This window comes from Cucumis sativus, chromosome 2, assembly GCF_000004075.3.
Source record: "Cucumis sativus cultivar 9930 chromosome 2, Cucumber_9930_V3, whole genome shotgun sequence".
Classification (NCBI taxonomy): domain Eukaryota; kingdom Viridiplantae; phylum Streptophyta; class Magnoliopsida; order Cucurbitales; family Cucurbitaceae; genus Cucumis; species Cucumis sativus.
The window spans coordinates 9678134-9749351 of record NC_026656.2 but is presented as its reverse complement, the minus strand read 5'-3'; the positions used below and the strand labels follow the sequence as shown (position 1 = coordinate 9749351).

At 33.4% G+C, this 71218-nt stretch overlaps 6 protein-coding genes and 1 long non-coding RNA gene across 14 annotated transcripts; 2 read left to right on the top strand and 5 right to left on the bottom strand.

The window, feature by feature from the left end:
• Positions 1–4421: 4421 nt before the first annotated feature.
• LOC105434586 lies at positions 4422–9720 on the bottom strand. Of its 3 annotated transcripts, none has more exons than XM_031881045.1 (4): positions 8487–9720; positions 8192–8320; positions 7848–8100; positions 4422–7557 (listed from the first exon to the last, which is right to left on the bottom strand). In XM_031881045.1, exons 1-4 carry the CDS (start codon positions 9097–9099, stop codon positions 7542–7544), a joined length of 1011 nt encoding a protein of 336 aa, XP_031736905.1. In that variant the 5' UTR covers positions 9100–9720; the 3' UTR covers positions 4422–7541. The 3 variants fall into 3 exon arrangements, with proteins under 3 accessions (XP_031736905.1, XP_031736906.1, XP_031736904.1); XM_031881046.1 differs by having other exon boundaries at positions 4422–8100; positions 8487–9056; positions 9498–9719; XM_031881044.1 differs by having other exon boundaries at positions 4422–8100.
• A 13133-nt stretch (positions 9721–22853) lies between these two features.
• Positions 22854–26652, top strand: LOC101216744 (beta-amylase 1, chloroplastic). The gene is made up of 4 exons (XM_004147148.3): positions 22854–23520; positions 24576–24786; positions 25400–25510; positions 25608–26652. Exons 1-4 carry the CDS (start codon positions 22976–22978, stop codon positions 26376–26378), a joined length of 1638 nt encoding a protein of 545 aa, XP_004147196.1. The 5' UTR covers positions 22854–22975; the 3' UTR covers positions 26379–26652.
• A 10448-nt stretch (positions 26653–37100) lies between these two features.
• Positions 37101–40229, bottom strand: LOC101211193 (equilibrative nucleotide transporter 1). Its single transcript, XM_004147127.3, has 2 exons — positions 39381–40229; positions 37101–38057 (listed from the first exon to the last, which is right to left on the bottom strand). Exons 1-2 carry the CDS (start codon positions 39904–39906, stop codon positions 37327–37329), a joined length of 1257 nt encoding a protein of 418 aa, XP_004147175.1. The 5' UTR covers positions 39907–40229; the 3' UTR covers positions 37101–37326.
• A 7109-nt stretch (positions 40230–47338) lies between these two features.
• On the bottom strand, positions 47339–47985 carry LOC101211445 (small acidic protein 1). Its single transcript, XM_004147128.3, has one exon. The coding sequence runs from the start codon at positions 47895–47897 to the stop codon at positions 47709–47711; it is 189 nt and encodes a 62-aa protein (XP_004147176.1). The 5' UTR covers positions 47898–47985; the 3' UTR covers positions 47339–47708.
• A 150-nt stretch (positions 47986–48135) lies between these two features.
• Positions 48136–54306, top strand: LOC101211925 (hypothetical protein). Of its 2 annotated transcripts, none has more exons than XM_031880494.1 (4): positions 48136–48301; positions 48715–48795; positions 52834–53253; positions 53626–54306. In XM_031880494.1, exons 3-4 carry the CDS (start codon positions 52930–52932, stop codon positions 54181–54183), a joined length of 882 nt encoding a protein of 293 aa, XP_031736354.1. In that variant the 5' UTR covers positions 48136–48301; positions 48715–48795; positions 52834–52929; the 3' UTR covers positions 54184–54306. The 2 variants fall into 2 exon arrangements, with proteins under 2 accessions (XP_031736354.1, XP_004147177.1); XM_004147129.3 differs by having other exon boundaries at positions 48136–48410.
• Positions 54307–54462: 156 nt separating this feature from the next.
• On the bottom strand, positions 54463–60474 carry LOC101216979 (carboxyl-terminal-processing peptidase 2, chloroplastic). 5 transcript variants are annotated; one of them, XM_031880491.1, is made up of 13 exons: positions 60295–60474; positions 59821–60178; positions 59553–59702; positions 58872–58954; positions 58514–58719; positions 58068–58136; positions 57626–57744; positions 57319–57394; positions 57196–57237; positions 55419–55527; positions 55012–55109; positions 54836–54929; positions 54463–54741 (listed from the first exon to the last, which is right to left on the bottom strand). In XM_031880491.1, exons 1-13 carry the CDS (start codon positions 60400–60402, stop codon positions 54613–54615), a joined length of 1641 nt encoding a protein of 546 aa, XP_031736351.1. In that variant the 5' UTR covers positions 60403–60474; the 3' UTR covers positions 54463–54612. The 5 variants fall into 5 exon arrangements, with proteins under 5 accessions (XP_031736351.1, XP_011649119.1, XP_011649116.1 ...); XM_011650817.2 differs by having other exon boundaries at positions 54463–54757; positions 55019–55109; XM_011650814.2 differs by having other exon boundaries at positions 54463–54757; positions 60295–60473.
• Positions 60475–65108: 4634 nt separating this feature from the next.
• On the bottom strand, positions 65109–66284 carry LOC116402237. The gene is made up of 4 exons (XR_004214703.1): positions 66143–66284; positions 65831–65891; positions 65300–65663; positions 65109–65193 (listed from the first exon to the last, which is right to left on the bottom strand). It is a non-coding gene; the product is annotated as an uncharacterized LOC116402237 (long non-coding RNA).
• Between the last annotated feature and the right edge of the window lie 4934 nt (positions 66285–71218).

Sequence of the window (71218 nt, the reverse complement as noted above, 5' to 3'; positions counted from 1 at the left end):
GCAAAAGTATCGAGAAGCTTATGAGAGATTTTCTTTGGGAAGGAAGGGGTCCCATTTGGTTAGCTGGCAAATTGTTGGGGGCCCTATGAATCAGGGAGGGTTGGAGATTGGTAACTTAAGGCTGTATAACAAAGCCTTAGCTAAGCGGCTTTGGCGTTTTGCCCTTGAGCCTGAATCTTTGTAGCATAGGATCAATGTGAGCAAGCATGGTTCTGCTCCCTTTGAGTGGGTGGCTAAAGGGATTAGAGGCGCACACCGTACTCCTTGTGAAGGACATCTCACTTGAGCTCCCTTCCCTGTCCTTGGGTCAGATGCATTGTGGGGGATGCCAAGGAGACGTTTGTAAGATCAGTGGATTGGGGATCGCCCCCTTTGCTTTACTCTATCTTTCCTCATTTTTATCATTTGTCTCCCTTAAAAATCATCTGATCTCTAATTTTTTGGTTTGGGAGGAAGTCTGGTGTCTTTTCTTTCAGGCTCCACCGTCACTCATCCAATAGGGAAGTGGTCTCTCTTCTTTTCTTGCTCGATAAGTGTGACCAGTGTTTTAAAAAGCCCTCTCCGATGCAAGCTTAGGCTCAAGGCCCAGGTCTGGCGCCTCACCCTTGAGGCAAGGCTCACAAAAATAAGGCATGCCTCAGGCACACATCTTTTGTGAAGCCCCAGAGCTCAAAGAGCTAGACCTTAGGGCTTTTTCAAATTTTCAAAATAAATAGTAATAATTAGGGATTTTTCTTCTCTATTAACCAGACAAATCAAATCTACTAAACCTAAATGAAAATTTTCTTGTGGTTAGGAGTCTTTTTCTTCATATTTCCACTTTAACTATGCTTTCTCTACTGAATGTAGTACTTTTATATATAGTGCACCTCACAAAAAAAAAATCCACCCTTTCTTATGTCTTGTGCTTAAGCCCTAGACGACTATGTGCTTTATTGCATCTTGAGCTCTGAAAAACACTATGGGGCCGTTTGAGACACAAAGTGGGTCATTATAGTATGTGGTTATTATAGTTTGTGGGTTATAATAGACTGTGTGTTATTATAGTATGTGTTTGGGTGCAAATTATTATAGTCCAAACTATAGCAGCCTGTAAAATAAATATTGGTTATCTTAGTTCATAGCTTTTTATTTGCACTATTATTTACGTCACACTGACACATATATTTAGTACATGAGACATATTGAATGTAAAAGGTTTCCCTGCTAAGTGGATCCAATGGATTATTGGGTGTATCCAAAATTTACAATTTTTATCAATGGAAAACCACGTGGAAGAATTCTCGCTTCAAGAGTACTAGTTTCCCACTTTCTAGTCTACTTGGTAAGCAAACTTCTAAGTATTCTTAGTTGAACTCAATCACGAGAAAGGAGTTTACTAAGGCTTCAATTTTGGCAAGAATAAAGTCCATGTTTCAGTCCTTCAATATGCTGATGATATGTTGCTGTTTAGTAAAGATGATGATGAAAGTTTGAAAGCTCTAATACCAATCATTGAGCTCTTTCAATGGTGCTCGAGGCAAAAGGTTAAATGGGAAAAATCTAAACCTTGTGAAATAATTGCAAAAAAATAGGCTGATGGCAACTGCATCAAGTTTGAATTGTAAAACGGAATCATTACCATTTATGTATCTTGGGTTTCCTCTCCGAGGCTACCCAAGAAAGGTTTCCTTTTGGCAGCCACCAGCCAGTCATTGATAAAATCCAAAAGAAGTTGGATAGAAGGAGACGCTTTAATCTATCTAGAGAGAGGGAGGCTCACTTTAAATAAGGCAGTTCTTTCTAAGCTCCCAATTAATTATATGTCTTCCTTTACAGTGCCTTCCAAAGTGTTTGCGGAAATAGAAAAGATAAATGCAGGATTTTTTTGGGAAGATAAAGCACCTAGTCAAGTGGGTTGGTTTCCAAACTGCAAACACAAGGAGGTCTCGGTTTTGGTTAAAAACAGAAACATGGCATTATTGGCAAAATGGGGTTGGAGATTTATTCATTAAGAGAAAGCTCTTTGATACAAAGTTCTAAGGAGTATCCATGAGAGTGGCTCCTTTGATTGGCACACGTCCGGAAAAGTTGGAAAAAGCCTTCGAAGCCCCTGGATAAATCTCACTCGAGCTTTGTTAAAAGTTGAATTTTATGCCTCCTTCAATCTAGGCCGAGGTGCTAGAATCTCTTTTTGGCATAACAAATGATTGAATTCTTCTTCCTTGAGTTCATTGTTTCCAAGATTATTCAGATTTACTACGATTCCTAAGGTTCAATTTTTTTATCATTGGGACCTGATTACTTTATCATGGACAATCAATTTTAGAAGATCATTAAAAGAAGAGATGCTGGATATAAGAAACTTTTGATAATGTTAGATGGTCAAAGAGTGGTAGAAAGGCAAGATTCCAGAATATGGACATTGGATGCTTCAGGAGTGTTCACAAAAGTCTCTAGTTAGACATTTGGCTTCTTCATCTTCAATTGATAGCAATTTTTTCAAAAACCTATGGAAATATAGGTATCCAAGAAGGGATAACATCATTTGGGTTATAATTTTTGGGCCTCTTAATTGTGCAAAGACCCTTCAAGAGAAGCTACCAAATAGTTTTTTTTTGCCTCAATTTTCCCATTATGCTAAAGAGATGATGAAAATTGTCAGCATATCTTTTTTTATTGTCACGTCTCAAAAGAATTGTGGAGAAAGCTATTCTCATTGTTTAACCTTCATCAGGACTTTTGTAATAGTTTATAGAAAATGTGTTGCAGCTCTTAATTGCGCCGGTCCTCAAAAGCACATTGGCATCAGTTGTAGGTTAATGCTGTCAAACCCATTCTTTCAAAGATTTGGTTTGGAAGGAAACAACTTAAAAGACAAGTCATTGGCCATTTCGTGGTTGTTTGAGTCAAAGTGTCCTCTTGATGCTCTCTTTCCAGATTATTCGATTCAAGACATTAGCTTAAATCAGAATGCATTATTTCCTCTTTCTCTACAAGTTAGATTGTATTCTCTTGTTAACCGTTTGACATTGTTCTTGCATTGTTGGTTAGTTACTTTTTCCTATTTTTGTCTTCTATTATGTATTTTGACCATTAGTATCATTTCATTATTTGAACAAACATGTTGCCATTTTTTAAATTAATTTTAAAAAAATAAAATAAAATCATCCCAAAGACAATCAGAGTTCCAGCTCCATACAGTGTTGATCTAATATGAAGCTGTGGAAACTGATAATCGCTTGCAAAGTCCAACCAACAAACGCTTAAAAATCATTAGAAAACAAAACCATGTTCAGGCCATTAACTTTCTTGTCAATTTCTCATGTGGATTCGTGGAAAGAGATGAAGCTAAATTTTAAAGTACAGGAATTTGTTAGACCACCCATCATACACCAATACAGTAGGAGAAGGAATAGGAAAGAGAAGGAGGGGAAGTTGGTTATATAACCAACTGCAGGTGGGGACCACAGGTGAGTGGAGCGTCGACACACGATCCACTGAGGGGGGACCACGGTAGGGGAGTGAGGGAGCGAATATAAATAAAGAAGAGAAGGAAAGGAGAGGGCACGATTTTGGTTGTCAAGAATCCTACTGTTTTATTCTTGAAAGATAGGATAGCAGGTGAGGGAGTGGGAGCCGTCGACTAAGAGAAGTCTGTATTTTCTTTTGCCATTTTTCATCTTAGTAATATCGCAAATATTTCATCCTTCTATATTGAGAGTTGGAACGGTTAGGATCCATCAGAATTCTAAATTTTTGTTTCAATTGTCTGATCAGAAACATTAATGTTTAAAACATGTTTCATACAAACACATCGAAATCCAGAGATGTCGCCCAAGAATTAAATCTCAATCATTCACACAAATAACTAAATCAATACAAAACAAAACAAATAAATCATGAAGATAGATCGAAAAAAACAGCCAATTCAGACAGCACAAAATCCACAAAAGTAGATGAGAAAGATCGTCAAGAGAACCTGGTAACAGTGGACAGATGTCGCTTTACATCGAAAGGTCGCTCTTCGGCTCTCAAATTAGTGAATAGGAATAAGAAAATGAGAAGAAAAATCGCCATGAAAATTTTCTTCCTTGCTGCCATTCATCCAAGCATGAATGTAAACATCAATAAAAACATGAAAAAACACTGAGAAATTATATGAGAAGAAACTAACACTTTATTTGACAATTCCGCATTTTATTGATTTTGAGCCAGTTTTGCCCCCCTTATGCTATGAATATTGAATAAGAGGCTATAGAAATAAATAATTGATTGATTAATGCTAATGAATGCTTTAATAACTCTGCACCATATATGTACACATTCCAGATTTGCACCATATACTACATTCCACATTAGCACCATATATGTACACATTCCACATTAGCACCGTATACGTGCACATTCCACATTAGCATCATATACGTGCACATTCCACATTAAATAAATAATATACATAATTGTATTTATTGAACAGAGTTTTGAATAAGCTTTCACTCATTTTATTTATGAACAAGTGAGGGTATTTATACAAGTCTGTACATGAGAGTTCTAACAATGGTTGTAACAGAAATGAAACTACTTTAACAAACTGGAAGTTGAAGAAAACTGATAACTAATTCTTAACATACTAACTGTCTAATACTCCCCCTCAAGATGGAGAAAATATGTCTTTGACTTCCATCTTGCATATGTAAAGAGACAGGGTTGTGGCATTGAGGGGCTTAGTGAGAGCATCAGCAAGTTGATGAGTAGAGCGAATAGGGAGTAGTTTGATGGATTCATCAGTGACTCTATCTCGGACAAAGTGGCAATCTAGTTCTATGTGCTTGGTTCTCTCATGAAACATAGGGTTATTAGCTATGTAAATGGCAGCCTGATTATTACAGTAAACAACGGCTGGCGTATCTACTTCAATTTGAAGTTCTTTAAGGAGACTTTTGAGCCATATAACTTCACAGGATACTGTTGCCAATGCTCGGTACTCTGCTTCAGCCGATGACCGAGAAACTGTTTGCTGTTTCTTTGGCTTCCATGATACTAAAGACTTTCCAAGGAAGACACAAAACCCAGTATCTGAGCGACGAGTGTCAGGACATGATCCCCAATCCGCATCTGCAAAAGCTTTTAGGGATAAATCATCTGTTTTGGACAAGAAGATTCCTTGACAGGTGAGCCTTTGATGTATCTCAAGAGATGATTTGCGGCATCCATATGTGTCTTGTTGGGTTTTGCCATGAACTGGCTAAGTTTGTGAACAGAAAACGTTATGTCAGGTCTTGAAATGGTCAAATACAGAAGCTTCCCAACTAATCTCCGATAAGCAGTTGGGTCTTGGAGAAGGTCTTTGTCCGAACTCTTTAATTTGACAATGGGATTCATAGGTATTGAGGCTGGTTTGGCACCAAGTAAGCCTGCTTCTTCCAATAAACGCAAGGCGTAATGTCTCTGTGACAAGAGTATGCCGGTTGAAGATCAAGTTAGTTCGAGGCCAAGAAAGAATTTAAGGGATCCCAAGTCTTTGAGTGGGAATTTATGGTTGAGTTCAGTTTGAAGATTACAGATGAGGTCGTTATCTGCTCCCGTGATAATAATGTCGTCAACATAAACAAGTAGGGCAAGAAAATTGTTACCTTGGCTTTTTATGAAGAGTGAATAATCTGCCTTTGATTGTCAGAAACCTATTGAGATAAGAAACTGAGAGAACTTAGCAAACCATTGACGAGAGGCTTGTTTCAGACCATATATGGACTTGTGAAGTTTGCAGACCATTTTCTCCCTCTGAATGGTGATATTTGGTTTATAACCAAGTGGTAAGTCCATGTACACTTCCTCAAACAAGTCTCCATGGAGAAAGGCATTATTCACATCTAGCTGAGTCAGTTGCCAGTTCTTCGATACATCAATAGTTAACAATGTTTTGACAATGACCATCTTGGCTACAGGTGAAAAGGTTTCAAAGTAATCCAGACCTTCTTGCTGTGTAAAGCCTTTTGCAACAAGTCTGGCTTTATAACGTTCAACGGTGCCATCAGCTTTTTGTTTAATGTTGTATATCCACCGGCAGCCAACAGTATTCTTGCCAGTTGGTACGGGTACTATGCTCCACGTATGATTGGCTTCCATAGCCTTTAGTTCGACTTCCATGGCCCTTTTCCAATCATCATGTATCACAACCTCATGATAAAAGGTAGGTTCTTTTAAGGTGGACATTTGTAGTATTGAATGTTTGAAGGAAGGGGAGAGGGCTTAGTATGATAGATATTGGTTTAAAGGATATTTAGTGGAGTCTTGGTGGGAAGTTTGTGAGGTAAGGAGGCTGCAGTGGTAGGCTTGTAGATAAGAGGGTTGTTTGGTGACACGAGTTGATCTTCTCACTATGGGGTTAGAAGTTTGAGATGGATTTTGGTCATGTTGTTGGTTTAGGGATGGTTCATTTGTGGGCTGATCTATGGGTTCTGAGGTGCTGTCATAATTGAGAATTGATAGGGAAGGAACAGTTGGTGTAATCGGTGAGGGATGATGATAGTTAGTAGACTCATGGAAGGCTTTAGGTAGGGAAAAACCTGGAAATGGATCTTCCATGGGATGTGAAATATGGAAACCTTTGAATGGAAAGATTTCCTCGTGGAAAATTACATCTCTTGAGATAAAAAACTTCTTTTGGTCAATGTTTTATAGTTTGTATGCCTTCATGCCTTGTGGATAGCCTATGAGAACAGCCGGTATTGCTCTTGGTTGAAATTTAGAGCGATTGTGTGGAAGTGGAAGCATAGCATAGACATCCGAATACCTTTAGAGGTTGATAGTTGGGCAAGTTGTTGTTAAGCAATTGGAATGGAGACTTCCAACTTAGCAACTTCGAAGGAGTTCTGTTGATAAAAAATACAGCAGTCAGTATGCATTCTCCCCAAAAGGTTAAAGGGATACCTGATTGGAAGAATAGTGTTCGGGTTGTATTGAGTATGTGTTGATGCTTTCTTTCAACCACAGAGTTCTGTTGAGGACAACTAACACAAGAGAATTGATGCAACACTCCTTTTTCTTTAAAAAAATCAGTGAACATGAGTTCAGGGTCATTATCAGAATGCACTTGCTTGACTGTTTTACCATATTGGGTTTCAATAAGCTTAAAAAACTGAGGTATGACAAGTTTGACATCAGACTTTTGTTTAAGTATGAAGACCCATGTAAAACGAGTAGCGTCATCCACTATGGTAAGAAAATAAGTATAACCTTCATGAGTGGCAGTAGATAAAGGGCCCCAAATATCAGTGTGGATAAGATCAAAAGCATTGCAAGACAAATGATTATTTGATGAAAAGGAGAGTCTTCTTTGTTTGGCTAATGGACAAGTAGTACAATGATGAGAATAAAAAGATTTCAAATGCAACAAATTTTGCAGAGATTTCAATGTATCAAAAGATGGATGACCAAGTCTTTGATGCCACAAAGAAGCTTCATTATTAGTTACAGCATAGACAGGTAAATCACAGTGGAGTCTTTTGCAAAACTGAAGACATAGAGACCGTATATAAGTTCAGCACTGCCAATCTTCTTCAAAGTGAACTTGTCCTGGATCACACAAGTGTTATTAGAGAAGCTAATATTTACTGGCATGTCCTTTGTCAATGCACTCACTGATATAATATTGAATGAAAATTCTGGTATGTATAATACATTCTGCAGCTCTATGGATTCTGAAAATTTTATAGTACCAACATTTTTAACTTCAAAAACTTGTTTGTTTGGCAAACGAATTGATGTAGAGCATGGTTGAATTGATGCAAAAAGAGACTTGCAACAAGAGATATGAGTGGATGCTCCAGAGTCTATTATCCATAAGGGAGATGAATAAGAAGTACCTGCTACATGACAGGCAGTTTGTTGACTGGAAGCATTTTATTTGGCACTGAAGTTGATTAAGAAGATTCTGACACTGTATCAAGGCTTCTGCAGTGTTGTTAATCTTTGGATTTGAAGTGAGTTCCGTGGTCCCTTGAGGTGCAATCTCATCATTCTGAATTGTTACTGAATTAACAGCATTATTATTTCTCTGCTGTTGCTGTTTTGTTCTATATCCAGGAGGATATCCATGGATTTTGTAGCATTTGTCTACTGTATGTCCAGGAAGATTGCAATGAGTACACATAGGCCTTTCTTTTCTTGATTTGTTTGTGGGGTTACCTTTTGAAGAGTTTGAACTTACTGCGAATGCCATTGCAGATGTTGAGGAGGCAAAAGATCTGATTGATCTTTGTTGTTCTTCTTTTAGGAGAAGAGAATAGGCTCGGCTTGTAGATGGAAGAGGATCCATAAGTAGGAGTTGAGCTTGTGCCTGGAAAAAATTCTCATTGAGTCCCATAAGAAATCCACGAGATACTCCATCTGAAGGAAGTCTGCCATTTCTTTTAGGCCATCACAAGTACAAGTTCCACAGTTGCAGGCTGGTCTGTATGTATTTAATTCATCAAACAAAGTTTTGAACTTAGTAAAGTACATACCAATGGAGTCTTGGTTTTGTGATAGTGTTGCCAGGGATCGTTTCAATTGAAATATCCTTGGGGCATTCTTCTTTTGGAATCTTTCCTTGAGCTCTACCCATATTGTTCTTGCCAAATCTGAGAAGAGAATATTGGCTGAGATGGGTTTGGAGACTGAGTTTAGTATCCAAGAAATAACAATATTGTTATTTCTGATCCAGACTGGAAGGAGATCTCCAGTTGGTCGTGCGATAGTTCCATCAACGAAACCAATCTTATTCTTCACAGAGAGTCCAATGGTCATTGCTCGGCTCCAAGAGACGTAATTCTCCTCAGTCAACTGCTCCGTGACAAGTACTAAGTTTGTATTATCGTTGTGATGAAGGAAATAAGGATTCAAATATCCTTGGTTTTGATCGAAAGAGGTTTGGGCGGAGGTATCAGACTGATTTGAATTGGGATTTTCTTGGTTTTTCGGCGAGGTGTGTGACACATTGATGGTCGGAGTCGTCATTCTTGCAGCGGAAGGTTTTAGTGGCAGAGTATGAACAGAATTCGGCCACCAGAAAATTTTGGAGGAAAGGGTGTGCTCTGATACCATATTGAACAGAGTTTTGAATAAGCTTTCACTCATTTTATTTATGAACAAGTGAGGGTATTTATACAGGTCTGTACATGAGAGTTCTAACAATGGTTGTAACAGAAATGAAACTACTTTAACAAGCTGGAAGTTGAAGAAAACTGATAACTAATTCGTAACATATTAACTGTCTAATAGTATTCACAATCCGACAACAGTAAGATTCGAAGACAAACGAAGAAGACCAATATGAGAAGGAGTGAAACCCTCTCATTTTCACTTAAACCAAGTGGAATGAAATGATAAAACTACCAAAGCAAAGACAATGTCATTCAACAATTCTAAGAAGTCGGTTAAGTTGTAGAATAAATCTTGTTCAAATATGGTCCAAAAGTTCTAAATTGAGCAAAAATATTTACTCACTCAAGCAATGTGGAAACAAAGTTATTTACCTTGAGAAAAATAATCCGATTAGTTTGTCCTCGAGATAAGTTGTATAGTAGCCGACGGCAACACAACAATGCAACGCAAGATGAGGGAGAGCCAAGCGCGAGCGACGATCAGAGACTTCTGAGAAGGAGAGACGATCGGAGATGAACGCCGGCGATGGGTGAGTCAGAGAGATGATGGGCGTGAAATTGAAAACTAACTATTTTCTAATTACTATTTACTAAATTAATAATAAAAATAAATAAATAAATAATATTATTATATTATTGTATCAATAGTTATATATATATTATGTATAGTATATATAAAAGTTTAGATTAACAGAAATTTTTTTCTTCCATTTTCTTCCTATAATTAGGTAGATACCAATTTTGTCTTTTATAATTAGGTAGATACCAATTTTGTCTTTTCTTATTTTTATGCTAATGGAAGAAAATGATATATTTTATGAATTGATTAGGTTATTGGTAACTTATGAATAATTAATAGTTTAATAAAATCAAAAGTATTTCCAACTTATAATATCCAGAAAAAATTAAAAGTTGTACCTAATAAACATTTTCATGCAAGTCAAAAAAAAGTTCCTAAATGGAAATAATTAATAATCTATATTAATTTTCACACAAAATATAATGAATAAGGCTTTAGAAATTCTCAAAAGTTGTAACTAATGTCACTTTCATGGTTAAGGAAGTTAAAAAGTTCATATTCTAAATGGAAATATTTATTAATTCTTCCTAATTAATTCTACGTCAATTTGCACACAATTTGATAGTCTTATATTTATTCATTCTTCCAGATTAATTATACATCAATTTGCACACAATTTGGATAGTCTTCCAAACAAGAAAGAATATTTCAATTTCATTGCATGTTTTCGTGGGTTGTTCATTTTCTTTCTATTCTTTTTTTCTTTTTCTGGTTTTTTATGCTTTTCTGGATGTATTTATTTTAAAAAGATATCTTTTGAAAATCTTTTACATTTCATTGATGTTTCAATTTATACATAAAATATGCACTTTATAACATCCCCATTAGTCGTCGACTGTTCAATCGATCTACCCACCTAGGAGCTAGGATGATCAAATCGAGAAATTGTTGGCTTTGATCCAAGAAATTCATAAAGAACGATAAAAATGAAAGCATATCTGAATACCAATACAAACAACAATAGAAATTAGAAAAATATATCCTTAATTGATAGTATGTGATTTATGAAGTTAATGTTTGTGTATAAAAAAAAATCTCATTAATTGACATCTTTAAGAATATCTAAATATGTACTTATATAATAAGAAAAAAAATTGAGTTAGTTTGTCATCTTCTCTTAATTTGTATCTTTTATTCATTCATTAACTCTTTTCTCTAAAAGTTTATGTAATTTAGTATGGTAAACTAATGTAGTATAGTTAATTTATTTTTCTAATAGTTGCAAAGTAGAATTATCTAGCAACCATATAGTATTTTAAGAACAATTTATGAGTTTAATTTTAAACAACAATTTGAAGAAAAATTAATCAATTGAAAATGAAGATACTTAACAAAAATAAGTTGTTGCGAAGAAAAAATCAAGTTATGCAATAAAATAAAAATGAAACACAAATATCACGTGCATCGCACGTGTTAAAAACTAGTTATATATATATCTATACTATATATAAAAGGATCCAGTAGAGAAATTTTTTAGCTTCATTTTAACTCTTTCATTAGGTAACTTTTTAGTTTTGCTTTAGTGACAATTTTGTCATTTATATAGATTTAATATTTGTATCATTTTCATTATAACTTTTAGTGAGAGTGGAAATGATTTTTTTTAACTTTTCATCTCCTTATCATAACTTTTGTTTTTTTAAAAAAAATCACTCCAATTAATTAGGTCATTTTGTTGAGGATAAAATTTTGGCCAATTAAATTTCGTCACATCATCACAACAAATATTATGATAATTATTATTTTTATTAGATTTTGGATAATTAAGTTTATTCAACCAAACTCAATTCATGTCCAATAAAAAAATGGGCCCAAACCCAACAAACAAATAGGCTCAAGCTCAATAAACAAATGGGTCCAAGTCCAAGCTCAAGCCCACCAACCCATGAAATTTCTCTATAAATAGAAACATTTGTCATTCACCTGAGGGATATGGGGATTGAAGCTTTGAAGTACTGAAGCTCTAAAGAATTGAATATTCAAATTTCTACAAGCTCTCAAGACGTGTGAGTTTGTATCAACCTCGAGATCAACATCTTCTGAAAAGACTGAAGACTTGAAAATTAAACTTTCCTTGAATTCCAAAAAGTCAAAGTTTAGATCAACTTGCAACTGCAACATCCTGAAGATTGAAAACTAAGAAGTTCTAAAGTTTATTTTTATCTTGTATTCGAGAGAAAGTATCAAATGAGTAAATACTAGAGATTGTATACGCTATATTCATCAACAGATCAAAGTTCAATTCCACGAAATATATTTCTTCGAAATCTCGTGTGAACAGTTTGGCACGCCTAGTGGGACCATCTCTACCTTTCATCTCTTTCTCTTTTTGAAGAACGTCTCTAAGGAAATCATGGCATCTCAAGGCAACACTTTTAAAGCTCTAGGTGACATTAGCAAGCGACCAAATACTCGCAGTTGCTCAAGGGAATTTCATTCATATGAGGATGTCTCGTCCTTTGAAGTCACAAAGAATATTTGGTAACAAATCTCTAGTCCACCAAGAGGTAGAATTGTAATCAAAGAAAATCCTGTGATTGATGAACACAACTCATCCTCTAAACGCCCGTATGAGGAGGTACCTCATCCAAACATAATGTCAGTTATGGTGAATGGCGTGGATACAAGCGAAAATAGAATGGCCGAGCTTGAAAAGAGGGTCAACATGCTCATGAAGGCGCTTGAAGAAAGGGACTACGAGATTGAATCTCTAAAAAATCAAATTGAGAGTCATGATGCTGCTGAATCAAGTCACACACATACTATCAAAAGTGTTGACAAAGGCAAGACAATTATGCAAGAAAGTCAACCACAAAACTCGACTTCAATTGCATCTCTATTTGTCCAGCAATTGCATGAGATGATTGCAAACTCCATCAAAATTCAATATGGTGGATCCGCTCAAACTTTCTCTTTATATTCCAAGCTGCATACGAAGAGGATCGACAACTTGAGAATACCGAATGGGTACCAGCCACCCAAGTTCCAACAGTTTGATGGAAAAGGCAACCCAAAACAACATGTTGTTCATTTTATTGAAACATATGAAAGTGCTGGTACACGAGGAGATTTGTTGCTCAAACAGTTCGTCCGAACTCTCAAAGGAAACACCTTTGACTGGTACATAGACTTGGAGCCTGAATCCATCGACAATTGGGAGCAACTTAAAAGGGAGTTTCCCAACCGTTTCTACAGCACTCATCAAATTGTCAGCATGATAGAGCTAACTACCACCAAGCAGCGAAAGGGTGAGCCAGTCGTCGATTATATTAACCACTGGAGAGCGTTAAGCCTTGATTGCAAAGATAGATTAACTGAATTGTCGGCAGTAGAGATGTGCACTCAAGGAATGCATTAGGGACTCTTATACATCTTACAGGGAATAAAACTCCGCACCTTCGAAGAGTTAGCAACTAAAGCTCACGATATAGAGCTAAGTATTGCTAATAGTGGGAACAATGATTTACTAGTTCCAAAAGTTAGAAAGGAGAAGAAAGAAGTGAAGAGCACCCAGAAGGTATCAAATGGTGTTACCAAGGAGGCTATGGTCATCAGCACGGCCCCTTTGAAGTTTACTTCCAAAGAAAAGAAATTTAAGAAACGTCAAGAAGAAGACGAAGAAAGACGTTCGACGTTGAAAGAAAGACAATAAAAAGTTTATCCTTTTCCAGACTCTGACTTACCTGATATGTTGGAGCAACTGCTGAAAAAGCAACTCATTCAACTTCCTGAATGTAAACGACCTGCGGAAATGAGAAGGGTAAAAGATCCAAATTACTGCAAATATCATCAGGCCATCAACTATCCAATGGAGAAATGTTTTGTGTTGAAGGAGTTGATTTTGAAATTAGCTCTAGACAAAAAGATTGAGCCAGATTTAATGTTTGTGTCATTTTCATTATAACTTTTAATGATTGTTTTAGTGGAAATGATTTTTTAAACTTTTCATCTCCTTACTATAACTTTTCTCAAAATTTAAAATTTTTTACTCTAATTAATTATGTCATTATTTTTTCCGTTCAGGATCAGAAGTCACGATAAAATGTTAAGGGAAGTCACGACAAAATGCTAAGGGAAGTCACGATAAAATGTTAAGGGTGAAGAAGAAATCAAATCATGCTTTTCTATTTTCTTCTAAATAATTTTTTATTTATTTTATTGTCTATTTTTTTATATAAAAGTGTACTTATGTTTATTCATTCATTTATAGGTTTCTTTCTTAGTACACAACATAAGTTAGGAAAACTTAAACCACAAACTTCGTGGTTAACATGTACAAATGTCTATGCTCTTTATGTTCAAATCATGTAATATTGAGAATAATTTTTTAATGTAACTATGAGAAGCTTGCTCATGTTTTTTTCGTCATTTATTTTTTAAAGCTATTTTATTAATGAAATGATTGAATGACTTATGCTTTGATTTTGTTAAAACAATGTAAATATCGTTGGAATTTATTAAATATAAATAAAGTTTAAAAATGTGTGTAAAACAAAAAATATTAAAGTTTTTTCCATGACTTTTACCTACAAAATCATTAAAAGAAATTATGATTTCATATTTATAATTTCATAATTTCAAAAGAAATATGATTTTGATGGATGTTTTACCCTTTGACCATTATAATTTTTTTAGTCTTGCTTTTATTTTTTTCATTCAGATTAAGTTTGCGGACATTTTCACATCTAACAAGATAGAAGTCATACTTTGTTAACTTTTCATCTCTTTATTTTTTTAAAAAAAAACTTTAATCCCATGAATGATATTAGTTAATGCTCTATGCATGTTATTAGGGCCATAATGTAACTTTTCCATCTTCCATAACTTATATTACATAATACTACTTATATAAATAAAACATTTAAGCATATCAAAGTCTAAAATGTATGAAGTGTATCAAGAAAAATAAAGTGTAACAAGGAGTATGAGGTGTATCAAGGTATTTCATGTTGGATCGGTATAGCAACCCTAGAGAGGAGTGAATAGGGTTTAGTTAAACTTTTTAACAAATAGAAAGTAAATTCAACTAATTAGATATTTTTTAAATTAAATAAAGAATTTTGTAAAATTTGTTAAATAACAAGATTGATAAAAAGATATGAATTGGAAGTATGCAATCAAACTCAACCAATAAGAATATGTAACTAAAATTAAATTAAAAAATAATTAGAAAAGAGTTAGAGAAGAAGACACCCTAATTTTATAGTGGTTCGGTTAAACTCAACCTACATCCACTTTCCCAAGCACCTCTTGAAATTTTGATTGAAAATCTTATTTTGACTCTTTTCATGGATTAGAGTCGAACCGCTACTTGCTCCTTTTCGGGTTCAAGAGCAAACCCGATCATTTTTACAGGTTAGGATCCAACCGTTACAATATGTTGAAGTTTTAAAACACACAAAAGAAAACTCTCTAAAAGAGTGAGTACACAATTTGAAGTTCACAAACTTAATCCTCACAATATAATAAGAATTCTCTCAAGAGCAAGATGAAAAAAAATAAAAATTGGAAGCTTTAAAGAGAATAACAATATTGCCTTTTGCACTTTTTGAGGATTGTAAAGTTTAATAATCATGTTTTTAAAATCTGGAAAAAGTGAAAGTATTTAAAAAGAAGGGAAAGATAAATTCAAAATCATCTTCGGTGATTGAATGTAAGTAAAAGAAAAATGAATTATTGAGATTTAAACTTAATTAGCCGTTAGACACAATACAAATAATAATATAATTATTGAAAGAAGAGACAACGAGCACACACCAATTTACGTGGAAACCCAAATACCGGAAGAAAAACCACGATTGTTTGTTGTTATTATTTTCTAATGAATAATATGATAGGTACAAGGGTGAAAAATAGAGTATACAATGAAATAAAAAAGGAAAACATTTAGGAAATAAGGAAAACATTTCGATAATCTTTCCATAAATATTCCATGATTCTAACAAGGAAAATACTAGAAAAAAGTAAAGGATTCCAACACTCCCCCTCAAGTTGGGACGTAAATATCATGAGGCCCAACTTGCTACACAAAAATCAAAGTTTGGTCTGAGAAGCCCCTTGGTAAGAACATCAGATACCTGTTGACTCGAAGGGATGTACAGAATGCATATGCTACCATTGTCAAGATCGTTTAAATTTAGTACACGATCGTGGATCTTGGTTGTTTAGATTTGGTACACGATCATGTACTAAATCTAAACATATCTAAACAACCAAGATCGTTTAGATTTAGTACATGATCGTGGATCTTGGTTGTTTAGATTTGGCACACGATCATGTACCATATTTAAACGATCGTGCCCCAGTCAACACATGATTAATTGGTCACTTGTGTGTGTAATTCTGCTTCTAAATGATCGCATACCAAATCTAAACGATCTTGGGATCCACGATCGTGTAGCAAATCGAAACAACCAAGATAATTTAGATTTGGTACACGATCGTGGATCTTGGTTGTTTAGATTTGATACATGATCATGTATCCAAACCTAAACGATCGCGTACCAATATATACTAACAATTTTTTTCAAGATCGTGTACCAAATAAATATCCAAACATTTTTTTTTTCAAGATCGTGTACTAAATTTAAAAGATTTATATTTGATACATGATCTTGTACCAATATTGTTTAGATTTGGTACACGATCGTGTAACCAAAGCTAAATAATCGATTATTAATATCCCAATGATTTTTGTTCAAGATCATGTACCAAGATCTTTTATATCTTGGAAGATGATCTTGAACCAAATAATAGCTTAAGAAAAAAAATGATAAAAGATTTATGATTGATTGAAAACAAATATCATAATTTAAAAAATATATATAAAAAGAAAGGTAAATTGTCAAAATAAAACATTTGACCAAATATTTACACTTAGACAAATAAGTGCAATAAGTTTTATCTTTTAATAGTTTTGTTCAAAGGGTAAATAATTTATTAATGTTTTCTATTTTTAAAAATATCAAAGAAGAAAAAACACACATAGGCCATACAAAATTAGATGGATTTTGCAGTATTTTGTTTAGAGTAATCGCTATAATTTGATTTAAAAATATTTTAAAAGTTGCATTTTTTGGTTCATGAACAAACTATCATGTTATTTTATAATTATATTTCATTAATAGCAACAAATAATACAAAAAATACATAATTGTTTTTGTGTTTGGATTATATTTTCAAATATTTAATTTAGAAAATAAATTATTTTGAAAAAAGTTAAAGGGTTTGGAAGCCACTCCAACATATATTTTTAAGTGTATTTTAAATAATTTTTTTGTAAAAAAAAGTTTAAACGAAAAAAGAGTTTTTATAAAAACATTTTTTTCTTAATTATCCTTTAAAATAATTAGGAGACATTTTAAAAAATAGTAAAATATTTAAAACTATTTATGAAATAGAGCAAAATCATATTTCATTTAATTTTTTAAAAATAGTTTCAATTTTTTTTCTATCTACATAGCAATTCTCTTAATAATTAATATCTTTCCAACTAAATAATTATAAAAATAAGTTTTCTTTAGTCAAATTTGTGGTTAATAAAAACATTTGCTAAAATAAACTAATATGAACCGCAAATTGAATTTTCAACATTGACAATAAAATTTATAAACTCGTGCATCACACCTAATGTTTTTATTAGTAATAACGATAATTATATAAATAAAACACACATGAAAATTGAAGATAATTGTATTGAGTAATTCAACACCTATTTAAAACTAATTAAGCTACTTAAAAAAAAACTAATTAAAGAAAATCAATTAATTATGCTATTTATTCTTCATATACATTTTTTTAATCATCTAATTATAAGAACGAAGAATCGAACATGAAGGAAGAGTGCATTAATGACAGTTTACTAAGCACTAAATAAGATTAAAAACGTTTATTAGAAACATTTATTAGGGCATGCATTTAAACTACCTCAAATATTTTTGTGTTGAAAGAAAAGGAAAGTCTTGGAGTGGAGGTTTAGGCTATTTGTATGCCATTGCGGTACGTCAAAGAAGCTCTTAGCAAATACGCCAAGCAACCATGTTTTAAACTAATGCACAAACAAATTATATATCATATCATGAATATCACTTTTACACAACACACCGTCTAGAAAATAATTTGGATAAGTACGTGTTAGTATTACTAACTTTAGTTTTTGACTATGTAGCTTGAAAACTATCCTCTATGGATGGATTCTGCACATCTGTGGCTTGTTTTATTTTAAATTTTTATTCTTTTTTTATTAAAAAAATTATTATAATTTTAAAGTTAGAAATTCGATTAGGAGGATGTAAATAATCATAATAATAATTATATGATTCTCACATTATAAATAATAACAATAATTATATATCTCTTATTCTTAAAATTGGTAGTTCAATTTACTTCTCATAAGTTTTTAATCAAACAACATAAAAAAAAGTTAAAAGAAGCTTCTAACTCTTGCGTTTTAAACCATTCTTATTTTTATTAATACTCGTGAGTTCATTTATCTTTTTTACTCTCTATTCATTATTCATAATATCCATCTATATATAAATATAGAAAATCAAGTCATATTTTTTCTTGCTATGTTGGTAAGGATTCTGAAATTTGAACTATGTCCTCTAGATAATTTTGAAAAGTTTGAAGTAATTGAAACAATTATTATTTTAAGGGTTTATCAACTAGTATTACTCGAAAGAATATATAGAAACTAAATTGCTATCTAATCAAATTTAAAATGTTGATATCAATGAATATATCAAAGTCTTAATTTCGATCGAAAAAAGTAAAGATAAAATTTTGATTTTGATGAATATTTTTGAAAAAGTTACCAAACGAAAAATTTTAAAAATAAATTTATATTAGTAAGTGAAAATTTATTGTAAAATACAAAACTACTCAAATATTTATAATATGCAGCGATAATAGGCTACAATAATTACTAATAGACTTTTATTAACTTGTGTATACATTAAATTTCTTATTATATTTAAAATTAAATAAGCATTTATTTTACTGTTATAAATAAAGTTAGCAGGTTTAATATTTATATTATCTATAAAGTAGTGATATTTGATAACATAGTTAATATGTTTTAAAAATATTTTCATAGTATATTAAAAAATATTTGTTCATCTGATAGCAATTCTATCAAAATCTTTAACTTGAAGGATTCATTATGAAATTTATTCACTAAATATAGAAGTGGAGGGAGGGAAAATGATTGTTATTATTGTTTTTATATGGAAAAAAGCAAAAAAGACAAGAGAAGGAAAAAGAGTGGCTGTGTTTAAGAATAAGATGATGACACGGAAAGCCACAATAATTGAATAAACGAAAGATTAAAAAAAAAAAAAGGAAAAGAAATCAAACATGGCGCATTTTGGACCATTAGTCCGAGTGAATAGCCGTTACGTGTCATGATCTCGTCTTACGTGGCGCCCACCACCTCCATTCCGCGTTACACCAGCCATACGATCTCCAAAACCACTCATTCAATCAATCCAAAGACGAAAGCCGAACCACCTGACCTTTGCCCTTTGCCCTTCACCACTAAGCTTCCTTTCTCTGCATCCTTCTTTCTTTTCTTTTTTCTTTTTTCTTTTCTTTTCTTTTTCTTTTTTGAGAAAATATATCCAATGGAAATTAAAAAATAATAATAAAACAAAGGTTTAGGTACCATCTTCATTTTTATAATTTGTGTTTTTTATGGTTGTTCCTTTAAAATGTTTACCTATTTAACCACTAACACTAATAATTTTTCTTCGATTTGAATTTGAAAAACGAAATTAGTCAAGACAATACCAACAATAATTTATTTCAAAAAATTTAATGGTTTCAAAGTGGAAAATTCTCCCACCAAACATGAGACGAACGAACTTTCATCATCATCCATTTAACCAAACAATCTCATGTGATTAATTATGTGAATGTCTTATATGTCATAATTGGTACACAATTTTATTCTTATTATTTCACTTCTAAAATCTCTTCTACCAAGGTCAAATATTCGTTAAATGTCTATTGTCTTGTCAATAAATGCATCGTAGATAAACTATCAGGCTCAACAATGGTGAAGAACGTATCCTAGGAAGCAATAATAACCTTCGACTCATCACTTGTCAATGTAGATAAAACTCTCCACATACATATTGGCTAACACGCTTCATTAATTGATCAAACTCTTTGTATTTCATTAAAATATATATGTTCGTTTAGAAATATGTTATGTTGTTTCCTCATTTGCATTATTATATTTATAGAATATATGACATAATTGAAAGATATGTGAACTCCAAAAAAGAGTCAACCACTTTTCAAACGAAGAAATTTGCGAGATGATGTTGAAAACTTGGGAAGACGACTAAGGGACATTAAAGGTATTGGTTGGAGTCTAAAACCAATACCAAAACCAAAACCAAAACCAAGAACGGATAACTCATCAGCATCATCAACGAATAAGTCGATATCAATCTTATATTTTCAACAAAAAAAGTATGAATAAATCATTGAAATGACGAATTTAAAAGAGCAACTTGACAAATAAGAGACAAAGATTTAGAAAGAGAAAAACAATAAACGCAACTAGAACAAAACTTATGGCAACAAAACGTTACGTAGACAACTTGAAAGACTTAATTAAATTGCACTGGAGTCATATGACATGAAAAAGAGGAATTTCAACATAGATATGAACTATAATAATTTTGGGTATATTTTGCAAATATCTTAGAAAATGTCCATATATAACATTGTTTTAAATTTGTTAATATTGATAACTCTCATTTTTTTGAATTATTTAACTTCTAAATTCACAAGGATTTGGATGAAAAATGCATATATTTAATCATTCTCATACAAAAATCAAGTTTAAAAATAGCAAATGATCTACATTTGACATGTTTGATCTTAAGAGGCTGTTTTTGGTGTTAAATTGATATAATATGTCTTGAGTTTATATATGTTGAGAATTTATGTCTGAATAATTTATATACATGTGCTTGCAAATGTGCAACATTATTTTGTTAGAGTTCACGTGTATGTGTTTGAGGTGCAAGGTTGAGTTTATATGAGGGCGTATAGTACTATTTTTAAAACTATTCATAATTCATCTATATTATTAATATTTTTATTTTGAAACTTTATTTTAATCTGTTTTTATGATTAGTATTTTTGGTTTGGAACTTTATTTTACCAATTTTATCGATCTTTGTTTGAATAAATATGAATCTGTAATTTTTTAAAATTTATTTCTTTAAATTTTTTGTTTTTAGTAATGAACAAGAACAACAGTTAACGCAAACTACATTTGTACGCCGGACTATAGTTAAATAAAACAAGAAACTAAAGAGAAATTAAAATTTTGGTTATCAAAACTTTTCTCCATAAAATTTATCATCATATTTTTCTTCTTATTATTATTCTTTTTGTTGCTATTATGTATTTTTCCTCTATCATTAATTTTTCTTTTTAACAAAATCTCTCCACCTCATCTTAGTAGCTGGCCAATCCAATATCACTACTTTTTTTTCAATAATTCCACTCTTAGTTCCTCCAAGTTTAAAGGATTATCAAGAACAAATATCTTGCTAGAAAATGCTCTAAAAAACAAATTCCTATTTTATGATTTTTTTTGTTATTTGTTATTTTTGTTACCCCATTCTACTGTATAAATACTTCTCCAAATTAATTCTTAACATTCATTTGGTATGTGAATTTATTTTACATACAATTATTGCACTTAAAGTAGATAAAATGCAATGATTATATATATATTCAACTACTCTATAACACATATTAATAGTGGTTATAGAACGTATGCATGCACAAAAAATAGATATCGAAACTGCTTGTTGGAGTTGGTCACACGAAGGTGGTTGTTGAAGCTCAAAATTGGTTGTTGGAGTTCGTCGTCAGAGTTGTCATAAGATGGATGCTGACGCTAGTAATTGATTAATTGTCGGAGTTGGTTGCATGAAGGCGATCGTCGGAGTTGTTATTAAAGTAATTGTCAAAGCCTAGAATTGGTTATTGAAGTTGTCATTTGAGTGATTGTTAGAGTATGAAAATTGTCATAGAGTTGCTCCCAAAGCGTGGAAAAACGATACTTGTTGACGGGGGGACAATGAATGGAGCATTAAAAAAATTGAAAAAAGTGAGAGTTCGGATAGGTTGAAAAAATATATCGATTAAACTCGATCAACAATTAAAGATGATGGACCAGACAATGAATATAGTAACACAACTTAACTCTTGTTGCTTAACCAAAAACCCGGCAAACATGAGAAAGAGTTGAAAACAGGCAAAAAAAAAAAAAAAAAAAAAGAAAGAAAAAAAGCTTTTCAATTTTGATCGTATGTTTACAAAAAATTTGTTAATGCCAAATTTTGACAACTCAGAAAAGAAAATTGTTTTTATTTTAAAAATAATTGAATTATTTTTTCGTGTAATTTTTTTATATAAAATATTTGAATTATTTTTCGATGGAAATTGTTGGAATGCCATGAATTCAGTATTTGACACTATGAACTATCTAGTACAAGGTCTCCTAATCTTGTTAGTGAGCTCGGGTCTAGAGGTGACATGCCCTAGTGACGGTTCAAGGGCAACATCTTGAAAGCTCCTAAGTTTTCGTAATTGAGCATATTACTTATTTATGAGTTATTTACAATTCTAACCGTAAGAGTTTAGAGATTTATAGAAAAGTGGATTAAATAAACTCTTTAATCTAGGAACGTTATATTGTATTTTGAAAAATTATCTCTAAAAGGATCTTGTTCTCCCTCTAGCTTGTGAACGTAGCTAACACATAGTCATGGAATTATATAGACATTATATGCATCAATTTCTATATATTTTCGTATTGTTTAATTGTTGATTTCGTAACGTTGGATGGGAACCATGCACCCGATTAGACCAATATCTAATTTACTGTTAAAACAATATAACTATGGACTTCCATCCAGTTTCTATTTCCGTTATACCCAACACTATCCAATTATTTCAATTTTTGAATTAAACTATTGCCGTATATTAGAAAAATAAAAATTAAATATACATATTAAGAATGCCACGTTTACTGCACGTGGCCCAATTGCAAGGAATAGAAAAATTATGTTCGTTTCCTAATTCGTTCAAGACCTCTATAAAATACGTCAAACTTCTCCTAATTCATTTCTAATCCAATTCAAAAATTCCGACAATAAAAGAGAAAAGAACTTAAACCTACAAAATTCCTTCGAAAACTCAAAATAAATCTTCAACCGATCAAGAACAAGAAGCTAAAATGGCGCTCAGATCAATACATCAAATCGGCACTCTGTTTCCGGCGACGAATTGCAACGATCATTCATCTCACTCCAGAGTACCGACGAGTACGGCAGCGGTGAGGGCAGTCCCAACGGCGGCGATTTTGCGATCTAGGTTTTCGAATCGAGAAAGAGAAGAGGTAATGGTATCATCATTGGACAGAGTCGGACGGAGTTTCTCGTTGTCATGCAGTGCTTCGACTGCTGCGGTAGAGGAGGAGGAGAAAGGAGGGTATAGGAGTGGAGTGGGGGTGTTTGTGATGATGGCGTTGGACAGTGTGACAATGGGGAATAAGGTGAATCGGAGGAAGGCGATGGAGGTGAGTTTTCAGGCGATGAAAGGGGCGGGAGTGGAGGGAGTTATGGTGGATGTGTGGTGGGGATTGGTGGAGAAGGAAAGGCCCGGCGAGTATAATTTCGGCGGTTATGAAGATCTTTTGGGTATGGCGGCGAAATATGGGCTGAAAGTTCAGACCGTGATGTCGTTTCATCAATGTGGAGGGAACGTCGGCGATTCTTGCACGTAACTACTTTCTCATCCTTCTATATTATTGTTATTGTTTAGTTTAACAAATTGTGGATAGAGGTTGAAGATAGAGTTTTAATTGGTAATAAAAACTGTCTGAGCCACCCAAATTTTTGCTTGGATTATCTCAAAAATTTAAACTCTTATCTTCTAATTTGATTTTTAATTTTAAGGTAAATTATCAATTTAGTCTCCAACCAAGTGAAAAACGTAATGAGTTTTTGAAAACTTAAATTTCAATCACATGTATTTTTGAAATATTCAAAATTTTTAAAGTTCTTTTAGTTCACAGTATTTTTAAAGTCTAGAGACAAGTAGTTTTATGATTTATTAGATGTATTTTAAATTTTATATTTAAAGTGTAAACTAACATTTTTTTTTTTAATTATAACAATTTGAGCAAGTTTGAAATGGTATTCTAGTCATAACCTATTCCTGGATCTTTCTATTTTTGTACCATTCAATTCCGTCATGTAAGACAACAAATTAATTTATTACTAAAGAAAATATATTTTTTTAATATCTAATTTTTTCTTAAAGATAATTGATTGTTGAATTATAAGTTTGGTTTTTTTTTTCCTGTTTATTATAATATTGCAAGAACAAATAAGAACAAATATTGTGAGGGATTTTTAAAGTAGGATTAGAAAGTAAGATGTTTTAAGTTTTTTATTTTTTAGTTCAATTTAAATTGAAAGAGAGACTAAAAAGATTGATTTATTTTTTTAATAAAAAACTTCTAAATTTTAGTTAAATTACAGAATTAATCAAAATTGCACAAAACTATTAACATTATAAACAACCAAACCATACAAACAAATTAAAAGCATTTAACTGTATAATTTCATATCTATTTTTTAAAAACGAGAGTTTATAAGGATTTTCAAATATAAAACAAACAAAATATTTACTAGAGGTAGCAAAATTGAATCCAATAGAATTTTGAAATTTTTGTTTTTCAACCTTTACCGTTCGTCAGTATTTTACTAGTTATTAGTTATAAACATAAACATGATTTTATTTTGAGTAATGATTGTAAATGAAATGTACAGAATTCCATTACCGAAATGGGTGGTGGAAGAGATGGAGAAAGATCCGGACCTTGCCTACACGGATCAATGGGGAAGAAGGAACTTAGAATACTTATCTTTAGGATGCGATAATCTTCCTGTCTTAAAGGGGAGAACTCCAGTTCAATGCTACGCCGATTTCATGCGTGCCTTCAAACATAACTTCAATCATCTCCTGGGCAATACCATCGTTGTAAGTTCAATCTCTACCAAATCCCTACATTTAGCACTTTTATTATTGATTAGTCATTCCAAGCAATCTTCCTCTTTCATCTTTGTTGGGTGTACATGCTTATAATTTTTAGGTTCCAATCATATCCATTTTCCTTTAAACTGAGGGTTTGAGGTTTGTTTTAATGTACTGGGTCCACTCAGGATCTTTAATTTGAGTCAATATGATTATTAAAAAATCCACAATCAAACATGAATTGGAAAACGAAATAATCGACTTATAGATTTTCGTTTATGGGCAAATTAGAGGCACCTGGAGTTGGGGAGTTTGTGTCCGAAACTACTCTAAATTACAAGGTTAAAATTGTAAATAATGTAAATATGACAAATATAAATAAGATTTATTCCTCTTTGATAATAAATTCAAGTCATACCAATAGTCACCTTATTTGAGTTGATTTGATGACTACAAAAATGATTTTAACCATTTCAAAATCTCTCAACTCCTCCTATTCTAACCCAATTAATTGGAACAATGATAGTGATAGTTTTATGCAATATGCTCTGTTTCATAGAATTGTTTCTTTGGATATGTGGAAGTGATGTTGGTTTTTTGTTTTCTCTTTGTAATAAAGGAAATTCAAGTAGGGATGGGACCAGCTGGGGAGCTCCGTTATCCATCATATCCAGAACAAAATGGCACATGGAGATTCCCAGGCATTGGAGCCTTTCAATGTTTTGACAAAGTAATTCAATTTACTTTGTTTCATCTCACATTATTTATCCATTCAATTTCTAGCATCTCTAGATCCTAATCTGCATTATTTCCTTAATCTTGTATAGTACATGCTAAGTAGCTTAAAAGCTGCAGCCAATGTCGCTGGAAAACCCGAATGGGGCTCGACTGGCCCAACCGATGCGGGTCACTACAACAACTGGCCAGAGGACACCCAATTTTTCAAGAAAGAAGGTGGAGGTTGGAACTCCACTTATGGAGAATTCTTCCTCTCTTGGTACTCCCAAATCCTTCTTGATCATGGAGATGCAATACTTTCACACGCTTCTTCAATATTCAAACCTTCGAGTGTGAAGATCTCAGTGAAGATTGCAGGCATTCATTGGCATTATGGCACTCGGTCTCACGCCCCTGAGCTCACCGCAGGATACTACAACACACGGTACCGTGATGGTTACACACCAATCGCGCGAATGCTGGCTCGCCATGGTGCCATCTTCAACTTCACTTGTATTGAAATGCACGACCATGAGCAACCTCAAAATGCGCAATGTTCTCCTGAAAAGCTTGTAAGGCAAGTGAAGTTAGCAACTCAAAAGGCTCATGTCCCGCTTGCAGGGGAAAATGCATTGCCACGATACGACGAGTACGCGTATGAGCAAATCGTGAGGGCGTCGAGAGAGATGTGTGCATTCACATACTTGAGGATGAATACTCAGTTGTTTGAAGAAGAAAATTGGAGAAGGTTTGTGGGATTTGTACAGAAAATGAAAGAAGGGAAGAATGGGCATAGAAGTTGGGACGAAAAGAAGAAGCAACAAGTTGAAAAGCTTGTGCCCAATCTGCCAAGTGAGACTAATTTGTTTCAAAGAGCTTAGTTTTGTTAAGCTTAGGTTTTAGCTTTCCACATGGAAAAATTAGGCCACCTTTTTAAAACTCCACTCTATTTTATAAAAGAAATTGAGTACCACAACTTGTGGAATATGTGTAAATTATAGATGGAAGCAAGTAGGTTTATTGTTAAATAATGTGATTAAGGTTAAGCATATTAATTAGTATAGAATAGATGTCCAATATAAAGAAAAAATAATGGCAAATTTGCCTCATGTATAAAGCTATGTTTTTCAGATATATAGCACAACTTATAATTTATTTTGCTATTACTATCCCTCAAAAATCAATGATTTAGATATACATATATACACTACAAGAATAACATAAACGACACCTAACAGAAAATGCTATAATAGACATTTTATAGCTATTTCAAGAGTCACCAAGGTCTGAGATCCAATAACTAAAGGAAGAATTCTTTCATTCCTTCCAGGGCATCTTGGAGTAATGTATGTCCGAGGTCGAATAAAATAAAGGTAAAATTCTTTCATGTCAAGTTATCTTGGTGCCACTAAGGCCCGAGATCCAATAAGAGAATGACACATGTCTAGGGTTATATATATATGTTATATAATTGGATCGGTTTGGGTCAACCCGACCCTTAATTTCCCAACATGATAACCCGACTTTCTTTTTTTCTTCAATTTTCTAACCCAACTCAACCCTTACGGTTAGGTTGGGTACCTGGGTTGGTTAAGTTATCGATTTATTTTAACACTCCTACTTTTGAGTTCTTCGAATGCCCACGTAGCTACTTCATCCCAACGAAAAAGCGTTTTTCTTTTGTAGTAGTTTGGTAAGAGGCATTGTAATCGCACAATAGCTTCTAACGAAACATTTGCAATATCTAGTTAACCCCAAGAACCCTTTAATTAAGTTCAGACACATCATTTGACTTGGGCCAGTTGTCAATCGCTTTACTTTTTTCCCCATCGACTTCCACCATTTGGTTGATATCCAATGCCCTAGATTTTGTATCCTTGAATGCCCAAACACACACTTCTTTCGATTGGCAAATAATTGTTATCTCTCAATATATTGAATACAACTCCCAAATGCTTCTTTTGTGTTGTTGTGTCTACACTGTACACCAATATATCATAAAAAAAACTAGTACAAATTGACAAAGAAAAGGTCTAAAAATTATTTGATTCATTAAAGACTAAAAGGTGGTCGAAGAATTAGTTAATTTGAATGACATAACCAAGAATTCATTATGACCCCACGTGTACGAAAAACAATTTTCTCCATATCTTCTTCCCATATTCTAGAATGATGGTAACCCAAGTGGAGATCCAATTTTAAAAAGATTGCATTCCTATGAAGCTTGTTAAGCAACTCTTCAATCATCGGGATCGAGAATTTATCTATCGTCACTTGATTTAATTTTAAGCTAAGTAAGCCACACAGAAATGTCATCCCTTATCTTTTTTTAACTACAAAATTGGACTCGAGTGCAAACTTCTACTTGGTTGAATTACTCTTTGCTTGCAACATCTTTGTGACCAGTTTCTCGATTTCTTCCTTTTGGATATAACCACACTTGTAAGGTCTTACATTGATGGGCTTCTGCTCTTCCATGGTTAAAATGCAGTGATCCACTATCCTCTTCGGTGGCAACCTTTAGGTGAATTAAATATATCTTCATAACATTTTGGCAATGACTGGATCATGGGAAGATCTTTCTCATCCCATTTTCCTTCCCTTTCGCTATCATGGTTTATCCTTTCTTCAACCTCTATTTTATGAAATTTAATCATGAACCCTTGGTCTTCCTCATCCCATGTTTTTGTGATCTTTTTGAGATAGCACTCAATTGTAGTTAACGATTTGTCTCCTTTGAGAATAAGTCTTGTTCTCTTTCATAAATGCAATTAATTTTGAAGGCAAATGAACTCTCATGAATCCCTAGAACATAACCAAGGCATCCCCAATTTTACATCAAACTTTCCCAACTCATGGCTAGGAAGTCAACCTTAATTACAAAGCCTGGTAGTTTCACCTCTATTTTTTTTTGTAAATTTTGTGACCCTTTATCTCTTCCATCCTCTATAGTCACCTTGAATTTATATAGTACCTTCAGTCACCGGTAAGTTTAATTCGACCATGATCCTCTAGTATATGAAGTTATGAGTTTTCCCACTGTCAATCAATACTATTAGACTTTTTTCCTTGATATCTCCTTTTAGTATAAGCATTCCCTTATTTGGAAATCCCATAATAGTTTGAAGGGCAATTTTCGTATCCTCCGTGATCTCCATGATTTTTAAATCCATAGTTTCAAATTCAATAGTTTTGGCTTCATCTTCTTCATTCGTTTCCTCCTCTTCATTCATTATGAACAACATAAGTTCCTGATTCTCTCATACCTTGCACTGATGGTTGTAGGAGTAATTTTCGTTGCATCTAAGACAAAATCCCTTATCTAGCCTTGGCCGCAATTCACAATCAAACAATCTTTTCAATGATGGTTCCCTCTTTGTATGGTTTCCATGCACAGGAATAGAGATCTACCTAATATTCTTCTAAAAAATGTTCAGCCCACTCTTGTGTGTATTACGTTGCACATTGTTACTAATTTGGGCTTCTTTTTTGCTAGGTCTTTGGGCCCTTGGTCGATTTGAAGATTGTCAGTATTAACTCTAAAGTAACAACTGTAAGAAGGCGGAGTAGGATTATGCAAAAAATGTGCATTTCCAGTCGTGTGTTGCTATTCATGAATAATAAAATAATGTTGTGCCAGTTTTCCTCTCTATCGCCCAAGTATAAGCGAAGAGAGGTTACTTGGTAAGTTCATGGTCGAATACAGGAAATTTCAAGCTCCTACTTATCTAGTTGTGTTCAAAATCATGCGGTATAAACTGTGTAGTAAAATGTATGAACAATATATGAATAATTCTAGCTATTTACACTACGATGCTTGGCGGTGCAAGGTGAGCATGGTAGGGTGGCATGGCGAAAAGTGTTCTTCAACATAGGCAAGGCGAGAAAATGAAATGTAAATACTAGACAAGATGTCTAATGCTTCAGTACTTAAAGGAGATATAAGCAACTATTAACCACAAATTAAGACGAGTACCTCTCAATGTTATACCATACTTGTTCGCCTCTTGGGATGCAAATACACGGGTTAAATGATACGTTATATCTAATCATTTTGAATGTAGTGCTAGTAGCTACTCCTCAATTAAGGTATACACCTCTTAGTGCTTTTTACCACGCACATTGACCTCTCAATAATGTATGACAAAGATGAGCTTAGCGATAAGAATGCATTGTTTCATTTTCTTCGCAACTTGCTTAGCTAAAAGTGGCCTCACCTATTTGGTGATGACGACTTTAACTTTGTTCTTCTTTCAAATGAACATTGTTAAGATACTCAAACTTAAATGAACATAACTCTTACTATACTCAATATAACTTTCTAATTAACGAAGATCTCATTCAATGTTGTCTAACTATTCTATCATACATACATGAAATGGACAAGAAAGATGGGAGAGTGGAGGAAGAAATACATTGTTGTCATACATAATATTTTAGACCTTTCGGTCATAGCATCCTATTTATAAATCGTTACAATATAAAAGCACAAAAGTGGAAATACATTAGAGATGTAATGTCGCAGAGTTTGATCTCTCATTCTCTTTAACTCTGATTTATGCCTATATGCGAAGGGGATTAATGAAAATGGTGAATATCAATCTCTCTTTCTTTTGCTTTAAGCTCTCACCTAAAGCTCAAGATATGGAGAAAATGGAGAATGTAAAGAACCTGTTTTTTCGGCCAAATGTGCACACCCTAGGGGGGGGGGGGATATGTTTATATACTCAAAAATGCCGTCGACAAGCCGACACGTGTCATTAATGCTTCTGAAAAGTCGTAGTTAGGTTGTGCTGCCTACCTCAGTTATCCTTTTCTAACATTCCCGCCAACTTCTTTTGTTTGCTAGCGGCTTGATCGCCTAACACTTGTTTCCTCACGTTGTAGAGGTTGGCGGAATCTCCTCACACACCATGTCATCTTTGCTGAGTTTCATTCTTCTTTGCTTAATAATATGGGATAAGAGCACTAAAAGAGGATAAAATAGGTATGAAGTGCTAGTAGTTAAATCGCCTACTTATTCTTCCTATTTTCTTCTATTTTCATATGGCATGCCTTCATTATTTTACTTAAGAAGCTATAATAACTTGTATTTCTTCAAGTTATCAGCTCTCCATTCATTTAGAGCTAACTTTAGGGCCACGTTCTTGTCATTCACGAGTTACGCCTCCATAAATTCTACCAATGTTTTTGGATAACAACTAACCACTTCAACAGCTCTTGTCCTAACCCAATGACAACAACACTCTCTGTCATCTCCGACAATGGTGTGGAATAGTTCAAAAATTTCTTTAAATAATCTGGGTAAGTACCATCTTGCTTGATCCTGATAAGCCTTGCCCCCAAACTCCCTTCTCGGTCGGTTGGAAATGTTAAAAAATATGCTATTTCAAATCCTCCCATGAAACCACCTTCTTCCAATTATTACTCCACACCGGAACTAATTTACTCCATCTTACACGAAGTTGATCACAACCACCTTCACCTTTTCCTCTTTAGGTAAATCGATGATTTCATAATAGTGTTAAGCTCTATACACCTATGATTCCGGGTTCACCCCTATAAATATTGCCATCTCCAACTTTTTCTATTTACTTTTCTCGTTCAATCCTCCTCCAAGGTTATTCATAACTTCTACTTCCTCCATCTTTCCTTTCATCTTGTAATATGAGCCATCTGACGTACCCAATTCCTCTTTCCTTCTGTTTATGTTGTTTTCCTTCATCTCTTCCTTGAATCTCTCCATAATCACCTTTAGGGCCAAAATCATTTCCTTGATCCCCATCATCTCGTTATTCTCCATTTGATCTTCTAATTGTTTTTTGAGCCATAGATCGTGTTTTGTCTAGGATGGTGTGAATCTGATACCAATTTGTAAGGATTCTTCTACCTGAAACTCAGTAAAAAGTCAAATGGCAAACCAGAGGCAACATTATGCTATAATATATTCAATGAAATTCAAGGGTTCGCAAGATAAGCAAAAATATTCCAAAAAGAATAAGAAATAAAATATAATGGTAAGAATAACACCCAGCTCCTTCGAGAATATTGGAAACTTCTCCCTACAAGTTCTATGCAACTTTTACCGGAATAAAACCCACTTTTTTCAATCCCCAAACGTTCCTATTTTATACCCACATCAATTTGGGATCCTTAGGTCAATCACTCGTCGCCGTTAGCATTTTTGGTAGCAATTTTTTGTATCATTTCCTTCTTGCCCTTTCTTTTGTACATATGCAATATTGGAGACCTAACATATTTCGTTGATGCTTGTTATATCCTCCAGTTACGAGTCTACAACTAGGAAAGAAACTATTGTAATAACCTATTATATTTATAATGGAAGTTATTTTGAAGTCGTTCCATGGTTTTTCTCTTTTACTCTGAAGGATTCTTTTACGTAAATCTTACAATCGATCACTACTTTTCTTCCTTTATGCATAGGATTTATTTGACTTTACATGTATTGACGCATATTAAATATCCTAATAGGATCTTGCCAATAAACCGAAAGTATAAGCTAAACTTGCTTTTCTGACTTTACGCAAGGAACTTCACTGCAAGTACAATCACAAGGTTCTTGTTGAATATGTGCTGCTTGGCTGAGGTTAATTACAGGTATATTACAACTTCTATGTTTTAGACTTAATCATTGTTCAGACGGGAGTTGTAGTTGAAGATTTTGTCAAATTTTCCTTTACAATCATTTTTTATCTTTTGTTTTATTTTTAAAATAATAGGATCCTTGATCTTGTCCTAGGTATTCCATGCAAAATTGAGCTTATTACATTTAATCCACATTTTCGATCTCAATTTGCAACACTGTGATGGAACCCATAGATGGAAATAGTGCTTCTGTATTATTAATTGAAATAATAGAAAAAAACAATCTCCTGTTTCCCTCTCTCTCAAGGAATAACATAAAAGATTCTGAAACTCAAAACTTAAAAACGGACTCTCCCGCCCTTTTACAAACTTATTTATATTGCTACACTTCCCTTCACTCTCACGTGCCTCACCCACACGTGTTATTTCTTATTTCCTCTCCTACTGTACTGATATAATATTGGTGGTCTATCATTACTCTCCTTCTCCAAATTCACCTTGTCCTCAAGGTGAAAATCTGAAAAACGTTGTTTCAAATTCTCATATAACTCCCAAGTAGCCTCATGTTGTGAAAGACCCTTCCACTGCACCAACACATCCCAACTTCCCGCTTTATTTTTCACATATCCATAAACCTCTTTTGGGATATCTCTCCATTCATGATTTTCAGTTAAACGTGGGATATCATTCCTGTCCTCCTCGTGCTCTCCCATTACTTTCTTTAACTGAGATACATGAAATACCGGGTGTATGGTAGAATTTGCTGGTAGTTCCAGCTTGCAAGCTACTGAGCCAATTTTAGCTATCACTCTGTACGACCCAAAGAATTTAGGAGAGAGCTTTTTATTTCTTTTTCTTCTGACAGTCACTTGCTGATATGGTCTTATCTTCAACAATACCAAATCTCCAACTTGGTATTGAACTTCTCTTCTCTTCATATCTGCATACTTCTTCATTTTGTCCTGTGCAATTCTCAAATGTTCCCGTAAAGCTCCTAACACCACATCTCTTTCCTTCAACTGTTCATCTAATGTGGAGTTAGTGGTGTCTCTCTCCCCATAGTAATTAATCTGGATGTTTTAGATAACTCCATTCGACCTTTATACATCAACATGCCTTGTTTCATCGAATATTTACCATCCTCCAACTCTTCTGTCTCACTTAATTTATTCATAACATTCTTCAACTTCTCATCTTGCTCTACTTCTGCTTTGATATCGATCATCTTGAGAGCTGTTAACTGATTCAAATGTACTGTTGCTGGCACTCTAGATAATGCATCTACGACCTTGCTTTCCATTCCCGATTTATAAACCACTTCGAATGAGTATCCAAGAAGTTTGGATATCCATTTTTGATACTAAGGTTGTATCACCCTTTATTCCAACAGAAACTTTAAGGACCATTGATCAGTCTTGACTAGAAACTTCTTTCCCAATAAGTACGGACGCCATCTTTGCACCGCCATTACTACTGCCATTAACTCCCTTTCATATACAGGTTTCACCCTATCCCTTACTGCCAATGTATGGCTATAATATGCAATTGGACGTTGGTTCTGTACTAATACAACCCCAAATCCATATTCATAAGCATTGCTTTCTATTTCAAAAGACACATTAAAATCAGGCAGAGCCAATACCGGAAGCGTCATCATGGCTTGTTTCAGCCTATTGAACGCTTCTTGAACTTCTTTTGTCCACTTAAACCCTCCTATCTTCAATAATTGGGTCAAAGGAGCCGCAATTGTCTCATAATTCTGGACAAACTTGCGATAGTATTCAGTCAGCCCAAGAAATCCTCTTACTTCCCTCACGTTAGCAGGAACTGACTACTCCTTTATAGCTCTGATCTTTTCAGGATCCACCTCAACTCCATCTCCCGAAATAATATGTCCCAAGTAATCTACTCGAGACTGAGCAAAGCTGCATTTCTTCTTATTAGCATACAGTTCATTCTTCCTCAGTACTTCCAATATTGCTCTCAAATGATTCAAGTGATCTTTCAACCCCTTACTATAGATTAAGATATCATCAAAAAACACTAATACGAATTTTCGGAGGTATGGTCTGAATATAGTGTTCATCAACGATTGGAAAGTGGATGACGCATTGGTCAATCCAAACAACATTACCATAAACCCATAGTGACCCTCATGAGTTCTGAATGTTGTCTTGTCAATGTCATCTGTACACATCCTAATTTGATGGTACCCTGATTTAAGATCAATCTTCGTGAAAATTGTAGCTTCACTCAACTCATCAAACAACTCCTCAATCACTGGGATCAGAAACTTATTAGGTACAGTTACATTATTTAAAGCCTTGTAATCTACACAAAAGCGCCAGCTTCCATCTTTTTTTCTCACCAACAATACGGGACTGGAATAAGGGCTCGTACTCGGCCTTATTACTCCTGATGCCAGCATTTCCTCTACCAATCTCTCCATTTTTGTCTTCTGTTGATAAGCATATCGATAAGGTCGTACATTCACCCAATCGGTTCCCTTTTTAAGGTGAATTTGGTGCTCTATCACTCTTCGTGGAAGTAAAGTTTCGGGCCAATCAAAGACATCCTCGAAACTTTTCAATACCACTGTCACCGACTCTTCTAAAGTCAAAACTTCATCAAATGAATCCTCCTCTTCTAAAGACTCCCTCCTTTCCAACGCTCTACATTCCACTAAAAATCCCTGGTCATCTTCACCCCATGACTTCATAAGAGTTTTTAAACTAACTCTTGCCTTTGTTAGGCTTGGATCTCCCCTTATAACAACCTTCTCTCTGTGGTGTGTGAAAGTCAGAATTAAGTTCTTCCAATCTACTTCGGTTATACCAAGAGAGTATAACCATTGCATCCCCAATATTGCATCCACCCCTCCTAACTCCAAGGGCAAGAAGTCATCAACCACTCTCCATTTTCCCAACACCATCTCAATGGCTTCACAAACGCCCTTCCCTTTTATAGCAGTCCCAGAGCCTAATATGACTCCATAATTGGTAGTACTTTTCGTGTTTATCTTCAACTCCTCAAGTACGCTTTGTGAAATGAAGTTATGTGTGGCTCTGCAATCTATTAATACAATGATTTCCTTTCCTTGTAATTTTCCCTTCACCTTCATAGTTATCTGATTAGATAATCCTACTACCGAATTTATCGTCAACACCACCACATTTTACTTTTCCTGGACAACTTTGACCACATTCAATTCTTTCTGCTCTGTATCATCTTCTTCAATGATTTCATATTCCTCATTCTCCGCCATCACTACAAGCATACACAACTCTCTCTGTTCTTTAGTTTTACACTTATGATCGTGAGAATATTTCTCATTGCAACGAAAACATAGCCCCTTCTCTTTTTGCGATTGAAACTTGGCATCAGACAACCTTTTTGTTGGACCTGCTTTTCGTACTTCTTCACCAGACGTTCCTCTCAATGTGATCCTTCTCATCGGCCAGTTCCAATTTCCCTTATTATCTCCAGAATTCCCAATCGTACTAGCTTTGTTTCCACTTCCAGTATTACTCCATTTCTCTCCCAAATAGCTAGGGAGATTTGCTTCTCTTCTAATATCTTCTCTATTTTCTACTTTCTGCACGATTCTCATCATCTGTGATAACCCTGTAGGTTCGCAGAAATCCATCTCAACCTGTATTCATGGTTTCAATCCCGACATGAATGTCTCTTCTACCACTTTCTTGGGCGCGATTCTCATCATTTGTGATAACCCTGTAGGTTCGCAGAAATCCATCTCAGCCTTTATTCATGGTTTCAATCCCGACATGAATGTCTCTTCTACCACTTTCTCGGGCAGATCAGATAGGGGTGCTACCAATTTATCAAACAAATTCGGTATTCTTCCACCGTGGTTGTCTGTTGTATGCGCAGGAATCGCCCGTATAATGAGCCTTCCCTCGTTGATCGAAATCGGACTAACACTCTTTCCTTTAAATTTGTCCAATCAATAAATTTGTCTCGCTCTTCTTGAGACCGATACCAATTCAGCACGGGTCCTTCGAAGCTAATCTTTGCTACAGTCATTTTTTCGAAGTCAGTAAGCTTATGGATTTGAAAGTACCTTTCGGCGCGAAATAACCACGAATCCGGATCGTCTCCATTGAAGATTGGCATCTCCACTTTCTTGAAATTGTTGCGATCACAATTAGCATCTTCATTCATTTTCTTCTCCTCATTCTTTGGTTCATTTTCGCGAACAGAAGATCCTTCGCCTTCACCGTTACTCTTCATCAAAGTACTCCACATCGACAATTCGGTAATCTTTTCGTTCATCGTCGATCTCTCCTGGGCGACCGACTCCATGAATCACACCATCATTTGATTCTGCCTCTCTATTCCTTTCGCCAAATCGTTCAACGTCTTCTCTATCGCTGGTAATTTTCCGATCTCTTTCTTGATTCCTTGAATTTCTTGATCGTATACTTCCATTTTATCCTCCATTCTTGTCAGAATCACACTGCTCTGATACCAATTTGATGGAACCCGTACCAATTTGATGGAACCCGTAGATGGAAATAGTGCTTCTGTATTATTAATTGAAATAACAAAAAAAAAAAAACAATCTCATGTTTCCCTCTCTCTCAAGGAATAACAAAAAAGATTCTGAAACTCAAAACTTAAAAACTGACTCTCCCGCCCTTTTACAAATTTATATTGCTACCCTTCCCTTCACTCACACGTGCTATTTCTTATTTCCTCTCCTACTGTACTGATATAATATTGATGGTCTATCACACTGTTCAAGCTTCTATACTTTATGAGTACTAGATCTAGATCAATTCTAGATGGCAACAAAAATTGCATCCTTAATTCCTGCAACAAGGTACAAAAAAAAAGAGGAAAAACAAAGGAAGAAAAATCCAATTGCCATCATTCCATCGTCATGGCATAAAATGGTGTGCCTACTTCCAGACAATGATTCGGGGAAGTTAAATTTATCCCAGATTTCTTGTCATGCTTTTCAACTTGTACACTTATTTTTGGAATAAATTTTCTAATTGGTATTTAGAACCAATTGAACTGAATTTCAATTATACAGGGTAGTTGAACTTGACATTATGCAGTAACTGAAAACATAGATAGTTTTACAAGGTCTATACATTCATTAGAAACAATACTTGCTTTATGAACAAATTTAAAGGAGAAAGGATGAGGGGCGGATTTTAAGATCTCATGTACAGATCACACAAATAGTGAATAAAGTTAGATGATCCAGAACCAAGTCACAACAGAACCTAGAGCCAAACCAGTGACTAGGAACAAAACCATGACAACTCCTGCCGTTTCTGCATGCTGTATTTGGACAACCTTCGGAGCCAACATCATGAGAACACTTGTCAAATAGCCATTGGTGAGGCCCATCAAACAAGTCAGGAACGTCACTGGAATCTCAGTTCTAAATACTGGGGGACCATGAAGACATATGAAGAAGAGTGGAAAGAACAGGAGTCTCACGGCACATCCAACAATAGCAATTTTGGGGTTTTGAATAACATAAACTGCAGTGAGGGTCTTTCCAACAAGATCAAACACGTTGTAGCCAGTAATGAGGAGAATTGGGTACCAGTCTTTGAGAATGGAAGAATGAACATCCTCGGTAATGAATCCTGGAAATATTGACAACGTTACTAAATAGATGAGGACAATGCCAAACCCATACCACTTGACACTCTCTATTATTTCCCACAGTGTTGATCTCCATACCGCCCCAGTCAGAGGTCCTTTTTCCTCTTCTTCCATGTTCATAGCTTGTACCTTCAAGTCCTTGTAATACTTCACCACTGGTAGCTTTTCAACTATATTGTAGAATATTATACATATAACCATAACTACAATGGAAACCACAAAGTAAAGCCTTGCACTTTCTCTCAGACCGCTTGCATCTTGTGGGTATATTGATTTTGTTATAATCCTCAAAACTGAAACGAGGACCCCTGCAATCAAGTCAGTCAATGATTTAGTACAACCTCCATTGGTTAACTTAAACAAACAAACAAACAACTGGTCTATTCGGCCATAGCAATATTTCAAGCTACTTTAATAGCAAAAAGATGGTTCTTGTTTCCATAAAAAGAAATAATCCTTCTAGTTAAATATGAAATCAAGATCCTGCTAGGTTTTCCTTCACCTGCATAAGAAGGCTTAAAATGCAAGGTGATGATTTACAATAGACCTAAATTCTTGAGGATTTAATCTCATAGTCGTAAGGGTCAGCAAGACATGTAATTCAGTCTACTTGGATAGTGGATTATAGATAAAACATTTTCGTTTCCACAATAAGAACTAATCTTTTCGATTACATGTGAAATCAAGACCCATAAGAAGGCATGCAAAGCAACATGATAAATAAAAAATAGTTTGCTGCTACTAGTCTCTCTAAACCTAAACTCTTGAGCTGTTTATTTCTTAGTCGTGAATCACAAAGCATGGGTAAGCGAGCAGTGTGACTGAAGCTACTCTGATACAGAATAAACAAGGTTCTAACTTTGAATTTCCATAAAAGAATTAATCCTTCTGGATGAATACAAAATCAAACCCAATGAGAAAGAATGCAGTATTGCAACGCCAGGATTCTGGCAGACTTCTTTGATCCTTCTAAACCTAAACTCTTGATAGCTGTTTATCTTGTAGTTATGGTTCACAATAAAAGAGCAAGAAAAATATGTAATGATAGTCGATAAAATGTTCTCTTTTCGATGAAAAGAATTCCTCCCAAGCCCATGAGAAAGACACGTAATGCAAGGTGATGATTCAAACCAACTTCATTGTTTACAAGCCCCTCTAAACCTAAACCTGTATGCAATATATGTGATTCAAGTGACTTTGATAGCGGATCAAAGATTCATGTTTCATAAAAAGAACCAATCCTTCCAGCCACATATGAAATCAAGACCCATGAGAAGGCATACAACGGTAGGTGGTATTTCAAATAGATTCCCTTGTCTACTAACGTTTCTAAACCTCAACTCTTGAGAATTTCATCTTATAGTCATAGCTCATAAATCATAACAAAAAAGTAAACGAGATATGTAATTCAAAGAGTACAACAGAAAAATGCAACACAATCTCTATAACTTGCAAATATGCAAAAAGTGATCCATTCAATTTGCCTAAAGTTTCATACAGAGATCAGTTAAATCATAACTAAAGGATGAAGGAATAGAAAATTCATGAAGCTAGAGAGTCAAGTCAGCTACCAAATTCAATAAAAGACAAACAACAAGTAACATCTTACAATGAAAAAAAGAAATTAATACCAGAACCAGCGGTGCCAGCTAAAACAGCCTGGATGTATCTCTCCGGGAGCTCACCGGCAGAGCCAATCACCCCACCCTGCACAACGCCGTCAGCAGCACCACACAAAACCACGAATCCGATGGTCACATATAGCCCCTCGTACAACCCGACCCGACCATGAATGTAAACCACATCCATAATTGGAACCGCAAGCAACGTCAACACAAAAAGGACCAAACCCAGATTGATCCTGAAGTGTGCATCAGACTTGTGGGAATAAAAGACAATGAAGACAAGGCAAATGAAGGAAACCCCCATGTAAACAACAGCAAAAATGCGATCGACATTTGCATCAGGGTAGAGATAAGAGAAGTAGTCAATGGCGGTAACAAAAGCGTTCCATGGAAGGAGGTAACCAAAGCCCAAGGTAAAGTAGATTATGTAAGCAAAATGAAACGAATCCTTGGGAACCTTATTGGGTATAGGAGAGACGGTTGTAGTTGCCAGAAGAGAGATCGATTCGGAATCTCCGTCGACGAGACCCATCGGAGAACAAACAGTCGGGATCTAAGAAGGGGGTTGAGTGCGTTTTGAAACAAATTGACCAGATATTATAGTAGATAAGGTTAGTCGTAATGATTAATAAAGTGATCGGGTTGGGTTGACGGCTTATAAGAAATGTAGATCTGAATCATTAAAGAAAGAAAGAAAAAATCCTTTACGTGTACCCAACATTTGGTGTGTGGACTCAATTCACCGCCGGAAATGGAAATCGGCGCCGGGCGTAGGACACCTGCGGCTTGAAATATCAAATTTAAGTTTGGTTTCAGAGTTATAAAAAAAATCTAAAATAGACCAAGGAAGAGGAAGAGGAAGAAAAATGAAAATGAAAATGAAAATTATATATATTTTTAGTATTTAACCATTTCATTCATTCCTTTTTTAAGAAAATTTTTTTTCGTGATAAAGTAATGTCATAAGATTATTATTAACCTTTTTTTTCTTTTGTGCCATCCACTAATTTACAAACTTTTATTAGTAACATTGGAGTAGTTAATTTTTGTGATATGTTTCTTCACTTTTTAATTGGACCATAAGTTTTGATTGGATTACTAAAAGTGAATTTTCTATTAGTCATTTAAAATATTGATATTGTTTTACCATACACATCCTAAGATTCACATGATAGGTGCAAGAAATTAATCATTGTTACCTTTACTTTTATTTTTTTAGTTTTAAGAACATTGGGATGGGAGGGAGGGTTGATGAAGAAATTTTAATTCCATCACAAATTATCACATGAATTTATAAATTACTGATGAAATTATAAATTATCAAATTTTTGACAAATTAAAAGTTGATATGTTTTACAAATTGAAATTCAAGATAAAATTTGGTATATTTGTTGAATAATGTTTTTATCATCGTCATTTTATATTTATGTATGTATATGTATAAATTTGGTGTATATATGTATATTATTGGAGTATTTTCGAAAAATAGAACAAAGTGAAAAAAATATTTACATTATATAGAACAATTTCGAAAACGAAAAATACCCTCAGTCAACACTCAATTAATTGGTCACAGGCGCGTAATTCTTCGATCATAATATGCGATCTTGTAGTCAAATCTAAACGATTGTATAATCGTTTAGACTTGACTATATTTGGTAGACGATCATGTAAAATATAAAATATTTATATTCTTTTATATTTTTTATGCAATCGTTTATATTTGACTATATTTTGTATACAGTCGTTTAGATTTTGCTACATTTATTACACGATCATTTAGATTTGGCTATATTGTTTTACCAATATTCCAACGATTTTTTTTCTTTTTATATTTGGTGCACTATCTTGAACCAAATAACACTTTGAAACAAAATACAAGATTTATGATTGATTAAAAACAAAGATCATAATTTCAAAAAAATATATAAAAGAAAAATTGCAAATGAAGAGAAGAAAGAAGACGAAAATGAAAAGAAAATTTGTAGAAGAAGAGAAGGAAGAAGGAAGAAATCAGAAATTGAAAAGCGACAAAGACAAACATGAAATATTTAAAAAATGGCGGACTTCATGAACTTTTTGATTTTGTTATTCGAGTTATAAATATTTTGATCTATTGTTATATTTAGCAATCAAAATAAAATAAGGCAACAAAAAATCCTAAATCTCACATTCATCATCTTTTTCACTAAGCACACTCTAAATTCTCTTTTTCTCCTCCTAAATCATGTGTCTATCATTGTTTTAGAAACTCTTTTTTTAACTTTCATATTATCTTGGCTAACTTTTGACGATCACCGTAACACTCGAAAATTCAAGTAATTATTATTTTATTATTTTTTAATTTATTTGGTTCAATTGAATTAATCGGATTGAATTGAATTATTTATAGAGATAATTCAATTAAACATTGAGATAATTGATAATTGAGTTATATTGAATTAACTCAATTAAAGATTGAGATAATTGATAATTGAGTTATATTGAATTTTTTGTGAAGATAAATCAATTTAATGGGTGATATTGAATTGAAGAGGAGATTTGAGAAATTTGGTTGGAAAATTGTTTTTTTTATTTATTTTTGGTTATTTTGAAAATGAAAAAGAAAATATTATTAATAATAAATGTTATTAGGGTTATGAGAAATAGGAAAAGAAAAAAGAAATAATTAAGGGATCTTCTAAAAATAGAACAAAACCTGAAAATATTTACACTGTATATAACATTTTTTAAAAAGGAAAAACTCGACAAGCCACAACATGAAATAACAAAAATACTTCGTAATTAATCGGTCACACACATGCGAAAGTGAGATTATGTGAAGACAACTAAAAGATACTAAACTACAAAAGTTGCTTGGAAAGTCCAAACAAGGCTAAGAGGCATATGCATAAGATCGACATCTTATAAGTACTCTTCAGTACAATTAGCTTATGGCTAGTCGTCAAATATTTTTCATTTGAAAATTTTTGGTTGTGCAGTATATGTTCCAATTTCTCCATCACAACGTACTAAAATGGGACCTCAAAGAAGATTAGGAATATATGTTAGATTTGAATCTCCATAAATTATTAGATATCTTGAATCCCTGACGAGTGATGTATTTACTGCACACAATTTGCTTATTGTCATTTTAATGAGACAACTTTTCCAACGTTAGGGGAGAAATTAAGAAGTTGAAAAATGAAATTGCATGGAATGTATCGTTATTGTTTCATTTTGATCCTCGTATAAAGGAATGTGAACTAGAAGTTCAAAAGATAATTTATTTACAAAGTGTAGCAAACCAAATGCAGATGCATTTATAAATACTAAGAAAGTGACAAAGTCATATATTCTAGTTGTAAATGCTCCATCCAGAATTGAAATCCCAACTCAGCAAGTTGCTACAATTAATGAATCAGCATTGCGCAAAAAGGGTGGTAGACTAATAGGCTCAAAGGATAAAAATCGTCGAAAAAGAAAAATGATAAATAGTCAAAATGACTTAATTGACAATAGAAACATTCAAGAAGAATTCTTGGACACGACTAATGGTAAAAGTGTTGAAGAGAACTCAAATATATAAAGAAAACAATGACATCTCGATAAATTATACCATCTCAAGAAAAAGATGAAATAGAATTGATGTAGTTGTGGACAACATTTTTTTTTGTATAATGTTGCACATAATATCATTTATGAAAATGCAAATTATGAACCTAAATCTATTGACGAATGTCGTAATAGAAAGGATTGGTCCAAGTGGAAATAAGACATTCAAGCAGAATTGAACTCAATTTTGAAACGTGAAGTTTTTTGGACCTATAGTTCATATACTTAAAGGTGTAAAACCTATAGGACTTAAATGGGTATTGAGCGTAAAAGAAATGACAATAATGAGATCACTGAAAATAAAACACGATTGTTGCACAAGAATTTTCTCAAAGATCAGACATTGGTTATGAGAAAACATATTCTCATGTGGTGGATGTTGTTATATTAAGATATTTAATTAGTCTGATTGTATGTTAAAAGCTTTATATGTATCTTATGGATGTAGTTACAACATATTTGTATGGATCTTTAGAAAATGAAATCTATATGAAAATCTGTGAAGAATTTAAAATACCTAAATCATATAATTCAAACCTAGAGAATTATGTTTAATCAAATTACAAAAATCATTTATGGACTGAAACAATCAGAACGAACGAATATGGTACAATCGCTTAAATGAATATTTATTGAAAGAAGGTTATCAAAACAATCAAATTTGTCTATGTGCTTTAATTAAGAAATCACAATTAGGATTTACTAGCAATAGAATATCTCAAAAATGAATTTGAGATGAAAGATTTTGGCAAAACAAAATTTTGCCTTGGTTTGCAAATTGAGTATCTAGCCGATTGAATTTTTATTCATCAATCGACATATACAGAAAAAATTTCAAAAAATTTCTGCATGGACAAAGCACACTCATTGAACATTCAAACGGTGGTTCGATCACTAGATGTGAAAAATGATATCTTTCGACCTTTGGTCCTTAAGTATCATACCTTAGGGGCCGTTTGGGGGAAGGAAAGGAAAGTAAATGACTATCTTAGTCATTTCCTTGTTTGGTCTATGTATTGAGGGGAGGAAAATGAATACCCTTAATCTCCTTATTCTTTTTCTTTCCTCATTTATTACCCCACTTTCCTCACTTAATTCTTTCATTTTTCAATATAATCCTTCTTTTTTTTCTCTTATTCTTCTCTCCAAATTAATCTTTTTATTTCTTCTTTTTTTCCAAACAAATTAATTCACTTTTCTTCTTCTTCATTCTCTCTATGTCAAACAAATTACGAATTAGTCATCTTCTCGTATGTTACTTATCGTTCTCATGAAGAAAAAATATTAAAAACGAAAGAAAAAATATTAAAAATGAAAAAAAAAACAACATAATACATTTTTTTATTGTATATGATTGATGATTCAAATTTAAAATACAAAATTTATTTTTGTATTCTATTTACGGTACAATTTGAATAAACATATTTTTCATAAATGAAAAAAAAAAACAATTTGTTTGTATTATGTATTGTGTGTACGATTCAAAATTTTTTTATACAAAATAAATTTAAAAATTCAGTACTATTGGGTTACAATATAATCATTATGTTAATACAATTTTTCGTCATTTTGGAAAACAGTACGAACAAAATAAATAAGTTTAGGCAAACACAAAAAAAAAAAAAAATACAATTTTTGTTTGTATTTAGTTTACATAAAACATTCCATAAACATTTCTTACACACTGAAAAAAAAATTAATTCAATTTCTTTCTCATATGGAGTTGCGGTAGAAAAACAGATATTTGTCACAAATTTTAAAAAAATAGCATATTTTTTTAATGTATTAGATTTACGGATCAAATTGATCAACAAATTGAAAAAAAATAAAAAATTAAATAATACAATTTCTGTGTGAATTAAACTTACAGTATAAATTTCATAAACATATTTTACACCAAAAAAATAATAATACACCTTATTTTGTGAATGTTAAAAAAGAAAGAAAAAACTATGGTACAAATGAGAAAAAATACTCTACTTTTGAAAATATATTAAGGGTACGTAACAAGTAAAAAAAATATTTATACAAAATCAACAAAAGAAAATCAATACAATTTTTTTGTGAACGGTTGGATTATAGTACAATCTAACTAAAAAAATGAATTTGAATACAATTCTTGGTTGCAGAGGTTTTATGGTACGAACAATTTACACAAATGCAAAAAATATTATCACATTTTTCATTTTATATTGGGTTCGCAAAAAAAAAAGGTTCATTTCCATAAAAAAAAATTATGTATCTTTTCTCATATTGGGGTTAACGTACAAATAAAAAAAATTACATAAATAAAAAAAAATACAAATTTTTTTGTCATAATCATTTCACTTAATCCTTCCTCCAAACAAGAATTATAATAATCATTTCCTCCACTTAATCCTCACTTTTTCTTATTCCTTTTCCCCTTATTCCTTTCCTTCCCCCAAATGGCCCCTTAGTGCAATAAGTGCACTAATGTATCTTGCTAATAACACGAAACTAGATATAATATTTTCAATAAATTTATTAGCAAGATATAGTTCTTCTCCAACAAAAAAAAAACACATTTTTTTGTGCTCAACCATAGAAACTTCCAAGTTAAATAGCAAAAAAGGATTAAGTTATTTCGGTAAATACATTCAACCAACTCCAATCCTTTTACCCATTAACATCTTAGAAGATTTCACAAAACCCCTATCACTTAGTTTTCGACTTTTCGGAAATATATTAGCTGATGAATGATTAGCTTGGAGAAATCCTATATCCAAGTTAAATATGATTAGCTTGGAGAAATCCTATATCGGGAAATTTCCTAGAAAATATGTAAGTGCGGACAAAACCTATTTTAAGGATCCATGTTGGTTTGTTGGAAGCCATTTAAGACATTAAATGGTGTGGCGAGGTCGCAGGGGACAAAACATATTTAAACAAGTTGCTGTGTTTGAGTGGAATTAGTCACAGACCAAAGCTTCCTATTTGTGTTTGTTCTTCTGTGTGCCGTATACATTACATCATCTTCATGAACTAGAAACTTGGTTACTATGTTTCATGGTTCGTGGTTCCTGCTCATTGTGTTCATTGCTCAACAACAAAAACAATCAGGTCAATACCAATATTTCTATAACCTCACAGAGAAAATAATTCATATGACTAAGAAAAAATGCAATCATTTCTTGGGGCTGTTGTTGGTTCATCTCACACTATGGTTGTGACTAAAACTTTTTAAGTGAGATGGAAAATCCATCGTATACTTCACTATGTGTCCAACTGTCTTCATAAGCCCTCTAATAAACATCCCAAGTACCGGCTGTATCAAGTCTCCTAACTAGCAACGTGATGATCTGGGCATTCAGTGATCTAGCAAAATTTACCTCAAGAAACCTACGTCGGTATATGAACCTTCTCCTAGTATCATGGGTCCCCAAGTATACCTTAGACAGAAACTCTGTACTGGTAGTAATCTACAAGTTATTCTAGACTCATATGTACTACAAAATCAAATTCAATAACCATGCCTACCCTCCACCCCATTTGGTGATCGGTATCATGTTACAATGATGAACTCAATAAAAACTAAATACTAAAAGGGTTCAATTGAAACATAGGACTTTCCAAGTCCCACTACCTCAAACGTCCTTCCAAGCTGACAAGTTGGAGAGTGGAGACATCAAAAGTCATTCTGCATCTCATACGTTTTATCGACGAGTTTAAACCATACATGAGGATCTAGATCAAGCTGACTTAAGCTTAGATGATGAGAGTCCATTCACCATGGTGTAAATCCTTCATAAGAACACATTCCAACTCCATCCCCTTGATCCCGTTAAAGAGAAAAAGAAGGATGCCCAAAACACCTATCAACAATTCTATTTAGGTTTGTTGATCAAAATAAACCTATTGTCCAGATATAACCGGTCGTTTCAAAATATAAGGAAAATTCTATCTACTTAACAGATGATAAATGGGAACAACTCATTCAAAAATTTACGATAGCCTTGACCATTATAAGGGTGTTCACAGCTTACAAGATAGTTACGGAATGAAATGTTATAAATATGACACACTGATGCCCCCACTTTAATGTTATCAATCCATACTACATTAGTAAAAGTAGACTCACAGTAATGAACTATAATTGAAAACACGGAGAAGGTCATACTTACTAGCAAAATGCAAAATTTTTCAACCAAGCAGTTACACTTCCAAGGACAGTCTGCCAGACCTATGGTCCTCAAAATCCAAAGAGTACAACTAGTATAAACTACATATTTGAGTAGTTTCAAAATAGTCAAAATCAATTTTGATGGTATGACAATTGTATTTAAGAGTGTAAAATCAAACATTACGCTGGTTTTGAATGATTATTTTCAATATGACAATAAAAGAAGAGATTTTAACTATTGCAAAATCACTCTCAAATTATGTGGTAAACATCACAGCAAAGTACACAGTTTCTCACATTTCTGCTATATATAAACACATTCCCCTTAGTTTTCTTTGCAACTAATGACAAAAATTACAAGGCTAACCACAATGCTTGAGAGACAAAAGAAACTATGAAATAACCAATCAAGTAATTCAGAAAGTAAACCATGTCAAAAGTATTCAACTTATCACCAAGCAAATAGAGCAGTGAAATCCCTAAAGGCTGAAACAAACTAGGGCATGGTAGGATCTATCAACTTTGTTTGATCAAGAGAAGTAGGAACATAGAATTGGGAAATTAACTACTCGTTTTGAAGGAGACCACGAAAAAGAATCTCAGTTGATGTCAGAGTCATCAAAATCATCCTCGAAGGAGTTGAAGAAATCGGCGTCGGCGAGCTTGTTCTCGGCGGAGATCACACCCTCGCCCAATATCTCAAGTGGGTCTACATCGTCGACGTCCATGGCAACCGTAGATCCCTGTTCTTCCAGCTCCGCAAAGAACTCCATCGGTGAAGATCTCATCTCTGCGGCAACCAGATGAACAATGAAAACCAAATAGAGTTGTTTGAATTTGTTACTCGGCTAAATGGGATTTGGGAAATTATCAAAAATGGGATAATTTTAAAGGGTAAAAGGAGTTTTTGGGATGGATTTAAAAAAATATATATTTATGATAAATAAACTGACAAAAGTCTATATTGTCCCTAAGTTAAAAAAAAAATCCTAAAAATAAACTTTTTACTATTTTTCTTCTTTTCCTCCCTCATTCTCGGCGTTCTCCTTCTCCCTCACTCTCTTCTACTAACTAAAATGCAGTGACTTCAATTTTCTCCTTTTTCAGTCGTCGTCTCCTTTACCGTCGCCCCGATTGTTCAAGCCTCTGTGGTGGTCAGTCCATGTGTGGCGTGCAAGATTCTGCATCGGAGGTGCGTAAAGAAATGCATATTGGCCCCCTATTTTCCTTCCTCTAAGCCTCTCAAGTTCACCATTGCTCACCGCATCTTCCACACTAGCAACATCATCAAATTGCTTCTAGTACTTCTTTAATCCCTAATTTTTGACTTTTCTCCTTCAAATTTCGGGTGTTATCTTCTTGTTTCTAGGTTTAGAAATTATGAATTTCGTTCTGAAAATTGAAAATTGACCAAAAACCATCAAATTAATTTGAAAATTCTGTTTGAGCAATTGATGTCATCTTTGGCTGGAATGAAATTAGTACCGAAATTGATCACACAAAATCCTAATAGATTCAACGCATTGTGGTAATTATCCTTGTCATATTGTGATTGCTTCCAAAACATGTCATTGCTATAATTTGCTTTCTTTTTTCCTTTCCTAGAAAACATCTCTTGAAGAAACTCGGGTAGGATTAGAACTGGAGCTGCCAAAAGAAGAATGGGTTCCAATTAATCATCTTCTGGTATGTAATGTTCTTTTACAAATAGTTGTTGCCCAAGGTACCATGATTGGATGAATTTGATGACACTATTTTCTTGTAAACATACATAACCATATATTTTACTCATACGCAACAATATTCTTACTCATAATTGTGCATTTCTATATCTATACATTCACATACGGCGTAGAATGTTTACCCCTTGAAAAAACAACCTACTGCATCTATCATAGCACTAGGAGTGAAATAGGGTTTACATTGACAAAGTTCAAGTACACTTCAAACAAAGTTTAATTGTTTTTTTTTTTTTTTTTGTTAATGTTCTTCTCTTTTGGACTTCAGCTCTAAGTTCAATTTTTTTTGTTAATGTTCTTCATTTTTGTGCTTCAGCTCTACTTTTTTTAAGCAATTAATGAGTTGGTGACTCGTGCTCTTTTGCTTCCTATGATCTGAAGTTTGTTGGGTTGTGTGGATTCTCCCCTATAATTTCCTATTACATCTCCATTTATTGATTTTTTTCTTCAATTTTTTTAATCATTGTTGGCATGTGAACATGTTGGATTTGGATAGAATATTTGCATTCCCCTTAGACCCAAATGTGAAAATTGTAGTGTCAGTGACCTATGCTCATTTGCATTCAAGGAGTCTTCAACACCATCTCCCAAATTAAATGGTTCAAGTTCTACCAAAAAGTAGTGTTGCCCTGACTCAGTTGTAGATACTTATATTTTATCTCGCCCTCAAAGGCTCGTCTAGGCTTGTCGAAGTAGAGTCATTCCGTCAAAAAGCTCTGCAAAAATGAATAATTACTATAAAATACACACCAATTGATACAACTCACTAGGACAGAATAAAGAGCATCAATGGAAAACGAGTAATTATAATAAATAAAACAACAAAAGAAAAATAAAATCAGGAAAATGGGAAAAAGTTACAAAGCAACATAAAGGTTTTACCAAGAGGATTCACGGAGATTTCCTTGTTGCACCACCATCACATACGAGTATTCCAACATATGGGTATTTCAACTTCTTTGGCTTGTGTCTTTGCCTGAAGAGCAGCAAACAAAGGACCATCCTTAAGGTCAATTTCCCCTGGACGCAATATTGGAATCATTTCAGGAAGGCCTTCGTAAAAGAGACACTTTGCACTCCTCAAATCCAAAAAGTAGATTGACATTTACTCTTTAAACCCTTCGGTATTGATCCGTTTCTTTTCTTCCACCAAAATTATCTTAGCAGCAACTGGAGAAAAAGAAATCACAATGAAGCACCAACCTTATATATAATGTTCGTTCAGGTTGCAAAACAGAACGTACCTAGAAGGAAAAAATGAGGGAAAAAATCTATGGAGAAAAATGATAAAAAGAATACTCAAAAAGTCCACAAATTAATGGTTTGCTTCTTCTTCATTTCTTATTTGCTTCTTCAACTATGCACTATTTTATGAAAAAATACTTGAGTGCAGCAGTTGCTAATCAACTAGGAAAATTTACGTCAATTTTGAAACTAGACGACCCACAACTTGTTTCTTCTGGTCCTTCTACATCTATGAATTGTGAATCAAAGTAATTTATATATTAGCTATAGAAAGTTGAAGTTGAAGGATAGAATTTAATATCTTTGAGCAAGTACAAAATCCACCAACTATGTGGGCATTGGAACAATTAGATAATTTTTCAATCCTTTATTGTTGATACTGGTTGAAGCTCCTTTGTTTCTTTTCCATAGACAGAAGTTTTCATTAATAATCATAAATAAGGAATGCAAAAAAAAAAAAAAAATGGTGAACAGATAATAATTGAGAAAAATGGTGGTGTTGGTGGAATATGTGATTGAATCAAAAGTTGCGACCTTTTTTTTTTTTAATTTGTTCCATTTCCAGCTCAGTGTAATCTTCTTTTTATTTTTTCTCCCCCTGTTTTCCTACTTGTTTGTTTGTTTCGTTTCTAAAGTATTGAGTATTGACTTGTGCTTAATTCTAATTCAAATAGGGCATTCACTGTTTTTTCTTTCCCTATCATGTGGGTTTGTTGGTTAATCTACAGTTTTTGTGAATTTGAATGAAAAGTTATTGATGATTTTCAACATTTTCTCCAAATACCAATTCCATCCCCCATCGTTCTTCTGTGTATAATAAATCTCCAACAGTAAAATGGAAGCAGCAGAGAATGTTGAGTGTTTTGATATATAATCTAAGAAACTATTTAGTTGTAAAATCAAGAGCAAATCGGCAATTAAAGAGTGTTGAGTTTTTTGATATATAATCTAAGAAACTATTTAGTTGTAAAATCAAGAGCAAATCGGCAATTAAAGAGTGATCTAAGAAAAGTTTGATTATGATAAATCATCATCTTGAAGTAATAATTTGCTTAGCCTAACAACTACCCATGTCCAAATTGCTAGATTTTCTCTCAACTAAAATACCAAACTTTCAGTACACATTAAGAAAACATTCAAATGAGATACATCAAATCCAAAACACTACTAAATCACTATTAATTGAAAGGCTCAACGAGAAACAAAACAAGGTATAATAGAAATACACAAAATGGATAAGTCTCATATACCAATCAGATCAAAGCTTCGATTAAATCTAATGCATATAAGTACAATATATGACCCAACAAACAAAATCCAAAAAGAAAAAGCAAATAAAAAGAGGAAACATCCAGATCAAAAAGAAAAATCACATGGGGTTATCGATCACATATGAGTTCATGAAGAAATGAAGTGCGATCGAATTGATTTAATTGACCTGCTTGAAGATCTCTCTAACACTTGTGAAGATGAAGGGTGGAGGAGAGAGAAATGATTAGGAAATGCAAGAAAGCAGAATGGGGGAAGGAGGAGTCTCCAGAGTGGCAAAAAAGAAAGATATAGAAATTGTTGACACACAATCCATAAGACCCGGACTTTAGTTTCGGTGAAATTGGTGTTGTTGTCCAAGTCGTCCAAATGGATGTCGTTGTTGCTATCCAAGTCACCGTCACTCCATCTGATCGATTGCCTTCGTTCGTTGGTTGCGATTTGTTCATCTCTGCAAATGGAGTCATCTGCGAGAGGTCACCAGCGGAATATGTGTTGCGTGAGGGAGCAATCGTGGGTTTCAAAATTTTAGAGCTTTTTTAAACTAAAGGGTAATTTGGATATTTCACATACCCATTTGTCCCAAGACTTCTTTTTAAAATTTGATCTCAAGAGTCTTGAATATGGTCAAATTTGTACTGTTTTTGGCAATTTTTCAATAATATTTACAAACTAGTAAGGATTTTTGTTTCTTCTAAACTTACAGTAAGTTAAACTATAATAAGAATAGTCACCTATCATGACAAACTTCACCAAAATTAAGTATCCAAATGTATTACCTAACAACTAGTACAAATAATTTACAATTAGATTTGATTCTCCGTCAGTTTATCAAGTTAAAAAGTAAATCAATACAATTTGTAGAGTATAAGAACAAAATTATTGATCATTAATGTTCAAAGATTAAATCTTTATAAAGAAAAATAAATGAATAGTTGGCCTTAAATGACAAAATTGATGAAAATTGTTGTAACCCACATATTCTTAAATATTTCCATTTATTTTGGTATATTCAAAAACATATATTAAAGGTTATGAATGTTTAAATCATATAACAAAATCAAAAAATCCATTATTAAATTTGTCCTTAAATAATAAGGACCATTCTTCACCTTTTTTTTCTTTATAATTTATTCACCTCCTCTTTATATTATTAATTTCTTCCTACTATTTATTATTCATCCTTTTATAATATTATGATTAGTTACGTAAGTATTTACTAGTAGATCAATTGTCCATTCTAAATAGAGAGATAGATCATTATCACTCATAGATAGTTTCGATTTGGTACACAAATTATGTAGTAAGTTTATACTGTACAAAATCATTTTTTCTGATTAATCACGGCAGGCTGTGGGTTTTTTTTAGCTATGTGTAAATATTTTGGCTTATGTGTAAATATTTTGGCTTATGTTTTTTTTTAAAAAAAAACTGTATTAAATGGATCCAATTATATATTTTCTTTTTGAAGCCAACATTCTACAAACGGCATGTAAGAAGAAGATGATGGAAGAAGGTTTTAACAGAGAAGGGGAGACAACAAAAACAAAAGGGATAACGTGGCGTAATGAAGGCCCTGTTTCCTCATCCTTCTCATCCGTTTCCATTTCCATGGCGGACCTTCCCATCTTCTTCCTTCCGCTTCACTTCTACACTCCTCCACTACCGTCCTCCCGACCCCAATGCTGAAACCTTCGCCTCCCACAATTTCAGACGCAGAGATCAATACTCTGAACCCGACTTCGAAGACGATGAACAGCCGGGCTTCGATCCCGGTATTCGCTTCCGTAAGAACCGTCGACGTTGGTGGTCCGATGACCCGGCCCCGGAGTTCGAAGACCAACCTTCTGGAATCTTGGATGAAGTCATCGATAGTGTCTGGATTTTCAAGGTAAGCTAATCCTCGTATTCCTTTGATGCTTCTTTATTGTTCTCTTTTCGTTTCTAGTTTCCTTCAATGGGTATTAGCTAATGTAGAATTCAAGGAGAGTTTTCAGTTTCCACAGTAAGTGTTTGATGAAATTACCCAGAGGTGCTCCCAAGTTCACTTTTTTGGGAGAACGGCAATTTTTAGTCACAATAGGATTTTTTAGAGAGGTTTCTGTTCGTATAATTAATTGGAAAATTCTATTGTAGCTATGATCATCTTTAGGTTGATTTTTCTTGTTGGATTAGAGTCACTTTGGATAGTTTCTTAGGGGTCTCCCTTGGTTTTTTGTGTGTTTTGTAGTACATTATTTCATTTCGATCTTGGTTAGTGCAGGTATTCAAATCCTACGGCTGGACACTTCCACCCATAATCATCTCACTGCTGTTAAACTCAGGACCAAAAGCTTTTCTAATGGCGTTAGCCCTTCCACTAGGCCAATCAATCATAGCTCTGGCACTAGAGAAGCTGTGGGGAACACCAGAAAGGAAGCCGAAACGCAGAACTAGAAGCAAGACCAGGAAGAGGCCATTTTACAGTACTAGGACTAGTCGGGTTCAAGAGGAAGAAGATGACGAAGAAGAAGTAGCTAGAGGAAATGAGGAAGGTAATGGAAAGATGGGCTATGGATATCAGTCATGGGAACTTGGTAGCAATGGTGGTGAAGTTAGAAATGAGGGCAGAAACGGGAACAGTTTTGGTGGATGGGAGGATCTTGATGGAGTTGGAACTGAGAGAAAGCCAAAACCTGGGGTTAGAGCCAAAAAACAAAGCAGTACAACAATGGAGAAGGGCAAGTTAAATTGGAGAGAAAAGAAAAGTGATACTCCCTTGTTGTTGAGATTGTTAATTGCTGTTTTTCCATTTTTGGGTTCATGGACTAAGATGCTTTAGATGAATGCTCTTGTCTTCTATACTAATCAAACTTTTACTCACTATTTTAGCTGTGTAAAAAACCTCAACAAATTGGTCATATTGTTGATGATAGAATAAGAAGTTCAATACTATTCTTATGTACAGTGTAAGCAGGATCTGTCTTTAGAACCACCTCGAGTTTTCAAATTATCCTTAATTGGTCTATTGGATTTTCCATCAATGTTTTGGTTAATTAAAGCAACGAAAGAATCAGGAATTTTATATTTTGGACAAAGACAAAAAAAAAAAAAAAAGCGATTGAGAATTTCACTATAATATAAATAAAATGTACTGTGCTTGTATTCAACTTTGTGAATAATTGCTATTACAGAAACCTATGGAATTATAAAATATAAAGAATTTTGATCAATCAAGATAGGCTAAACTGACCATTCAAATCAAATAATATCAATTCACAGGAAAAAAATCATCTTGAAAATAGTTGTACCCTGTTGATATTACAAACCGAAGCAGGGTCCTCGAAGCAGCTACAGAAACCATCTCCATCCTTGGGGAATGATGCAGGTAGCGGACCATCTGGAATCACCCCAACCTGCAAAATATCTGTGCATTAAGAACTTTTAACTCATGACAAGTGTCTTGTGTGCGTGTAGATAAGTGATAGAGAGACCTTGTCGATGTCGATGTGAGCTGGTGTCTCGTAACGAGCTACTGTAACAGCCAAGCCAGAACCATCGGATAGTTTAAAGACTGACTGAATCTTGCTGCATAGAAGGATGTGAATCCTTGTTAAGAATATGGATATTGCATCTTGTTATGTTTTATGCTGCAGCTAGAAGTTCTCACCCTTTACCATAAGTTGGTTCTCCAAACAACATAGCACGCTTGTTATCTTTCAATGCTCCGGCTAGTATTTCACTTGCACTAGCAGTTCCCTTATTCACCTAATACATTCGTTACATTAAAAGGATCGTGATAAAGTTAGAGAGGGATACATTCTTCAGTAAACTATACTTTAAAAATGTCCAGATAAACGACAAAAAAAATGCTGCAAAGAGTGATGTAGAAGGGACGGATCTGTTTTGAAGAAAATGCGGAATCCATGTATGGAAATCAGCTTTAATGGAATGCTAAAGATCAACTTAAATTTGAGTAACTAAAGAGGTTATAACGATTAAGTATAAAGTAACAATGGATGAGTTGAGAGATAATTGCGGGCCTTTGTTTAGAAAGAGAATGGAGCTGGAAGTTACCAACACAGCTAAAGGTTCTGAAGCTGCTATAGTGTTACTTCCATCTGAATCATATATATCTCGAACACCACGACTATCACAAATATAGACGATAACACCTTTGTCCAACCTGAATAAAAAGCAAGAGGTAAATGATACAAAACCAGGCTACAAAGTGTTATATCATACTTGCTATAATTCTACATGACCCGACTTTATCAACCTTTTTATATTCTTTTATCTTAAGTAATAAGTACTATGATGAATTATTGAGATCTGAAATTTAAAAAAATAATAATAATCAAATAGTAAATGAAATGATCAATGGAGAAGCGAAAAAATGACATGATTGATCTTACACATGCACAACACCCAAATCACCTAATGAGTATTGTCTAATTGATTCATTAAATATCTAAAAAACTAACAGACAATCTATTTCACAAGAATTTTGGCTAGGGTCACAAGGAATCAAGCACATAGGAAACTAACTGATTTACTCAAGTGATAATGGAACTTTTCCTTCAAAAGCCAGATTCTTTGTGGGACAAGACTATCATGGGCCAATATGGCTGTCATTACACAGCCAAGTTTTCCTTGAGAGAGTGAATACTCAAGAGCACATCCAAAGGCTTTCTTCCATAATGTTACGGCCTTGATGTTTTGTTCTTTGTAGGAGGCAGGAAGAGAGCCTTGATCATCTGCTTTGCATTTGAGATTTTACCTGCTCTTTGTGGATCAGCTTTTAGGACTTTTGGGGTTGCTTTGGTTTGTAATAGAGGGTGTTGATCGAGCACCTCCCTTCCACGAGAAAGGTGGTTTGTAATAGAGGGTGTTGATCGAGCACCTCCCTTCCACGAGAAAGGTTAACAGTCTTGTTTTTGTCTTGATTTTCTTGAGTTGGTGTGGGTCATTTGGCTTTTGGAGAGCAGATTGTATTCATCCAAATCCACATCCCTCCTATTTCTTCATCTCACTCTAGAAGGCTGAAATCTGGAAGAAACTGATAATGGAATTTTTTTTGTTCGGTGACCTAGGGGAGGATAAACAACATGGGCTTTGTTCAAAGATCTTCGATGGTTTTAAGCCCCAAGTCAGTTGTGTAGAATATGAGAGAAAATGAAGATCTTCATCAGGTGTTACCTTGCCACGAAATTTAGGAAAAGTTCTTGGCTATGCTTGGTATCAGTTAGGCTCTTCTAGAGAGTTCAGGGATACGATGAAGTCGTGCAGGTCATCATTAACTCTCATTATCATAGGAGCTCAATTCTTTGGCAAGTCGCCTTTTTTTTCTCCACTTTTGGAATTTATGAGTCGAAAGATATAAGAGGAATTTTTTAGATGAGAGATCCTAGAAATTACTTTTTGTTTTCAACTATGGAAGCATCTTCTAAGATTTTTTTTTTATAAAAAAGATATCCTTGTTTGGGCCACTGCCGCTCTTTTTGTAGGGCCTTTTCCTTATACTTTCTTTCATCTTAGCGAAAGTTGGTTTCATGTTCTAAAAGAAAAAAAATTCACCATAATAAAATTTTATTATATGCATATGCAGTTCAATGTACTATGCAATTCAAATGTGACTTACAGCAGTAAAAAAGGGAATGTTTCAGTGAACCAATTTAATATACATGGAAGAAAGACATGATGAGCGCTAAGTGACTACTTATATCACCTAAAATTTTTTCCACCTTGTAATTTTACGGATGTAATATACTTGGAGTATCCATTGTGTCATATTATACCAATAATGAAAATAAAAGCATCAATACACATCAGAAAAAACCCAAATGGCACGTACCAAATCTTGGCAATCTCAACTCCTTCGGGGAAAAGACCACCACTGTAACAAGATCCATAGTTCAAGAGGTGTGCTAAAGAGTAAACTTAACTGCTGAACTGCTGAAAAGTGAAAATTAATCACCTATTGTCCCGAAGGTCAAGCACAAAGGCATTAACGCTGTTGCTCCTTAAAGAATCAATAGCTTCCTTCACAGCACCTGCAAAAGACGTAATTCTCATAATAAGATAAGCATGTCCTAAAGGTGTCCCTTGACGACTGAGAACAATACGAAACAATGCCCTAGGCATATTGTTCATTTAAAAAGATGTGCGGATAAGTAGAATGAACGAAGGCAGTTTTTTGTTTAAATTATTAGAATACATTGTCTTCAGAGTGTCATACTACAGTATAGTTGCCCTAGCAATAAAATACAAATGACTTTTCTTACCAGATGCCTTTTGAGTAAATGATGTAAGCTTGATGTAACCAATCTTTGAGGAATCGTTCCCTGAGCCAGGCAACTCACAGATTCTGGACTTCACAGGATTTAGTGCAACCTTTTCTCGCCTGGAAAACACGATTCTATCAGTTCTGGAACCTTCAGAACATTTGAGGGAAAAAAAGACTTAATGCAGCTTAATTCATAAGTAAGCTATAACATGCCATGCCGAGAGGTTCTCTAAGGACACAGGACTTTTGACTCTCTATTTCAGCTCCAAGTTACAAAAACGTGAGATAAAGAGACAAGCTCCAATGAAAAAAATATAATAAACTGAAATACACTGAAAATAAACTACCGTGCGTTACAAAAGAATCAAATCTAGAGCTGGAAGGAGGAAGAAATCAAATCATTTTTAGCTAGACGTAAGAAAGGTGGAAAATAATCTTACACTAAATCAAGATGCTTTACACTTGGTCCACTTTGAATGGTCAATTGCACAGAACTTCCTTCCGATCCTCTGCAATCATTCTTGGTAAATAGTCAAGTATGCAATTGTATAGACACCAAGAAATTAGTGCCTCAAAAGGACTTCCAAAAACAACTTTAACCAACTAACACATGAGTTAAATTGGGTCTTTCTTTATCAATTAGCTTCCAAAAACATGAATTAAATTGACAGCCTCCGATGCAATAGTTTTCTTAGTGCTAGCCTACGATCAAGCAACAAAGCAAAACACTTCATAGGTTTCATGCTTCATTTACCAAAATGGAACATAGCAAAAAATTAAGATTAAAGAAACTTTAGAGCATGTTGAGCTCCTTAGGAATTTTTTATTTATTAATCTAAATGTACTGTTACACCGTTTCAACATTATGGTAAGGAGAAAAACCTACTGCAATCGCTCTGCCGCATCATATATACCCATGGATTCGGTGGTAGTATCATCAATTGCTAGAATAACATCACCAGAAGAAATACCAGCTCTTTCTGCAGGGCCCCCTGGTGCAGCTGAAATGACAACAAGTCCACCAGGTCCATCAGCAATGGTGCGGTAACCAATGGACAGCCCTACACCTGTAAGAGCACCTTGAGTACCAGACTGCCTTCAAACAAGACATTACTAAATTTTAGAGCATTTCTTTCACACACCTAGAATGGAATTATAAGTGAATGTCACATCGAAATCTGTTAATGGAACTTCTTTTCCTTATAGGTAAATGAAACAACTTCACAAAAGGTAGCATCTCCTACCTGCAAACTTTTGAACTTTTCAGGTTCTAGAAACCGAGTAAAGGGATCATCAAGAGTCGCAAGCATCTTCTTTATTGCAGTATCTGAAAGCAAAATTATCAACCCGAGTGGCAGCCGTTTAGGAAAATGATTAAACAATTCTAAATAGAAATACTCAGCAAGAAGTTTCTCGTATGGGATTTAAGGGAAAATCTATGAATAACATATATGAAACAGCGGCGGTTTCTGCAGCAAGACTTATTTTCAAACTCATGTAACATAATTCTAAGTAATATCCTCATGTTTTCTTTTTTTTGACAAACTATTGTAGATGCCATAGTTATAAAAAATAAGTAATAACCTTTTTATATTTCCTAAACTCATAGACTATTGCATGATCAAGCCGTGTAAATGATAAACACTGGCCCTTTCAGAGTGGCAGAGCAACCACAAAGATAAATTCATATTAGAGCACAAAAATAACTCAAGAGTGATAAACAAATCAAGAGGATCAGAGGTAGTGTTCTCAGAAAAAGAAAAAAAAGGCATCTTGTATGTGTATATATACATCAGAGTTTCCAATGTTGGAACAAATATACGACCCTGGTGTATTGGAAGTGTTTGTTCGTGACTTTAGATGATCATTATGAAAGTATTCAGTCTCCCATGCATGATAAGAAACAGAGAGATGAAATTTCATACAGGTCTCTTCTCGCGTATTCATGGGTTCATTTCTCAATGCATTTTCTCTGTAACGAAACCAACTTTGCCCATTAAAAGTTTTATCAATATATGCACGGTCTATTGTCCTCCATGCCTCCAAAAAGAGCAGATTCTCTTCGGTGAGAGCCCCTGAATAATGGAACCACATTTAATAAAAAAAATAATTAAAAAAAAAAAAAACAATACAAAACATTTGGTTCTCAGAAATTTCGATTGAGTGCAGATACTAAGTGAAATTTGAACTTACATGATGAAGTATCACCAAAAGTAGAAGAAACTGACACCACTAGCATCACACAGACCATCACCCGAGCAACTTGTACAGAGAAACGCTGTCTGAACTTTTCCATAGAACTCCTGATTCTTCGAAAATTCACCGGATATCTTCTCCACTTGAAAACATACTGACAGTTCAAGGATATCAAATCAAACCCAGAAGACATATGGGAATGAGAACTCCGTAGCTGCGGAAGCGACAAAGCACGTCTCGGTCCACAATTACAACTCCAAATTCTCTCCCGTCCATCAGTACTAAGACTAGTTGATCGACCAATACCAACCGCAGAAGAATTCCATTGCAATAACTGCAACTGTGAATGCCAATTCTTTTAACGCGAGATTCAACGGCAGAAGTTTAAGCGGCAGAATAAAGATTATGCATTATTAGTGACGGCAAACGAAATTGGTGATCGTTTAAACAAAGAGATGAAAAGAGGAGTACCTTTACAGTGGCGCGAGAAGTGAGACTATTTTGATGATGGAGATTGAAGAAAGCGAAATGCGGTGAGGAAGAAGAAGAAGAAGAAGCACAGCTCGAAAGGAATTCCATCGGCGTTGAGAGCCTACTGACCGTTCGCCATTTCTGATGACTTGTCCAGCTTATCCATTGTTATTTTTGCTTACTTTTTCCGTTCACGAAGAAAATGAATGATTTTGGGCTGGGCTGGATCGATAGTGGTGGATCGAAGCGGCCCATGGACCTAGTTGAAAAATCACAAAAAGAGAAGGGGTGAGTGGTAATATAGCAAATTACGCAAATCTTTAAACGAATAGGAAGTATGGTAAATTTTAATTAAATTTCAAGATAAAAGATGAAAATACTCCCAAATACATTTTTACTTATTGTCTTCCATCCTCCACTTTCTTCTTTTTGTTGGTATAATATTTTTCTAAAAGATTTTCTTTTTCTCCATAATTTTCTCTCATTCTCCACAATTTTTTCTCATTCCCCACGATTTTCTTCATTTTTCATCTTCATCGTTTTCTTCCTTCTCCATCTTCACCATCGTTTCTTCTTCATCTTCTTTGTGATTTTCTTTTATTTTAAGATCATTTCTTCTCTCCACGATTTTCTTCCATCTCATTTTGATATTCTTTTAGACGTGATTCTTCCCTAAAATTTTACTTCATCCAATTTTTACAATTTGATTTAATTTCATTACTCTAGGTTGATTTTGTTCAATTCAATTGATTTTACTAGTATTTTTATATTTAAAAATGTGTGGGAATAGAGGTAGCATTACACTTATAACATTGATTAATCATAATTCTGAATCGTTGCAATATATATATATATATATATATATATATATATATATATATATAATATATATATATATATATATATATATTATATATATATATATATATATATATATATATATATATATTATCATCCTAGTGTTACACTCATAGCATTATAGAAGATAGAGTCTATCACTGATTGACTAATATTAGTGATGACCTAGGATATGAGTCTATTATTGATAGACTACTATCAGTGATGGACTAGGATACATATTTATTATTGATATACTACTATCAATGATAACTTAGGATATTAGTGATGGTCTAGGATAGGGCTTAATATCAGTGATGATCTAGGATACGAGTCTATCATTGATAGACTACTATTAGTGATGAACATGGATACGAGTCTATCATTGATAGACTACTATCATGATAACTTAGGATATTAGTGTTGCACTAGGATACAGATCTATCAATGATAAACTAACATCACTATGCTCATATTAACTAATCCAATTAATAGTCTATCAGTGATAACTTGTATTCATCAATATTTTTAGAAAAAAAAATCTCAATTTCTTTTATCCTAAAATTGTAGAAGTGATAGAAAAATTCTTAATATGCTCAATTTTTATGAATCCTCAAACTAACGAAGTATAATACAAGTGAAATTAAACACATTTTTAAATATAAAAATATTGGTAAAATCAATTGAATTGAACAAAATAAAGTGATGAAATTAAATAAAATTATAAAAATTGGATGAAGTAAAATATTAGGGAAGAATCACATCTAAAAAAATATCAAAGTGAGATCGAAGAAAATCGTGAAGAGAAAAAATGATCTTAAATAGGAGAAAATCACAAACAAGATGGAGAAGAAACAATGGTAAAGATGGAGAAGGAAGAAAAAGACGGTGAATATGGAGAATGGAGAAAACGACTCTAGAGATGAAAAATGGAGAAAATCGTGGAGAATGAGAAAAAATTGTGGAGAAATAGAAAATTGTGGAGATTTCTTTTAAAACAAGGGTAATTTTGGAATAGTTTAAAAAAGAATACAAAATTTGCTATATTTACAAATTGTTTAAGAAATTGCTATATACGTAATATTTTATGGCAAAAAGGTTATTCATTATAAAATTTCAAAAGAGAACTCTCGGAATCGCAAAATGATAGACTACCATCTGTAAAATAGGATATCCTAAACATAATTTGATTTTTAGCAAAATCCCCTTAGGTACAATTTTCCAACCAATTTTACACGTTGAAACTCATTTTTGTATTTATGCAAAGTAAAATCGTAGAATATAAAACTGAATTACGATTAAATAATATTAAATAAAAAATTAGTTTTTTAATTGATCTCATTTAACCAACATATGATAGATTTATGGCTTCAATTTATAACAATTATCCGATAGGGAGCTTCAAATAAGATGTTTTAACAATTTAATTTTACTAATAGATATTTAATTCACACCATTTAATTCACAATTTTTCATATTTATCATTAATTATTTTTGGATTATATATATGGTAATAAATATTTATTTTATCATTTGATTTCAAAACTTTAGTTGGGAGATCTCCAAAATTTGAATTTAAAATTATATATTTCCCTAAAATTATGCTTTTGATAAATAACAACTTCATATTAAGGTTGTATCCTCCCTACAATTAATGGTGCATGTAACAATTATTCCATAAAAGCATTGGTCATATTAGTAATAATAATTAAAAATTTAATTAAACTAATGATACAGACATTAAATGTACCTAAATTAGGGGAATAAAATCCTTTTATGGAACTATCATTTAATGAGGTATGTTTTCCATAGTAATTATTCTTATTTACTATTATTTCAAAGTTGGTTACAGAAGTTAGATTTAAAAACACTCAAAGATATTATTCGAATATCAATATCCAAAAAAACCATGAGAATAATGTGTTTTTTATCTGAAATTATTTAATTGTAGCAATTACCCTCTATAGATTTTTAATCACATTTTTATTTTAGGTACAACGTTATTCAGATTAATTTATTTTTAGTTTGCTAAATAATTTAGCATTTATCGTACGGTTGATTTGGAATTCTTTCACGACAGCTTCTGACTTTATTGTTCGACTGTATCCTTTACTGTATTTTTTTTCACAGAATTTTGTTACCTTTATCCTCTATCGTTTCTTCTTCGTATTCCTTTACCTTTTTTCTCTATCGTTTCTTCTAATGGCAATGCAACGTGTGAGGACTCTTTTGATGGTAGTTGGGTCGAATCTTTCAGATATATATATTGACTAACGTGTGATTAATGTATTCGTTTCATGCTCATCTTCATTTCAAGAGTTCATACAGTGCATTCAAGGTAGACTTTTTCCATATTTAGATATTTTTGTGTGTCGCATTACTCTTTATTGGGATGGATGCAATACTTCAAACCTTATTCAGATTGTTCTAGACAGGGACGTGTATTGGTTTATGTTGATCATGTCGAAATTTCTCGACAATGGTTTTGTTGTGGTTGTTGATTCTGCACCTGTTGGGTCTGTTGGAAATATACTGTGTTTGAATAATAAAGTAAATACACAACAACCTACACATAATGATCAGGAATTATTGGCGTTGATTTGTTTGATTCACCAAATGATGCAGTACCTATTAAGGTGGGGGTAAAGTTCAAAACGAAGTCAATACTAAAGAAAGTGTTTATATGTTGGCTTTAAACAATAGTTTTGAATTTGTTACAGTTAGGTCAAACCGCACATCATATGACATACGATGCAAAGATCTATCATGTTCATGGTATTTACGTGCTTCTGTGTTAAAAAAAAGTGATATTGGGATTGTTCATAAGTTTACAGATACCCACTAGTGTGTCGTTGACATTGTTAAAAACGATCACAGGCAAGCAACATTCTATTGTTTCTGAGTGTACGAAGTCATTTTTTAAAATGAATGACAAGCTCATGCCGGCCTTTTAGTGTTATTAATTACATGAAGATTAATCACAGGGTAAATGCAAGTTATGATAAGGCCTGGAGAAGACGTGAGATTGCATTGGATTCCATTAGGGGTACCCCAGATGACTCGTACGAAATGTTGATAGCATTCCCGGATGCATTGATTAGGAATAACCCAGATATAGTTTATACATCAAATACTCTATATTTGCTATTAGGTATTTTACTCATTTTGAAAAATACATTGTAATTCTAATATCACATTTATTACATAATTACTAGGAACATACGGCTGAAGAATCAGACGATGAAAGTTAGTTTAAGTTCTATTTCATGGCCCTTGCAGCTTCAATTGATGCATGGAATTATTGCATGCCAGTTGTTTCAGTTGATGGTGCAGCATTGAAAAACAAATATCTCGGTACGCTCATTTCTACTTGCACTATTGATGGAAATTCTCAAATTGTGCCACTAGCTTTTGTTGTGGTTGATTCAGAGAATGACTTGTCATTGACATGGTTTTTTCGCAATCTCAAAGTTATTTTTGGGAGAAATAACGAAATGGTAATTGTGTATGATTCTCACAAGAGTGTAGAAAATGGGTTTAATGTTGTGTATAAATTAGCCGAGCATGGATTGTGTGCATTCCATCTCTATAAGAACTTGAAGAAGAACCATAAGTTGCTTCATATTGAGGAATCATTCCACAGTTATGCCAAAGCTTATACCTCATTTATGTTTGAATACTACATGAGAGAACTTGATCATCTCTCTCCATCAATTAGGCATGAGTTGGAAGATATTGGAAGACATAGGTGAGCTAGGGAAATTTTTAGGAGAAAGAGATACTCGGTTATTTAGCTAGTAGCTATAATACATACTTATATATACACACACATATATAACAGAATAAAAAACTTTGGAGGAAAATAAAAAATCAAAAGAGGATACTAAATTTCTACCAAAATCAACCCAAGAAGGAAGACACGGCAAACCAGTATCTAATACTCAAATAATATAGATCTCAGATCCATAAAAGAAATCAGGACATACCCATGCAGAAGTACAAACATAAAATGACTGATGCCTCTACTCCATTTGTTCTCTTGAAGCGCCAATTATAAGAAATCTATCATAAGTGAGAGAAGTTAGAAACTTAAACGAAGCATATATATATATGAGATCATTCATAACTAACTGGATTCAAACACATAAAGAGACAATCTACAACTTACAGGAATATCCGTAAGAAGATCTACCAAAGCACTTGATGTAAAACATACAACACATACAACTGCTAGACCACCAACCTGCATGTAATAGAATTATTCTCGAATCTTGAGATTTATTAAATTTCAGATAAAGGTCCTACAATGTATACTTTATGGATAATATCTTTGATTTTAAATTATTAAGCAATTTAATCTTAACGGATGTCACATCCACATCCATACAAATTCAGGAACTAACACTTCAACTGAAAGGAGAGAGAAAAGAATTACACAGTAATTATATATAACTTGAGTCAATTAACTTCACCTCTGAAGAAGCTTCCTCGATCGGAACGAACTTTTTTCAATCTGTAAAATAACATAAAACCTGAAAAGAAAAATTAGGAGGGGAAGAAGAAAGAAAAATCATATTGGGTCAGTCATATAAAGAGATTGAAGAAAAGAAAAAAATCAAATGCAAACTACCAGAATATCACATCAAACGATTACGAAGTTCTTAGAAGAAAGCCAAAAATATCAAGAGAAATTTCTCACCATAGAAGTCTGGGGCTCCTCCTGATAGGATGACTATAATAGCAAGAAAGTCCTCATAAACCTGAAAATAACCAATAAGTTGAAATAAACAGCATTTAGGAATTAATTAAATTGTATCAATACAAGTACAACTACAGGATGTATGTGTACTTGTGGTTTGAATATCAACATAAGTATTGAAGAGAAGGCAATTCCTCACATTAATACTTTAGGATGTGTGTGGACTTGTGGTTTGAGTATCAACATAAGTACAGAAGAGAAGGCAATTCCTCATTCTATATGTTATAAAAGATGAGTACAGAAAGAGCATACATGGTCCTTGTGCGAACAATTTCAAGTTGAAAACGAAAATTGTTGTGGTAGCTCCAGTCTTTAAGTGAGACCTTAACATAGTTCACAAAAATGGAGTGGTGATGAGGAAACAAACAAAGCTACAGTTATTGTTGTTTTATAAACGTTTTTAAACTTTTAGATTAGTAAGTATAGAAATAACAATAACGGTTGTCGCGACGTGATCGCTATGCGGAGCGGCCGATCTCCTCGTTTATTTAATTTTAATAAATAGTTTTGGAGTCGCCACCAACCATATTAGGGTGTGATTGGTCACCCAAAAAAAGAAAAAAAATGGTATGCGTACATTCAGAGATTTAAGTTCAGGAGTAAGTTGTGTGTAGGGAAGGTGTTAGCACCCTACAACACCCAAAAAATGGTTATCCAATTTTATCTTTTAAATTAAATTAGAGATGTTCACAAAACAAAGTTTTTATTTAGGTTTTGTTTAAATGTCCCATGTTTATCAATTCATATCGAAGAAAGTAAAACCTAAGCATGAATTGATGATTATGGGTGACATAGGAGCCATTAGAAAAATTAAGTTTATTTTTGTTTTAAAAGATTTTTATTCACCTTAAGAATATTAAGATACCAAAACTTGATATTTTAATCTCTATCATAGGTGTTTAATGAGAAATTTCATGTAAGAATGAAAACACTACTCAGGCTCATTTAAAATATGAAATGTGTTTATTTAAAAACAATCTATTAATTAAATTTCAAACGAAAAAATTTCATGTATTAATGGATTTTAAATTATAAAATCCATAAAAAACAATATTTTTTCTCCAATTTACATTTTTATATTTAAATTGAAAAATGAATAATAACAATGACAAAACATTATGAAATTTGAAAAATACTTAAAGGGTAATATGTTGAGATAAAATAAATGCATAAAACAAATAAGATAATGTAAGCAATACGCAAAATGTTCAAGATGATTAATTAATACAGCACATGCAAGATAATTAATTAATGCAGAATGATGCAAAATAATTAATTAATTCAAAAGAATGCAAAATAATTAATTAATATGAAAAATAATTAATTAATGGAGAAAGGTGAAAAATAATTAATTAACGCAGAAATAGGCAAATTAATTAATTAATTCAGAAATATGTAAAATAATTAATTATGCCAGACCAGAGTAATAAATAATTACTCGAGGATGTCAAATGGGTGAAATAATAATTAACAGCAGATGTCAAAGTAGGTTTAATGCAAGATGCCAATAAATAATCACAGTACCCAATGGATGTCAAATAGTTGTAGTGATTAATTAATTAATACAGAATACAAATAATTTGAATGCGTAATTGACATAAGATGCCAAATGAGTGCCAAAATAAGTTAACAATATGCAAATAATTAGCTCACAATGGAGGATGCCAAAAATTAAAACCGTCAAATACATTGTGCTAATTAATTAACAAGGCATAATTAAGAGAGTATGTCAAATGAATAGTTATTTTCAAATGCATAATTAACATATATGCCAAATTGATAATTATTAAAGCAAGATACCAGATGGATACACACAATTAACACAGAATGTAAAATGGATACCTAGATAATTAAAAAGATAGCAAATAATTCAATCAGTATGTCAAATGGGTGTCAAATGAGTGTTAAATAATTAAGACATCAATCAAATAATTAATAAATTATTTAATTAATTAACTAAATGAAATAATTAACATAGCGCAAATGGATGTCAAATAATTAAACAGATGCAAAAAAAAAACTAATTAATCAGCCAATGGGTGTCAAATTAATTAATTAGATGCAGAACTCAGCAATCAAAATAGTCCAATGGCCAAATGGATATCAAATAATTAATGATGATGCAGAAAATTAACACATATCAAATAATTAGCATACTGCTAATAATTAACATAGCATTAGCAGTATGCTAATTAATTAACTAAATGAAATAATTAATAGCAGCCAAATCAGATAATTAACTTACAACATTCAAATGGGTGCCAAATAATTAAACGGATGCAGAACTCAACCATCAGAATTGTCAAATTGCCAAATAGATGTGCATAAATAAGTGTAATCATATGCAAAACAAACACTAATTAATTAAGACAGCAATCAAAGAGTCAAATGGGAGCCAAATGATTCAAATGATGCAAATAATTAAAAGATGTGAAATGAGTGTCAAATGATTAACTCAACCGCTAATTAATGAGTGATTTAAATGAATAATTAAGACAGCACCCAAATGTGTGCCAAATAATTAAGCCAGTATCATCAAGTTGAATAAAAAAAAAGGAACTTACAAGGTCTGCCTTAAATGTAAAATGTTCTGGGTTGATCCTCTTCACCTCTTCCAAAAAAATTTCTTTTACGTGTCTATCTTCTCTATCAAATAATCCTCCTAGCAAAAGAAATTCCCCCCACAATTGAATCTTCTCATTCTCTTTTTATAGGGAAATATCTCATTTTTTCTAGATAGAAGTGGAGTAGGTTTAGATAGTGAAATGGAGTACATCAGAGAAATGGGAAAATGTGGAAGAGTGGGAGAACGTGAGAGATTGGGGAAGAAGGTGGAAGAGTGGGAGAACGTGAGAGATTGAGAGAAAGTGGAAGGGTTGTGACTCACGAAAACAGGGGATGGTTGAGAAAAATAGGGAGAAGAAAAAAAATCTTTACTTTTACTTTTAATTTTAAATATGTTTTTATTTTTGTTTTTGTTTTAAAACATAAATTTAAAAATTAAGATTTAAATTTTAGAATTTAAATTTAAATTCAAATTCAAATTCTGTTAAAAAAATAATAAATTAATTAATGAAAAAAATAAAAAGGCAGGACAAAATACAGTATCTACAACGGTCTTAAGAACAAGGTCTAGAATCTTCAGATATCTTTGGGTGGCTTGATGCAACGTCAAGATTTTTCAAACAATTAAAATGAACAACAAGCACAACTATATGACCATTATGCATAATATCCATTCAAAACTCTAGAAAGAATTCCACCCCAATAATTTTCTAAAAACCGATATAAAAGAAGAAACTACCTGAGTTAATCAATAATTTATCAATAAATTCATGCTTGGGATAGCGAAATAAAACTCCATACCTTCACTACCCCTTGTTGTGTGATATTCTTAGGAAACAAAAACTTTAAATTACATTTAGTTAGTCAAAATCGACAGTTCCATAATTTCCAAAGGGATAAAGGAAAATAAAACCCATTCACTTAACTACACCTTCAACAACAATTAAAACAAAGTCACTCAAGACAAAGTGTAGCTAATATGGAGGTGGGCTAGAGAAAGTAAAGAAAGTGTAGCCAATATGGAGTAAAGAGAAAATTCCTCAAACAACTTGTAATATCTACCTTTGTAATACAATAGTAAGTCTTGGTAGCTTCTCATATTCTTCGATCATAGACATATTCTCTATCATTGTAGAAAAATGAAAACCGCAGAAAGAACTTTACTAATTGATTAACATAGCACTAAGAACCCATAATCAATAGCATATAGGCAGGAAAATATCATAACTCCGCTTTTCAAGCTTATTCCTAATAAGAGTGCAGACGCAAAGTAATATACACTATTGGTTTCATCCAGTAGGACAATTCATTATGACTAAATGTACCACTGCTCAACATTGACTCACTAAAATTTTTATATAAACAGAATCACATAACATATATATTTCTTCATAGAAACTCAACAAAAGTTCAACACATAACCATCTTAAAAGTAAAGAAGAAGTAAAATTACAAAAACTTAAAAGTAGAAGCTTGAACATGTCCCAATGAACAGATAACTTAATCTACAAGTTTGGAAGATGCTATTTTCTTAAGTGGGCAAGCTAAAAATAACTTAAATTATCAACCGCAACCACCATTTCCAACACTCACACTCTTTCTGCAAAACTAATTGGGTTAAATTCAGTCAGACATTACCACAAACACAATATGGGTTGAAACAGAACAGCCAATTAAGAAGCCATATTTTACCTTCTAACAACCATATCTTTGATTGTTTCATTTCTCCCACTGTACCACGTCTTCTACTCCCAAGTACACTACATCACAGATTGAAATTTGAAAGCAACAATAGAGAAGAATTATACGCTATAAATCGTCGGCCATAGGAGTGTAATGAAAGAAAAAGACCTTCTTTTACTTCGACTATGTTGACGATTTTGGTTGAATTGATTTCGGTATCCGTCTTTTCAAATTGTCTTTCTTTGAATCGATTTCGTGTAATTAGAGAATGTTCAAAGCTTAGCAGTATGGTCTATGCTGTTCAGCAATCATTGTAAAGCTCTTGTAATCCCCTATGCTAGAAAACCTCGCCTCACGAACCCCATATCATTTATCTAGCACCAATTCGATAGAGAAGGTTACCTTGAAAAAACTTGGCAGCGGCGTGCGGCGTGCTACGAGGGTTGCGGGGCGTGCAGCGTGGAAAGAAGAGTTGCAGCGCGTGCGACGAGGGGTTGCGACAGCGTGCACAACGAAGTCAAGGCAAGGTGTATGGTGAAAGGGAGGGAGATTGGAAAAACGGGAAAATTTTAGAGAAAGGGAGACTTAGAGCTGTGTAGACAGCGTGGAAAAGAGGGGGAAATAAAAGAGAGACTTTTTTTCTTTTTTTATAAAAAGAGGTGGAAATTTTGGTTTTTAGTAGATGTGGTAAAAAAATTAAAGAACAGTGTTTTTAAAAGATCGGTTTATGGGAGGAGTTTTTTTTAGAAGAGAGAGGAAAGATAAAAGAGAATATATATTTAATAAATTCATTACTGAAAAATTGGAGGAAAGTTAAAAGTATGAGTGAAAATTTGAAGTTTTAAAAAACATTTAAGCTAGTTGCTAAAATTATTTAATTTTTAGTAACACTGTTTTTATGTGTTACTAATTTTTTTAGTGGTACAAATTAAAAACGTGACATATTCTTTTTGCGTCGCGATAAAGGAACTTTTATGGACAAAAATTACTTGCGCCACTAAAACTTTGTCACTAATTTTTTATAGTGAGATGAACTTTGTCACTACAAGACTTTAATAAAATTTTAATAAGTTTATTTTA

What these genes read in the sequence shown, in the direction of transcription:
- LOC105434586 (XM_031881044.1), bottom strand. Translation starts at nt 9,099, where the DNA reads ATGAGTGAAAGCTTATTCAAAACTCTGTTCAATATGGTATCAGAGCAC. An exon ending in ACAAAACCAAGACTCCATTG is followed by an intron (nt 8,321 to 8,486) that starts GTATGTACTTTA and finishes AATTTTTTCCAG; the next exon opens with GCACAAGCTCAACTCCTACT. An exon ending in CATCTGCAATGGCATTCGCA is followed by an intron (nt 8,101 to 8,191) that starts GTAAGTTCAAAC and finishes CTGGACATACAG; the next exon opens with TAGACAAATGCTACAAAATC.
- LOC101216744 (XM_004147148.3), top strand. Translation starts at nt 22,976, where the DNA reads ATGGCGCTCAGATCAATACATCAAATCGGCACTCTGTTTCCGGCGACG. An exon ending in TCCTGGGCAATACCATCGTT is followed by an intron (nt 24,787 to 25,399) that starts GTAAGTTCAATC and finishes TTTGTAATAAAG; the next exon opens with GAAATTCAAGTAGGGATGGG. An exon ending in CCTTTCAATGTTTTGACAAA is followed by an intron (nt 25,511 to 25,607) that starts GTAATTCAATTT and finishes AATCTTGTATAG; the next exon opens with TACATGCTAAGTAGCTTAAA.
- LOC101211193 (XM_004147127.3), bottom strand. Translation starts at nt 39,906, where the DNA reads ATGGGTCTCGTCGACGGAGATTCCGAATCGATCTCTCTTCTGGCAACT. An exon ending in AGCTGGCACCGCTGGTTCTG is followed by an intron (nt 38,058 to 39,380) that starts GTATTAATTTCT and finishes ACTTGATTGCAG; the next exon opens with GGGTCCTCGTTTCAGTTTTG.
- LOC101211445 (XM_004147128.3), bottom strand. Translation starts at nt 47,897, where the DNA reads ATGAGATCTTCACCGATGGAGTTCTTTGCGGAGCTGGAAGAACAGGGA.
- LOC101211925 (XM_031880494.1), top strand. Translation starts at nt 52,930, where the DNA reads ATGAAGGCCCTGTTTCCTCATCCTTCTCATCCGTTTCCATTTCCATGG. An exon ending in ATAGTGTCTGGATTTTCAAG is followed by an intron (nt 53,254 to 53,625) that starts GTAAGCTAATCC and finishes TGGTTAGTGCAG; the next exon opens with GTATTCAAATCCTACGGCTG.
- LOC101216979 (XM_031880491.1), bottom strand. Translation starts at nt 60,402, where the DNA reads ATGGAATTCCTTTCGAGCTGTGCTTCTTCTTCTTCTTCTTCCTCACCG. An exon ending in TTTTGGTGATACTTCATCAT is followed by an intron (nt 59,703 to 59,820) that starts GTAAGTTCAAAT and finishes TCCATTATTCAG; the next exon opens with GGGCTCTCACCGAAGAGAAT. An exon ending in AAAAGTTCAAAAGTTTGCAG is followed by an intron (nt 58,720 to 58,871) that starts GTAGGAGATGCT and finishes GTTTGAAGGCAG; the next exon opens with TCTGGTACTCAAGGTGCTCT.